Source organism: Lemur catta, chromosome 23 (genome assembly GCF_020740605.2).
Source record: "Lemur catta isolate mLemCat1 chromosome 23, mLemCat1.pri, whole genome shotgun sequence".
NCBI lineage: Eukaryota > Metazoa > Chordata > Mammalia > Primates > Lemuridae > Lemur > Lemur catta.
The window spans coordinates 3305446-3375779 of NC_059150.1; the positions used below are offsets into that span (position 1 = coordinate 3305446).

Consider the following 70334-nt stretch of genomic DNA (forward strand, 5'->3'; position numbering starts at 1 on the left):
TGGAGCAGGATCTGAAGCCCAGGCCTGCACAAGGGCTCCTTGTCCTGCTGGGCAGCCTGGCACAGCTGTCCTGTCCCAAGGAGGCTCTCTGGGACTACTTTCTTTCCCTTGTGGCTCGGGGGAGGGGCAGATCATGACCCATCAGGGCCAGGCCAGAGTGACCAGGCTCGTGCCCCAGCCCACCTCCTGGAGTGCTGTGACTGTAGGTTTTGAAACCTGTCCCCAACCCCACAATGACCAGGATTTGTTCTGCACCTTTCTGGGCTGCCAAACACCGTTGTTAATCAAGGTGGCTCTGCCCCTGCCTCCTGCCCCTTGCCCCTTCCAAAAAAGCTCAATTCCCATCCTATCCTGGTCCCTTTGCTGTCTTCATGAAACTAGTACTTAGTAATTCATACGATGCACTTAGCAGAGTACTGGCCCACGATTAGCATTCAACAAGATGCTAGTCTTGACTAGCCACCACCCTAAGTCATTCAGGATGGGGATTTACAACTCCCAAGCCTTTACTCTGGGCCCCACATTCCAGTTTTTGTTCCTTTTCCCTCCTGTTGGCCATACTTTTTCTATGTCACCTTCAATATCTTCTTGCAGCTTCACTGGGGACCATACACCCCTGGGTCCTGATCCCAGCTCTCACACCACAGAAACTGCAATTTTGAGGGAATTGCATACCAGCCCTCTCTAGATTCTCAATATCTTTATCCACAAAGTGAGAAGGGATCATCTCCACTCCAGGTGGTGGGGAAGGTCAAATAAGATAGTGGTTATGAAAACTCCATAAAAATTTATTACCAGGCCACACAGCAGAGAGATTATTACAATTATCAACATGGTAATGAATGGCCTTCCCACCTGCCCGGAGGAGAAGGGCGCCCTCTTCCAGCTTCTTGGAGACCATAATAATAATTATCCCTGAGGTGTGTAATGTCCTGACTTTACTAAGCATTTTCACACCCTTGGAACCAATATAACTTTCCCAAATAGACATGATGTCAGACGAGGTAGAGAGGGAGAATAATTTTGGAGAGCTGGAAACTTTCAGCATCACTCAGGTCATTTACAGAGAATTTATCATCCCCCAAAGTTAAACAGGCTCCCTGCTCCCTATACACTTACAGCCCAGTGAGGAGAGCGCTAAGTAAACAGCTGGATCTCGGCAGCCCAGGGCCAGTGTGCAGATTTCTGGCAGGCCCAGGGTTCATCCCAGGGCCTGATAGAGTCTAGTTCTGAACAAAGGCCTTTTGGATGCTAGTGATGGCTCAAGAGAAGGCTCACGCGGCCCAGGCAACACCCTTCCTGCCGTGGTCCAGGCCAGCCACACCAGGGGTTAACCAGACCCAGCCCTTCCTGGCTGCTGGCAGCATGGCAGTCTTCAGTCCCCTCAATAAACAACACTGGGGCCACTTGCCAGCATCACACACACTAGCAGAAGCTCTGCTTGGACCCACAAGCCCCCAACCCCTTCCCAGCTCGGGCACAGGGAGGGGGTATGCAGGCCTGGAAAGGGTTAAGTCCACAGTATATGCCCAGGCCCAGCTGTTTCACGTGGGCCGGGGGGATTTACAGCCTCCCCCACTATGAGGCTACCAAGCCTGTGCTGGGAAAAGATGCATCTCTCAGGGAGGGAGAAAGAAGAGTCCTTGCTCTGAGGCCAGACTCCCTGTCATGCAGCCAGGGCCTCCCACGCAGGCGCCAGCAGAAAGGAGGGGGCAGGACAGAGGAGCCAGGGGATCCATGACAAGCAGGCTGGGCCCTGGATACCAAAATGGACAAAGGTGGAGCTGGCCGGGTCTGTCCTGGGCCTCATCTCAGTAGGGGACAGCCGTGTGTGGCAGAGAAGTTGGTCTGGGAGTTCAGACACCAGGCTTCAATTTCCAGATGAAAATAACAAGGTTGTGCTGCTCTGTGCCACGGTTTCTCCCCTTTTGACCACACCCTTTGGGGTAGCTTAATAATGGCCGCTCCCTGCCCTCCCTAGAGGTCCACTTTCTAATCCCTGGAAACTGTGAATGTTACTTACATGACAAAGACTTTGCAAATGGGATAGCATTAAGGATCCTGAAATGGTGAGATTATTAATATGCTGGAAGGTCCAGGTGGGCTGTCAGTGTTATCAGAGGTATCTTTGTAAGAGAAAGGCACGTGGCGTGGAGGTTACAGACAGAGGAGAAGGCTGTGTGACCACAGAGGCAGAGGTGAAAGTGCTATCCCACAAGCCAAGCGGCACCTGCAGCCACCAGGAGCTGGAAGAGGCGAGAAACTTATTTTCACGCAGAGCCTCCGGAAGGACCACGCCCTGCCAACACCTCGATCTCAGCCCAGTGGTACTGACTCCACACCTTTGGCCTCCAGAACTGTGAGAGAAGAAATTTCTGTTGTTTAAGTCTGGATAACAGACGTAAACCTAAGGCATGAAACCTTAAGATTTCTAGAAGAAAATGTTGTGAAACTCTTATAGACATTGGCCTAGGCAAAGAATTTATGAAGATCCCCAAAGCAATCACAGCAACAACAAAAATAAATAAATGGGACCTGATCAAATTAAAAAGCTTCTGCACAGCCAAAGAAACTATCATGAGAGCAAACAGACAACCTACAGAATGGGAGAGAATATTTGCTCTCTACACATCCGATAAAGGGCTGATAACAAGAATCTATACAGAACTTAAGAAAATTAATAAGAAAAAATCAAACAACCCCATAAAAAAGTGAGCAAAAGACATGTACTGAAACTTTTCAAAAGAAGACAGACTAATAGCCAGCAAACATATAAAAAAGTGCTCAACATCTCTAATCATTAGGGAAATGCAAATCAAAACCACAGTGAGATATCACCTAACTCCTTAGAGAATAGCCTTTATCAAAAAGTCTCCAAACAACAAATGCTGGCGTGGATGTGGAGAGATGGTGGGACTGAAAACTAGTACAACCCTTGTGGAAAGTAATTTGGAGATACCTCAACTAAAAACAGAAATACCATTTGATGCAGCAATCCCACCACTAGTCATCTACCCAAAGGAAAAATAGACATTCTATAATAGAGACATCCGCACTCGGACGTTTATGGCAGCACAATTCACAATTGCAAAGATGTGGCAACAACCCAAGTGCCCAGCAATCCATGAGTGGATTAATGAAATGTGGCATATGTACACCATGGAATACTACTCACCACAAAGAGCAGTGGTGATCTGGCACCTTCTGTATTATCCTGGCTACAGCCGGAGCCCGTCCTTCGAAGTGAAGTATCACAAGAATGGGAAAAACAAGCACCACATGTGCTCACCATTAAATTGGTGCTAACTGACCGACACTGAGGTGCTCACGTGGAAGTAACAGTCATCAGGTGCTGGTCAGGTGGGAGGGGGTGGCGGGGGTGGGTGAACTCACAACTAATGGGTGCACAGCGCTGTGTATGGGGGAAGGGCACGCTTGTAGCTCTGGCTTGGGCGAGGCAAAGGCATTATATGTAACCAAAATGCTTGTGCCCCCATAATGTTCTGAAATTTAAAAAAATAATAATAAAAAGAAAACAGTACTCTACCTACATGCAGCCTGGTTTGCTTTGTACTGCGTGCTCACTTGTGTCATGTTCTGGACCTTACTGATTTACATAGTATTCCTGCAGGGAGGGAGGACAATAGTTCCTGGTCTGTATTTATGAAAACTGAGGCCCAGACCAGTAAGAGTGTGGCCAAAAGCCAATTGCCCCTTGGGGCTCCCTTCTCCGGGGAACATTTTGGTATGGGTGGGATCCTACAGAAAATTACAAAAGCTGAGCCCCAGTCTGAGGGAGACACAGGAAATGGGGGAATGAGGTTGCCCTTGTTGCCAGCTGGCGCTCCGCAGGACCCTGGCATGTGAGGCAAAGTGGATGCATGTGAGCTTGCAGGGTGCGTGTGTGTGTGCGCGTGCGCGCACACACACACACACATATAACAGCATTCGGTTCAGCAGGCTCCATTCAATAAATCTCCCCCAAGCACCTGGACCTAAAGCCTGGGGCCAGGACAGTGGCCTTGATTTTTCTATACCCTGAGCTCTTGATGAATGTCACTATCAGAGATCACTGAGCATCATCCCTTCGGGCTGGCAGCTTCTGAATCACCATGGGAACATACTCAGAATACGGATCCCTGGGCCCCAGCTCCCGAGTTGCAGAATCAGTGCATTGCAGGCAGCGCCAGGGCTCCAGGGCTCTGCGCTTTTCACAAGCACCCAGGAGATTCTGACCTTGGCTGGGTTTGGAACCTACTGATCTACTTCCACTCCTTTGTTTTACAAGTGAGGAAAATGAGGCCCAGCAAGGAGGGACTTGCCCAAGGTAACAGAGCTGGGTAATGACCCAGCCTGAATGAGGGCCCAGAAGTGCCACCTCCTGCCAGCATTCCTGCTGAGAGCCACTTGCGTGTCCTTTCAGTGCATTCTGCCTGACTCCACACCTGCCCCATTTCCTCCAGGCCCTGCTCGTTTGAAGTGTGCCAGGAGCTCCCAGGCGCCCAGCCCATGTGCACCCACACACAGAAGGCACTTGCCCTGGGAGCAAATAAGCCCCCAACACGGTACAGTACAGTACACACACACACACGCACATGCACACTCACATGTGCAACTTCACATTCATTCATTCCACACGTCTTTACGGAGCACCCACCCACCATGTGCCAGCCGCTGCCCTGAGGACCCAGCAGTGAGCACAGTAAGCAAACGCAGGCCCTGCCCTCTTGCACTTTCCAGTCTAGGGCAGTGAATCTGGGGGCTGCTTCTCGTCAGTTCTAGCAGCCGGGCTCCGCCCAGGCCCAGGAGCAGCTGAGCAAAGGAGCTTGGCTGCTGGGGCCCCGGTGGACCCCTCACCAGACTATGCAGGCAGAAGACCCCTCAGCTTTGCATCGGGGAACTCAGGAGGCACTGGGCAGAGCAAGGTGGACCCAGGTCCCCTGCATGCTCCCAGGACCCTGGACTTACTAAGGTCTTCTATGTTGAAATCTCTGCCCAGCCGTGGGCACTGGCAGCAGGTGCCGACAGCACAGGACCGGCCAGCTAGCTGACAGGAGCCCCCCGATGTCCTGCAGAGGCCAGGGAGACAGCTGGAGACTATCACCTCCCTGCACCCCCGACTGGCCCAGACGCATGCATGCCGCAGCCTACAGCAGAGGACCTTGGATGGGAGCATTTGTCTTTTTAATTCCAGACTCAGCGTTAGATCAGGGACGGGGAGGACACTCTACTTCCCAGAGCCTTAGACTGACCCTCTTTAATCCTCCAGCAAACACTCCCAGCTCTTCCAACCTCACAGGGCTGCTGTGATAATACGATGAGGTCACATCCGAAGGTTCTTTGAGTCAGAGCCCTGGAAAAAAACACAAGGGTGATGACGAAGATCATAGGATTGAAAGGTGCAGATGGGGGGAGGGGTCTTCCAGAGCCCTCACGGGAAGGGGCCTACGTTTTACCCTGATGGAGAAATAGACCATTCTGGGCTAGCAGGAGCCACGTAGGAGACCACCCAGACCGTGAGAAGTGCTGGTTGGTTGTGTGTGTTTTGGAAATGGTGTAAGCACAGGGCGCCCTGCAGCCTCCCTTTGCATAAATAGCTGAAAACTCCAAACCGCACCCCTGACCACCCCAGTCAAGTATAATTAATAGATGCTGTGGGCTCTTTCGAGCTGCTTTCTGAGCACAGCTGGGCCATCTGCGCTGTCTCGGTTAGCGTGGAGGCCCACCTCCCTCGCAACGGGGAGTCAGCCAAGGGTTCTCCGGGGCCCGGCTTGCCTGTTCTCCTCCTGGCGTGGCTGGCAACAAGCTCTGTGAACTCAGATGAGTTGTGCAACTTGCCCTCTCTTCCCTGGCAGGGGGATGGGGCCTTCCTGTGTGCGAAGGGCTCTGAGCCATTGCAATGGAGCGTGGGTAGCGGTGCTGGAGAAGAGAATGACAGTGCTGCACAACCTGATGACAAAGAGATCTTGATGAAGGGATGCCTGCTCTCTCCAGCCTCGCTGCTAGCCAGGAAGTTTAAATGCCAGGGAGTAAGAGCTGAGAGCCACAGTGAAAACAAAAGCGAAAACAAAAACACCTAAGAAACAAACAAAAACCACCAGGGAGGTACAGAGAGGTAGCGAGAAGCCATGGGATCCAGGCTCAGGACGTGGGGGCAGGAATCCACGCTGAGCCCCTGGCTGGCTGGGGCATCTCAGGCAGCTGCTCTAACTTCTCTGAGTTCCAGCTTGAGCCTCCGTAAGATGAGGAGACTTACCTTGAAGGGAGGTCAATCCAGCGTAAAGTCTGAAATTTAGACCATACTTCATGAAAACCAGGAATTAGGATTAGATAAAAGCGCTCGGTAAGTGTTACTAATTTAGGTTGTTAATTACATGCAGTTTTCTAAATAGGGAAAAGTCGCTGAGAGATTATTATACTCCTGTAATAACAAACATTTATCGTGCACTATCTATGTACTTTATCTACTTCACAGCCATTCTCTCAATTAATTCTCGAAATGATCTTAGGAAGACGGGCTATCATCATTTCCATTTTCATGGAATGCCAAATAACTCGCCCCAGTCACAGCGCTGGCCCGAGGCACAGTGGGAATGCACACGCCGGTCTGTGATTAGAGCCTAAGTCTTCGCTGCTACCTGCATGCCTCCGCCTGGTTCCATGGGTGCTCATGCATCTGCCCCCAGGTAGGCATTTGCTGGCTGGTCGCTATCTCGTCAGTAACGCCCACTCCCCTCCGTTCCCACTGCTTGTCCTTGAGCTCTCATTACTCGTTATCCAGACTCCTAATTGACTCCCCTGCTCCCAGGTCTCCCTTCTCCATCACCGCTACAACCCCAGGTTCTTCCTAAAACACAGTGCTCACGACACCTCTGCCCGTCCTCCAGTGGGGACATGGCCATTCCACCTGAAGAATTGTCCTGAAGAAACAACCACAGACAAAAACAGATTCACATATGCAAATGGTCGTAGAAGCCTTATCTAAACACAGAAAAATATGAAAAAGAACATGAATGTCCAACAGTGAAAGATGAACTTGCTGAAGAAATAATAGTAAATACAACAAAATAACATACAGACATTAAAAGAACATTTAATGGCATGACCTCATAGCCACAATATATTGACACATTAAAAGCCAGGAAATAATAGAGCACATGTTGTATGTCTCCACGTGTGAAAAACAATTACATAGCGTATATATGTAATAATTACATATTACTCATTTGCATAGAAATAAACGTAGACAGAAATGCACCAAATGTTAACAGAGATGATCTGTGAGAGATAGGAACGTGAGGGTGATTATTTGTTTTCATCTTTATAATTTTCTGTGCTTTCACATTTTTCTTCCAGGAACATATTATTATTATCATAAAAATGAAGGGGTGTACCCGTGTGCGTGTGGGGGGTGGGGGTGGGGAACAGAGCTCTGGGGGGGCCCCCACTGCCTATAGAAAGAAGCCAAGACCCCCGAGCCCTCAGCTCCCGTCTCTGCAGGCTGGGGGACCCTGCTCCCAGGCTCCGAGACAAAGAGCATCCCAGAGCAGCAACGCTCTGAGCCTGGAACACCGCTCATCCCCCGCAGTTCTCGCTGCCCCTTCCCAACCCGGGGTCCCCCCGTCCTTCCAGGCTATTCCTGCCCGGGGCCTTGCTCCTGCGGGCACGCACAGATCCTCCCAGCCCGTGGGACACCTCCCGGGGTCCTTTCCTGTAGTGAGACCCACCCTTGTCTAGGGGCCTGGCTCCTGTCACCTTCTCCACGAAGCCTCTCCCACCCTCAGCCCACAGACTCTTCGTCCCCTTCTCTGTCCCCTCATGGTCCCCACTCCTCAGTGCTTAATCCTCACCAATTGTCTTGCCTCTGAACTCCTTTCTCCCAGCAAAATGGTGGATTCATTCATTCATTCAATCATTTACTCATGCAGTAATAATTAATCTATTTGGTATTGGGTTAAGTGCACCTACCTAGAGTCCCGCTGTGATCAGATTGACGCCTGGCTCCACCACTTATTAGCTGCTGTGTGACTCTGAACAAGTCACTTAACCTCTCTGGGCCTCAATCTCTTAATGTAAAACATGGGAGTCATAACAATGGCACCTAACTCACAAGGCTACTGGAGCGCTACATGATTTAATAATTATACAGTTCTTAGATCAATGCCTAGCACAGAGTAAACAGCATATACCATTTGCCATTATTATTATTATTATTATTAAGACTCTACTGTGTGCCAGATACTCTGAGGCACCAGGAATATACAAATGCTAAGTGCAGGAACTGACCAGTCTAGTTGGACAGGCAGACACACAAGCCAGCTATTGCAACACAGCGTGACTAATGGATGAGATAGGGCAGCGCACAGTGGGGAGAGCAGGGCAGTCAGGGGAGGCTTCTCGGAGGCGGTGACATGAGAGAGAGAGAGAGAGCTGAGCCAACTACACAGAAAGAAATGTGCAGGAAGAGTGGGGGTGCATGGGCCTGGCAGTGTGGGGCAGCCTTCGCAGGTCCTGGAATGGGGGCAGTTTGTGTGCTGGGGCCCCGGGTGTGGAGTGTGTGGGGTCAGACCCTAGAGAGCGCGAGCCCTGACTGTGAAGGGCAGGCACTTTCAAGGAGCTTGGCCTCCTCCCGCTGCACAGGGGAAACTGCTGGCAATTTTGGCAGAAGAATGAGTTGAGTTTCGGATAGAACACTTTGGTTGGCCGTGGTGGGCAGACTGGAGCAGGAGACTGCAGGAGGCCAAAGCAGGGCTCTCTGTGCACACGCCAGGCATGGTCTGGCCAGGGTCCTCAGGTCTCGGCCCTGGTGGGACAGCTGCCCACAGTGCCTATACAGCCTCCATAGAGCTCAAGATGACACACCACAGTGCCCTGGAGATCTGCCCTCGTGCCTTCCTGCTGTCATTCCAGCTCTTCCCACTGGTCTCCACTCTCACCGTGCAACAGGCTCACTCTTGCCAAGGGCTCAGCTCCCAACCCCAGCTCGCCCTGACCAGAACAAGCCCAGCCCTTCTCCCCTCGGCCTCCCCACCCCACCTCGTTGGACTCCCGGTTGCTCAGCTGGGACTTGCCCTGTCTCATTTTCCCATGGATGACTCATGCATCGGGCGAGGGTGAGGCCAGGGCTGCTGGGGCAGGGGGAGAGCTGGTGGCAACAGCCCCTCCCTGGCCTCACAGCGTCCTCAGGCCCAGCTGAGCCAAGTTTTCCCATCTCATGCATGTCTGCTGGCACAGTTAGGGCCTGTTTATGACCCCAAAGAGGCCTTGACCCTACCCTGTGGTCCAGCCAAGCCTTCCTAGGGGAAAGGCCTATGGTCCTTCTTCGAAATTTAGAGCAGTGAGGACAGCCATGAACCCAGGAAGCAGGGTACCCTCTGCCCTATCAGAGGCAAAGACTCCCCAAAGAGGTCATGTTTCTTTCAAAAACCTGGTCTTGAGCCCCAGACCTCTGTGCCATGAGGGCGCTTGGAGCCCTCAGACAGCCAGCGGGCTTTTACAAACGATAGTAAGTGACGTGCATTGCAGCAACCACCGCCTGTACTTACGGATGCTGCGAGCCACTACGTTCTAGGCTCTGTGCCGCGGTTCTAACTCTTCAGAGGGGCTGGGACTCTCTAAGAGGAGAGACTGAAGCTGAGTTTGGGCAAGAACCAAAGCATACTGGAACTGACAGGGTTGTGCGTTCCAAAAGATCAGGGAGCCCCAGAATGGAGCCTGTTTCCCCCTCCGCCCTACACCTGCCCCCTGCCCTTGTCACCCATGCTGGCTGTGCCCCCCTCTGCCCTTTGCAGCCAAGCTCCCGGAAGGTCCCTAGTGCTGGACAGAGGAAGTATTTCCCAGGTCTCCCCTGGCTCCTGGTGGCCAGCTCTATTGGCACCAGTTGGCACTGATCTCCCCTCCAGCATCTGGGCTCCTGGGGGCAGGGACTGGATCATGTCCTTCCTTCTCTGCATCCCCGGGGGCCAAGCACAGCGCCCAGACCACAGAGGCATTTAGCTTACTGAAAGTGTGCCCCGTCTCCCAATGCCGTCTGCTCACAGACACCCCCCCATTTCTGCGTGCCTAGATACCTCTACATGCCCGAATCCCCATCACCAGCCACCCTGGGGTCTGATGGGAAGAGCAAGGATTCTATTGCAGAGGCTGCTGTTTTATAGGAGGATGGCGACGCTAAGTCTTTCCCATTAACACAGCTTGAGTCAAGGGAGGGGTGGCAAACACCCTCCCTCCACCACCACCTCCCCACCTCCCACGGGAGTGCTGCCGTTCTCCCCACCGTTTTCCCAGAGCCCGTGGCAGACATCACCAATTGATCACAGCACTCTGGGTGAGCCCAGATTTTTCTCAGCACTGAGCAGGGTTGACACGCAAGAAGCTTATTTGCCATGGTGGGATTATGCTATCCATGGACAGCTGTACAGCCTAATAGGATAATAAGGGAGGTATTTGTCAAAGTTCTTTTGTAATTTAGAAATTCTTATTCCATTGGGAGATGTAGTTCATGTATCAGATGCACGAGATGCTCCTATGGACCCTGAGAGACCGGGACAGGACAGAGAAGCTTTGACCGGAAGGCAGGAAAAATCTGAAGGGGAACAAAGCAGGCTGGAAGCACAAAGAGGATATGAAAGAGACTTCACATTGCTCAAGGGGGCCACTCAGCCTCTTTGCTCAGGTGACTGCAAAGTAGACCACGGCTTCGCAAAGGGAAGGTCATACGTGTGTGAATGACGGAGCAAAAGGATGGCAGGGCAGCTATTTCTCTGTACCTCAGTTTCCCCTGTATTGAAATTATTCCTTTTAAACCAACCAGTAAGCAATACTGGCCTGAGTGTACAAATGACAGGGAGACAAGCTCTGCCCAGAAAGCTGAGTCTCCTCCCACGGTAGCATCGGCAGGGTGACCTTCTATAGAAGAGGCATCTATAGGGACTGAGCTGGCCAGTGTGGCATCCCTGGTCCAGGCCCAAAGGCCCCTCCTTCCTAGAACTGCTGAGGCCGTATCTACTGGGGTTGTAGTATCTCTGCCTACCCAGACTAGAGATTTCAGAAAGGGCTGTGGATTGGGAAAGGGGCAGTGGAGAGAGATGCTCCAAGCCATGGGTCTCTGCGGGCAAAGAATTTCACTCGGCAAACAGTATGGTTACTGCCCTTTGCAGGGCAACTTCATTGTGGGATAGGCATGAAATGGTAATGGTCAAACCCACCCCCGCCCCCACCACTCCCAGGCCTAGCACTGCAGTGGGGGGAAGATGGGAAGAGTGGGGGGAAAAGTGTGCAAAGAAAAGGCCTGGATGGGTGGGGGTCCCAAAAGGACCTAAGCAGCAGGAGACCCCCAAGTATGGGCCTCGGGCCCAGCAGTTCCCCTCTCCTGAAGGTGAGTCCAGAAGCCGTCCCAGGATAGGTCCCCCTCTGGGTACCAGGCTGGCCTCCTCCTCGGCACCCTACAGAGGACCGCCCTCCTCCAGGCATGGCTCAAAGCCAGGGGGCTAACAGCAGTCTGCAGGACAGATGGCAGGACCACGGCAGGGCGGGGGCTTTGATGCCAGCTCTCCATCATGCTGTATGAGGCCAGGCCTGTGGCCAGAAGACCCTGAGCTGGGTATGTCCTGAGAGTCTGAGATGTCCAAGGGCTGAATCTTCATCCTCAGCCCCTCGCAGCCTTCTGCCCTCCTCCCGGGCCCCGTCCATTCCCTCAGCTCCAGCGCCTCCTCCGCACGTCCCTGGCTTCCGCCTCGCCACGTGAAGCACAGTCATGCCCCCTCGAGCCAAAGAGGGCAGGGGAGCTGGCAAGAGAGAACAGCAGTTACGGAAGGGCAGCCCTGGGGAGAGAGCACCCACTGGGCCTCCCAGCCTTCCCCACTCGGGACAGACACAGAAAGCAGCGTTTGTGCACACTGTGGTCAGTGGAGGCTGCTTCCTCCCAGGCCCCCCGGAGGCTGTGGGATCCATGGGGATCGATCCTCAGCACAGGGGTCTGCCTGACGCCCAGCCTCTCAGCTGACCCTCACTACACCATGGTGGGGAGTGGACCCGAGGATCAAAGGGGGCACTAAATGGGGCCCCCGGGCTCACTGGACTCTCCACGTGTCGCAGTGTAGGAGATGACTGCAGGAGGGCAAGGTGGTGTGGGAGGTGGCTCTGGGGGTGAGGGGGGTATAGGTTTCCACCGCAGGAATTAAGGCTGGAGTGGTATAAATCCCTCCTGGGCTCCACTCCTAGTTCCCACGGGGAGGGAACGGCATCTGGGGAAGAGGGCACGGGGCTGAGAGCCAGGGTTTCTAGGTTCTATTCCTGTCCCTCCCCTGGGCCTTCCTGACCACACATCCACCCCCACCCCTGCCCTACTGCTAACGGAGGATTAGGACATCACAAATAACAACTCACAGCTCCATCCTGCGCCCGCCCCAGTGCCCCTTCCCCTCCTCCGGCTTCTCCTCCTTCAGCCCAGCCAGGCCTTGCCTGGCACTCATGGCCGGGCCCGCCCTCCGCCAACTCCCCACTCTCCCAGCAGCTCAGCCCCCAGGGCCCAAAACCCACTGTCAAGAACGGGTCGCTACACTGCACACCTAGGCTCTGTGGAAACAAATTAAATAATAATTTAAAAAGAAAAATAAAAAGAATGGGTAGCTGGAGCCCTCAGGCCCAGTCGGGCCAAGCCCTCCCACTGAGGCCCCGCCTAGGGTGCTGGGCTCCTCGGCTCTGTCCCCAACCCTTGATGACTCCTTTGCTAACAGGGATACTGTCTTTCTGCATCAGTTCCATGTTCAGACTCTAAGACATGCGTTCATCCTAGAGGAGGGAGGGTCGGTCTCCACCATTCATCTCCACCCTTGGTCCCCCCACTAGCTGCCAGAAAACCAGGCCAGGAGCGGCCCTGGGTCGGGGCAGGGGCTCAGCAGCTGGGGGTGTGAGGCCAGCCTCCTTCCACCTGAGTCCCGGCTGAACCAACCCATGGAAAGGCCCATCCCCAACCCTGGGCTCCCCTTCCAGGGCTTCCATCTCCCTCTCAGACACCTGGGTCACATTCAGGACCCTCCTGCCTGGTGGCCCAGGGGAAGATCCAGCTCTGCTCAGTAGGCCGCTGGCTCAGGCCTCCCATGCGCAGACTCCTGGGTTCCTCATCTCTGTTGGCCACAGGAACCTTCCCTAGGATTGTCCAGCTTTGAAGTGGAATGCTGCTCCCTCCCTCAGTAGGGGCAAGAGGAGAAGGGAAGGAAGGAGAAAAAGAGGGCGCAGTCCCCTGGGTCTTACCTGGCACGACCTCTGGGCACCGCGGTGGTGAGAAGCATGAAGGTATGACGTTGTGCCTGGCGCTTTAGGATACGAGGGTCCCGGTCCCCAGGCTCTGCCGGGCCCGCACTGTCTGGATGGCCTGCTGGTTCTTGAACTTGACCAGGCCTAGCGTGATCTGGGCGTTCCAGCCGGGGTCTTCCAGGGGGCAGCGGAAGTCGATCTCGCCACCGCCCTCGGTCACCAACGTGAAGTAGATGTGGCGCCCGGTGCTCTCCACGCACTCCACGGCCTTGATGCGGGCGAAGCTGAGCTCCTTGGGCCGGCCGCCGGTGCCCTTGGCCTCGAAGAGCTGCAGCCCGCGCTCGGTGAGCACGCAGCGCTTGCGCTTCCACAGCTGCAGCAGCCCGCCGCTGCGCTTCTCCAGCACGCCCTCCTTGAGCACGGTCGCCGCGGCCGTCATGGGCGCGCCGCGGGTCCGCGACAGCTGGAGGCTGCGGAGGGCGCGGTGCCCCTCCCGGCCCCGCGGCGCGGGACTCTGGCGCCCGGGGCTGGCCGGCTGAGCCCGAGCCCTCGCTGCCCGGTGCGCCCGCGCCGCGGCCCTCCGGACACCGCTGCCCGGGCGGTGCGCGCTGGTGGCCCTGCCCGCTCCGCGTCGGCCCGCACCGGCTCCGCCGTGCGACTCGAGCCGCCCGCCCCTCCTCGGCCCGCTGCCTCCGCGCTCCGTGTGCGCTGGGCGGCCGCTTGCGGGATGTGCCCCTACTTGTCCCGCCGCCCGCCGCGCATTCCTGCCCGGCCGGCCCTCCCCCCGCGCCGCGCCGCCACCCGCTCGGGCAGGGCCGGGGGCGGGGCCGCGGCGGGGCTCGGGCGCTCTGCGGAGGCGCGGGGCGGGCGCGGCGGGGAGGGGGCCGCCTGCCGCTGCCGCCCTTGGAAGCGCAGCTCCCCGGGCCTCGGGCGAAGGGAAAGTGGGGAGGAAAGCGCAGGGCGCAGCTCCTAGACGGCCCTGCTTGCGGGGCGGCGGGCGTTATGCCTTCCCTTTCCGCAGTTTTATTTTCTCTAGAGAAGGAGAGGGACCCTGACATTAGGCCAGACACTGGAAGATGGCTCTCCGAGGTCCCATTCTGCCACATTTTGGTCAGCTCCTCCAAGCCTATTGTTTCTTAAAGGCCTATTCATCCACATGTTAATAATAGATTATTATGGGAATAATGATACGCAATAATGACAGTAATAAGACCTCTCTGTACGGACACTTTGTGTTTCCATCCTCCTGCCCAATGTGCACAACGTAACGGGCACGGGGATGGCCCAGTTGTGGGGGAAGGGTGCCTCCCCCACCCCCACCCCAGCCCACGAGTCAGGGGATGCGGGACAGGAGCTGCCAGTTTCCCATCCACAGTCCTCCATACACACACGCTCACCGGACGGCTCTTAACTCCCAGAACGCCCCTCCAGGAGGGGGAGTAGAGAGTGCCGTCAGAGGAGAAAGGTAAACGAGACAGGTGTCTCCCGAGGCCCAGGGGACAGCCGTGGAGGCACCGGGAGGTGGCCACAGCCCTGCCTGAGGCACCCCCGAGGTCTCAGCCTGTCTGCTCTCCCATGGCTCCTCTTCCCCACCCCACCCCCCATAGGAGTGTCCGAAGTGCACCAACCTGGCACTGTCCTGCCATGATCCAAACCTCTCTCCCTGAGGAAACAAGGCTCTAGAGCAGGCTCTGCCCCTAACGCTGTTTAATCAGTTCCTCCCCTTCTCCCGCTGGGCCTGGGACTCGCTCATGCTCTCTCCAGTTCCGGGTTAATTCTCAGTTGTACGCAGTTTTGAAGTTTACGGAGCCCTCTCACATGTTTTAGATTCTTACGACAGATAGGTATTATTAGTGAGAAAAATGAAACTCAGAGAGGTCAAGCAACCTAGATGAGGTCACACAGCTTTGTAAATGGCAAAGCCAGGATGAGAATGTGTGGTGGCTAACAGGGCCCAGGATCTTTTGATGATGCCAACAACGCCCCTACGTAAGCACCTGAATAGAAACAGTTCCCTTTAGAAATGACCCAGCCACCCACTCTTTTCTTTTCAGCTGACTGAGTGGAGGCATGCCAGGCTTTTAACACAGAAGGGCAGAAAAGGAATGAACTATGGATGGCAAGAGTGAGTAGGCAAAGAGCGGCCGTAGGAGGGAATTCAGCAGGGCATACTCTACTGCTGGAAGGGTCTTCACCAGTTAAACATCCAGTTCACAGCAACACTTCTTGCTAGTGGCCTGGGTCGGTCCTGGAAACCTGGAGTCCTGTCTCCCAGTCTCACGACCTCCTGGTACTAGGGGAGATGACTCATTCTGAATCTTTCCCCAGAACTGGCATCTTTCCTGGTAGCCCCATCTGGGAGAGGCTCAGGCCCAGGATGGATTATTTGGACCATGAGAAGAATAAAGAAGCATTCCAGAGCCAGGGGGAGTGGGGTGCAGAGGGGGCTGGTGCTGGTGCTCCCTCCCTGGTAGGGTGTCCCCATACCTCTCCGGGAATGGAAGCTCTAACTCAGCCTTGTGGGGCACTCAGCCGAGGCAGTGTTGGGCCCCACAGATACTTACTCAATTCTTAATGACTTGCTGACTCCATTGATGGACAGAATGTTCCCCCTGGTAGCAACCCAGAGCTGGCTCCTCCTCTGCCCACCCCAAAGGGAAGCTGATCTGCACTGTCAGTAGATCTGAGTCCAGCTGGAGCAGGCCAGATTACAAAACAGTCCCAGGAAATAGTACGCTGGAAATGGGTCTAGCTCGGTCTGAGCCACCCCACATCGGATGGGGCGTGGGGAGGAGGACCCATTCTGGGGGCTACCTGGGACAAGGTGGAAAGAAAGATGGGAATAAGGTGGGCTGGAGGCAAAAATGGGACCCAGAGAGATGCAAAAAGTAACGTAGCTTCTGTTTCCTACAATACTTGCTCAATCCCGTGAATTCTGTTTAGTGGTCATAAATTGTTAGACTCAATCTAAAGAAAAAGCATTGATGATAATTTTATTAACAAAAGAGAATGCATATTAACACCGTAGAAATTTTAAAACTGAAGATGATGTCACTCCTTTGCTCCAAATCCACCAGAACCTTCTCATGTCGCTCTGAGTAAAGCCAGTCAGTGACGCCACCTGCACGGCCCTCCGAGACCTGCCCTTTACTCTCTGACCTCACCTCCCGAACTCGCCACCCCCCCCCCAGCTCCAGCCATAGTCCTCACCATCACCGGAATCCGACAAACCTCCTTCCTCAGGGGCTTTGCACTTTCTCTTCTCACTGTCTAGAACATTCTCCCCAGGATCACCCTGTGGTTCATATCTCCACCTCACTCGGCTCTTTGTTCAGATATCACCTTCTCACTGCGGTCTTCCCCAGCCTTCTGTTTACAGCCACAGCCCCTCCCCATGGACGTAGACACACTCACACACACACACTGTGTCCCCTCCCCGCTTGGTTTTCTCTGTAGCTCATGTTAGCATCCACAACTCTCTTATTTCTCTTATTTATAGTTCATCTCCTCTGCTAGAATGTAGGCTCTATGCCAGCAGGGAGTTTTATCTGTTTTCTTCACGCCTGTGGCTCCAGCAGCTAGGACGTTGCCTAGTTCACGGTAGGCCCTCAACAAGCAATTGCTGAATGAATGAATGCAGTGGCAATGCACCTGACAAAAATTGGGAGGTGGAAAGGATAATGCAATAGTTTCCCCTTCTGTCATTATCGGGAGTCAACAAATGCAATCCACAGTTAATGAACTAACAAAAAGAGGTCTAAGCATATTATTTAAAACAATGGAAACCACTGGGTAGTTGCAGGAGATTTTTAGGGCAGTAAGACTGTCCTGTATGACACTGTAGTGGCAGATACATGACATTATACACTTGTCAAAGCCCACGGAACTGTACGACATCAAGAGTGAGCTTACTGTAAACTGTGGATAATATGTTAAACTGTTAATAATATGTGCATCAATACTGGCCCATTAATTGCAACAGATATACCATATTAATACAAAATGTTAATAATGGGGGAGAATATAGGGGAGGTATACAGGAACTCTGTACTATCTGCTGAACTTCTCTACAAATCTAAAACTGTTACAAAAATTAAGTATATTAATTAAAACCAAAAATAAATGATTAAAGCGGTTCCTCTGGGGAAGGGGGGCAAGTAAGACAGAGACTTTTAGTTTTTCATTATTCACCATTCTGTACTGCTTGATTTTTCAATCCTGTGCATGCATTGCTTCCTTAAAAATCTAATTAAATGCACAATACCTAAATGCTCATGCAGTGGAGCCATTAAAAATAATGAAACAGATCTACAGGTCTTAATAGAGAGAGACGTCTGAAATATGTTATTTCGTGGGGATCTCTTTCAGTATAGGAAGTGTACCAGGGTATATAGCATGAGCCCGCATGAGTAAAAGCCCATCTCTGTCGTACAGGTTATCTGGAAGGATTCATCCATATGTTACCTAGGGCATCTCCAGGATGTGGATGGACAGCCTGATTATGCTTGTCACTTGATGAGCATGCTTCTGCGTGGTTTGGATGTCATACTCATGTATCACACATAATTTTAAATAAAATAAACACACACACATTACATTTACTTTTAAAAATAAAGTTTCAAATGCAGGGGCTGGCTTGAAACCAGGGGTTGATGTAGAGGCTTGAATGATCCTTGCTGGACTGAGGGCATCCCTGGGGTCCTCCAGGGGGGGCGCTGCAGAGCCCCCCAGGGTAGGGTGTGGACCAGAGCAGAGCAGACCCTCTTGCCTCTGCAGTTCTCTCCCCTATTCCTCAACCTTGGGAAACGTAGAAAAGGGGCCGCTTCCCCCACTGTCTCCTGGCAATGTGCAAACAAATCACCTGGGGATCTTATAAATGTATATTGTAATTCAGTAGGTCTGGGATAGGAGCTGAGATTCTGCAGTTCTAGAAGCTTCTGTGTACCGCTGATGTTGCTAGTCTGTGGAACACACTTTAGATAGCAAGGGTCTAGAGCAGTGGTTCTCAAAGGGTGGTCCCAGAGCAGCAGCATCAGTATCACCAGGGGGAAACTTGTTAGAAATGCAAATTCTAGGCTCTACTCCAGACCTACCAAGTCAGAAACTCTGGGTTCGGGGCCCAGTGATCCGCGCTTAACAAGCCCTCCAGATGATTCTGATGCACACGTGTGAGAACCACTGGTATTGGGGAAGACGCACTCAGTTATGAGACAGGACACTTGTGCTATAGCCCCAGCTATAACACTTGGTGTCACCTTGGACAATCAATTCCCCTCTCTGACTTGAGTTTCCTCATCTGTAAAATGAAGGCTGTCTAGCTCTATCTTACAAATTTAGTACAGATTTGCAAGAAAGCCTGGCTAGTTTATGGCAATTAGAGAACTCTCTACAGAGGTGAGAAAAATCACTGCTACTCCCTCCTCAACCTGCCCCACGTTCCTAGATTTGTCAGGCCAGGCATTTCCTCCTCACCTAGACGGGGCAGGAAAATGGGTCCACAGCCCTGCTTCTCCCCACCCCACCCGCCTTCTGAGATTCCAATCCACAGGTCCCTCCCTGGGAGCCTGGGGGCAGGGAGACCCACCCCCCAGCTGACCTCTCCCTCAGACTTCTCCTGACCTGCTCAAACCCCTTTGATGTACAGCTCTTTGTTCCAGAGCTTTGGGGTTTCCTTGGATCTCTGTTGTTTTAAAGGGAAACATGGAAAAAAAAAAAAAAACCAACCACGGTTTTAAGTCTCTAATGACTGAGGTTTTATGGGCACCATTGCAACAGACCTCGAGTGGGCAGCAACCCTGCAGCCAACCCGCCCGGGCTTGCTCCTGGGCCTGGCGCTCGCGGTGGAAATCCCCTCCCATGCTCAGCCCTTTAATCACTTTCCAGCCCAATAACTTTCCTGATTCACCAGGGATCCCTTTTGTCTTGAGAGCGCCCACTGCCCTCTCTGATGGGGCTGAGTCTGGGCTTGAAGGCATTTGATCCCAGCTTGAGTCTGACCGAGATTGGACTTGTGGGCTCAGGGGTCAGGTTGGGGCCTGCAGAATTTTCCCTTTTCCCATACCATCTTGGCATCTGGGTGCCCATGTTGTAGGAGCAAAGGGGCTGCCCTGGAATGACCCTCTTCCTTGGGGACACTGGGGCTGAGGGATACCAGAAGGAGACTGACTGATGCCCAAGGAACTAGCGGCCTTCACCAACCCGCCAGTAATAGCTGTGCAACCCTTGACATAGCAATTGCTTTCTGTTCCACAGCTTCTCCTTTTTTTAAATAATAATGTGCTTCAAATGCAAGCAGGACTCCACCCTTCTTGTCCCTCCAGCCCCAGAGACAACAATCACTTAGGTTGGTGGGGGTCTTGCCAGACATTTGTCTACACTTTTCACATGTTTGCAGCCAGACCAGTACAAAGCAGGATTCTCACTGGTAATGGGAGGGGGTTGGTTGGGGGATAAGGGGATACGTCCCCTTCCAGCTCTGACATTTTCTGCATTTGTGGGTGGCTCTTCCCTCTTCCCCTAAAAACCAGACATTTGTAGGCTCTCTCTAAAATTACAGGGGGCGGGAGGGAGAATGCACGAGGAAAGGTAACAGTGTCAACAGTAGTTCCTTCTCACTGCGGCCAGGGGATTAGGGATGAGTCTTTTCCTGCTTGCCTCTGATTTTCAAATGCTTCACGGTAAGAGTGTATGAAGATTATTAATTGTGACTATTACTGTGATAGCAGGGAGGTTTGTCCGCAGTGTCATTGCTGAGGTCAGGCAGGGGAGAAGGCTGTGAGCTGTCCAGCCTGGGACTGGGGCTGAGGAGAAGTTAACAGGTAGCTCAAGGCAGAGGGACACGTGGAGGGGCTGAGGGCGGACAGGGAGGCTCACAGCACGTTCTTAGACGTGATCTCTGGGGAGATTCGTGGGAAGGAACTTAGAGTAAGTCCTACTGTGTGTGAATTAAGTATTCTGTGAGCCAGGCCCTGGACTAGGCTCTAGGGATACGATGGCAAATTGCTGAATCAGAGTTCTCTTCTTAATAGGGACTGGCAACACAGGGGGAGGTGAGTTCACATCCTCAGGGAATCCCCTCCTACCTTTGGCAAGAAGATGTTTCCTCCTGCTGAAGAAGGTCCCAGAGGTAAGTATTAGATCTTTGACAGGCCACAATCCTGACTTTGCAGAACCATCGTCTCCCAGTACTGGACACAGCCTGTTCAAGGTGACATCCCCACCTCCCTGCTGCTATTGGCATGCGTACTAGTCGGGATGGGCTAGGTTATTCTGCACTAACAAGCTCCCCCCAAACCTAATAGCTTACACAGCGAAGTTGTCCCACTCACACCAGATGTCCTGCTTGGGCTGGCAGGGGAGGTTCTGCTCATTGTGGTACACTCAGAACCGTCTTGACATCACTTCCTCCCTCTCCGCAACAGAGAAAAGGGATGAGTCACTTCTGGTCTCAATTAGAGGCCAGAGCAAGCCACATGGCCACATCTAAATTCAAGGAAGGAGGAGACATGTAAGCTTACCATGTGCTCAGAAGATGAGGAATAGCTAAAGGACAGACAGTGTGGTTGCCATGGGACGGGTGGGTGGTCCCGGGAGGCAGGACCACAGAGACTCCTCTTCACTCCTCCAATAGGGAGCAACAAACCCCTTGGCCCAGGACCAAGGCCTTGAACTCTCCGGAAGAGTCAGGCTGAGGTCAACAGCGTGGAAACGCAGAAGGCTCAGGGGCAGGTGCTTCAGAAAAGGCACCAAGGATTTGTCCAGGCATGAAAAATGCCCACTAAGGGCTTTGTTCATCACAGCCGGCTTCCTGAATTTCCATGGCCTTTGGGGTGAGTCTTCCTAGGCCCATAAACTCAGAACATCAGAGCTGGGCGGGTCCCCCGGAGCCCAGCGGCACAAGCGCGGTCCCAGGGGAACCAGCAGCCGCATCACCTTCCCTTGGGAGCCTGTGCGAGATGCCCGATCTCAGGCCCCACCCAAAGCTACTGACCCAGAGTCTGCATTTTAACAAGATCCCGGGAGGGAGATGCATATGCACATTAAACCTTGAGACGGCACTTCCCTGGAACTAATTTAGGCCAGCATCTTCATGTCACAAATGAGGAGCTGACATCCAGAGGGGAGGCAGTTGGCCCAGTCACATAGCTGGTTCCAGTCCTGGCTCCGCCACTTACCAGGGACTTTGAGTAAGTCACTTAAAAATTCACCGAATCTGTTTCCTCTTCTATGATACACAGATACTCTAAGCACCTCCTAGTGCTTATGTGACAATCAAATAGGCCAGCGTCTAGACTGGGGCCAGGCATATCGTATGTGCTCAAGAGATGTTAGCTACGGTCCTAACTTGTTGTTCTAGCACCACTCCCCATTCCCCCAGTATGTGGGAGTTTCTTCTTAGGATGAGAGTACAGGGATGGGACCTGGACCCAGCTGCCTGCAGTTATATGCCATTTGACCTTGAGCCAATTCCTGAATTATCCTTTGGTTCTTGGCTTCAGTTTGATCCTTTGTAAATGGGTATGATGATAGCACCTACCTCACAGGGTTATTATAAGAATTAAATGAATTAATACATTTAAGGTCTTCCAACAGACTACAGCACATAGTAAATGCACAAGATGGACAAATGGTGTTTCCAAAATGTGCAAAAGAAGGCTAGTTTGGATGGAGCTGGGTCCCAGGCACGGTAAGCGTCTCTCTCAGGGTAAGGGTCTTTGCTGCATTGACCCACTGCAAGTCCCCAGTCCGCTTCTCTGGCCCCTGGGCAGTCTGCAGCCCCTGGCCGTGTTTTTCCTCCTAGACTGATGAGATGAACTCACTGGGCCCCCTGGTGCCCCCATCAGGGAGCACTGAGAGGTCAGGCCCTGCTTGTGCTGGAAGGGGAGGACTGGGGCAGCCCATCAAATCTCTGAAGCTCCGAGAGGGGGTTTAGACCTGCTCTGGGTGACTCTAGGAGACAGAAATAGGAAGTTCCAGGAAGTCCTCTCGCACCATCAGACCTGTTCAGAGGCAGCTGCCGGGCGGGCGCTGAGCTGGGGCAGCTAAGCGGTTGCCCCATCGGCGGGGAGCGGCAGGGCGGAGAGGCCGGGCCGAGCTTGGCCGCCGGAATCACCGGAGGAGCCTTTCAAATGCAGATTCCCAGGCCCCACCCGCGCCAACACACTCTCCGAGGGCGGGGCCATTTTAAAAGGCTTCCTTCTCTGACTCTCGGGATGCGGGGGTGGGCGGGGCGGGGCCGGGGTCGTCACTCTGCCCCACCCACCTGAGCTGGGTGCGGGGACCCTGCCTCGCTGGGTTTCTGCCCCTCGGAGAATTTCTGTGCCCTCGACTCAGAGGTCACTTCCACCCCTAACAGCAACTCCCCTACGGACCTCTGTCCTCGCTCCGCCAGTCTGCCTCCCTCCGGTCTCCCTGGCCCTGCCCGCCTCTCAGGTGACCCAAACAGGTGGCCGGAGGGCAGCCCGAGGGGGCCGGGCCTGCCTCCCCGCGGAAGGGTCAGCTCCTTCCCGCCACAGCCTGAAGGCCCAGGGCACAGCCCCTGCAGCGACGGGGCTCTGCTCCCACCAGACGCATTCTCCCGGGGGCGCCCCGGACACCGTGTTCAGAGACCCCCGAAAGGAGAAAAGAAACACCTGCATGGACATAGATATCCTTGCTCACCTCTCGGTCAAGTCCACGGTTTGGTATAGCGCAGGGCCCTGGGCGCAAATCCTCCGCGGGCGAAGCCGGCGTCAGGGAAGGGTGTGCGGCGCGCAGGAGCTCGGGGCCCTCGGGGTCGTCGGGGCCCGCGGGGAGAGGGGGCCGGGCCGCGCCGACCTGGGCGCCCGCCTTTGGCCCCGACCCCACAGCACCACCTGGCGTCCCCTGGCACAGCGGCCCCGCTCCCGGCCCGCGGACCCTGCTTGCCCGGCGCACCCGGCCCCTCCGTCCCCGCCCGCCCCGCCCGCCGGTGCCCAGAGGCTGCTTCCCGGCCCGGCCGCACCTGGCTTGCAGCCCTCTGCCTCTCCCCGGGTCTCGCTCCCAGGAGGTGCGGCCAGGCCCCTTCCCCACCGTGGGGCCGCCCTGTAAGAGCCGTGGTCCCCAGCGGGACAGCTGGTGTAGGGGGCCCAGGAGGGTGGGGCGCCCAGAGGCCGGCCCGGGCCGCCAGCAGAGGGCAGCCTGTTCCAGCTTTGGGCCCCGAAGTCTCCCATCCTGGCCGCTCCCGTGGGCCCCTCCCAGAACAGTAGGAGGATCCACCTGTGTTTGGGGAACCATCCAGCCGTCCTCCCCACGCAAACCTCTCCCCAGCACCTCCCCCGGCTAGAGGGGACGCCAGGTGAAGGAGCCCTCGACCCCGCTTGGGGAGCTCCCAGCCAGCGCCCACCCTGGCTGGCCTCCTTTGGACTCCTCCAGATCCTTTGCCTGTCACCTTGCGCTTTCCTACTGCTCTGCATGGTTGACCTGTCTCATATACGCACAGGCCTCATTCCCAGAGTCCGGGGTGGGGGGGATCTGCCAAGGCCACTGTTGGATCTGCTCATCTGGGTAACACGTACACAGGCCTTGCTAAAGCATCTGCTTCTTGTTGTTTTCAAAATTCAGTGGGGGCACGTTTTCAAGAAGGGCTGAAGCAGAGAAGCCGAGCCCCAAAGCATCAGACAGGTTACTCCACGAGGAAGGACACAGCAACCCCTCAAATGAGCCTATTTCCAAAAAAGAGGTGGCCTTCCATGGGCTAGGCTGTGGGGACCCCCACAATGTGGAAGGCTGAGCTAGGCCCCCCAGCCCACCCCTCCTAGGCAGAAGCGAGCTTTCTGGATTTGACATGCAAGTTCCTCTGGCTGAGTTTCCCTCTCTCACTGAGGCTTTCCAAGCTGGGAGAAGTTCTGAGCACAATTTTGGGGTCTGGCTGAGCCCCTCAGAGTCCAAAGCCCACACAGTTCCCGTGCCCAGATGTGGGAGAGGAGGCCAGACAGGGCTAGGCAGTGGCATTTCGTCGGTCAGGTCACTTTGGGCAGCGTGTTCAGTTAGAATCAATACTGAAAAGTAATTGGTCCTTGAGAAAAAGCAGGAACAAACCCACTTTGACTCATTTCCAGCCGGCCTCCTGCTGATTTGACTGTTCCAGCAAGTTCCCTCCCAGCCCCAGGGGAGTGGCAGTGCTCCACAGACACCGGATTGCAGGATCGGACACCAAAGTGTTGGTCTAAACAGCTTTATTGACCAGATGAGAAATCAGCTTGAATATGGCCCGTGCCTGCCACCCGTTCAGTCACCAGCCCATTCCCCTCCCCCACTGCTCCTGACCTGGGGCCTGGAAGGGACAGAGTGATGTGGCCAGAGAAGGGTCCCTGGAGAGGAGCGAAGTGGAGGGGGCAGGGTCTTGGCTTGGAGGGAAGGTCCCGAGGACGGGGGGCAGAGGGACAGGTGTCTGGACGAAGACTGAGGCTGTCGGCCTCCCTCCACGTCTGAGGATAGAGCAGTTGAGCAGTCGTGGCAAGAACAGAGCCCTGGGCGGTGCCGGGACAGGCAGGAGCTCCGGACCGCAGCCTCAGGACCCAGGGGCAGGGCCAGAGCTAACTCCTCGGAGATTTGGGCCACTGATACGTGTCCTGGGGGCGTTTCATTAGGATCCCCCCACCAAGCCTGTCTGAGGTCAGACAACATTGCGACTTTGGGGGCCTCAGCCCTGGGTTGTTCTCCTCCCCCTGCATGTGGGGGGACACCAGTTGCACAAAGACTCACAGGCAGGTGGCCTAGAGAGGCGGGGCCTCCTCCAGTCCTGCCTGCACCCCCTCTGCCTCCCACAGCGACTCCCCGAGCTGGGCTCCTTCTTCAGAGGGATGCCGAGAAGCCCACCCTCCTTCTCACAGGGGAGGATCTCTGGGATCCAGTGAACCCCAGCCTTCCTCCACCCCATCTTGGTCCCGCCGCCTGCCCCCTGCAGGCCTATTGCTGCTGCTCCTGTGGGCTCCATGATGTGGGCTCAGGTGTCCCGGCCAGCTGATGGTGACACTCAGCCTAACAGGCTAACGGAGGGCTGTGGGGTGAGGTGTGGGAGCCAGCAGCGGGCAGCCAGGGCTCGCCCAGATCAAAACCACTGCCGTCTCCTACTAGGGATGCCAGGAAGGGGGAGCCCTTAGCGGGGCGGGACCTCAGGCAGACGCCCAAACCAAAGGGAGCCAGACGACCAAGTTCACGTCCTTAGTGATGTGTGGCGGGGCTGAGAGAGAGAGAAGCATCCTGGAGGCCTCCAAGGCTGCAGGAAGGGAAGGGCCGTGGAACGCGCAGGAGTGGGCAGGGTGCGGCGGGTGCTGGTGGCCTCACTCGGAGTGGACCAAGGCCCCAGCTCCTTGCCCAAAGCCAAAGCCTTTGGGCCCGAAGTTTTTAGCGTAGCATCCTGCAGAGAGAGGAGAGAGGTAAGAGCCTGCTCCCTGCCCCAGCCACGCTGCCCACCCTCCACTGGAGACACCCCACCCCTCGTGCTGGCCGGACCTCTGGAAAAGAAAGTCTACCGGCGCCCCCTCACCTCTCCCGCACCCCCAGCCCCAGCAGGGCGGAGGCTCCAGGCAGTCAGAGCATCGGCTGGGAGTCAACAGGCCAGGGTCTAGCCCACGCCTGCCCCGATTTGCCCCATGGCTCTGGCCAAGTCGCTTTCCCTCTCTGGGCTTGTTTCCTCATTTATAAAATGAAGGAGTCACATGAGATGCTCCGGCTCTCGGGTCCCAAGGCCAGGAATGGGCTTACATTCAGCAAAGACACAACTTCTCAGGACCCTTCCCCCTTGGGCCCCGTGACCCTCACCCGTAAGTGAAAGCACCCACCTTTGCAGTAGATCTCGCCATCCTTGTCTGCCAGGGTGGTTGACTCAAGGCCTTTGCCACACTTGGCACATCGGAAGCAGGACTTATGCCAGGACTAGGTGGGGAAGCAAACAGTTAGTGCTGCGGGTGACCAGGGCTCCCTCGGCCCCCAGCCCCACTCCCTTTGACGTGACCGTGGAGGCAAGCAGGGCCCAGACGCTTCCCAAGCCTGCTCAGCTGGTACCGCAGACAGGACACGCCCGTGGTGCCAGGCAGTGGAGGGAGCAGGCCAGGGACCACACGCCACTTCACACCATCTTTGACAAGGTGTGGCAATGGCTCGATGGTTGGTGGCACCAGCTATACCACCAAAGGCAGCCGAGGGGACGGGATTACTGCCAAGGTAGCTGTTGCTGTAGGTGGAGCCAGATGAGCCTTCTCCTGCCCATGGATCAGAGGTGTGAGCAAGGGCTTTGGACTCCTCCAGGTACTGCTACTTGCTAGCTGCCCAGCCTCCATGGTTTCCTCAGGTGGGAGACCTGCCCACCTTGCAGAACGGATGTCAGGACCAGGTACTAAATGCATGAGGCCTAGCCACAGAGTGGGCGTGTGCATGGGGGCTCTCCAGAACCAGCCTGGCCTCTGAAATTCTAGAACTGGGTGTTTCATTTGCCCAAAGGCCATCATCACCTCTCTGGCAGTGGGTATCCCTCTCACCAGGTAGCCGTGAGCATGAAACAATGTCACCAGTGTAAAGTGCCCGGCACGGGGCCTGGCACAGGGGAGGCTCTGAGTCAATGTTTTCTAGTGTTACTCTGGGAGGAGAAAGGGTCTATGAAATGCATTAATCTTGGCAGGGAAAGGCCTGAGGAGTGTGGCTTCTCCCGAGGTCACAGAAGGCCCCATGTGGTTCAAAGAGGTGCCCAAGGCAACGCAGGGCAAGCCTCCCAGGGAAAACGGGGCCCGGGTGTGTACACAGTGAGGGGACCTTGCCCAGACAGACTTCTCAGCAGCCAGCTCCTGTCAGCAGCAGCTGAGCCGGCTAAGAGGCTGATATGTAGACAGCTCTGCTAAACCCAGGAAAAGCAAGAGGCCGACAGCAGTCAGACAGGAAAAAACAAGGCCTTTTAAGGGCAAAGAGATTCCCTCAGCACAGCCACCGGTGTCCAGGCGAGAGGATAAGAAAGGAAACTGGATCCCCTTGGATTTCCTGGCTGCCTGAGTTCACACAGTGGCTCCTCCTCCTGTGCCCGAGAGGCGGTGGTAGGGTGCAGAATGTTGAGATGGGGGCGCCTGGGTCTCAAGCCTCCCCTTAGCACCAGGTGCAACCTCAACAGTCACCAGCCTTTGCCGCCTCCTCTGTGAAGCAGGGGCTGCTACCCCAAGCTCTCCAGGCTGGAGAAGGACGGAGTCACAGCGAGACCACCTCATTTCCTAGGCAACCCCCCTTTTAAATAAGCTCAATCCCTCTGCTCATTCATACAGCACTTAAAAGTACTCCCGGCTTCTCAATATTTCTTTCTTGACCCAGGCAATAGAGGTGATGGCTTTGCCTACCTTTCCCACTTGAATGCAAAACTCTCTTATCCTGCTCCTTCGTACAGCCTTAACTTTACCTTATAGCCTGTCTAAATAATAGAAATAGTGATTCTTGAGTATTTTTCATCATTTTTCTATTCTCATGGTGAGACAGAGAAAAAAGAACCCAACTTATTAATAATATTAATGTCCCTTGTTTTCATCCTTTAATCAACAGCAATCTTCATTCTGACCTCACCACAAGCCCCCAAAGCAAACAACAATAACAACAATAGCTGGCCTGTACTAGCTCATACCAGATGCTGCACTGTGCACCATACCAGCATCTTCACATTTAATCTTTAAAACTACATTGTTTGTCGGCACCATCATTTGCTCCACCATCCAGGCCCACCAGATGTAGAACTGAAGCTCAGGCTAAATTTGCCCGAGGTTAAACAAGTAGTAAATGCCAAAACTAAGATTCAGATCAGCATTTGTCTAGGGTCCAAGCTCTTCATGATGGTGCTGGGATGAACAATGCCTGCCCATTTTCCAGCCCAAAGTAGAGTTAACAGTAGTAAGAGCAGTAAGAACAAGGGCTTCCAAGTCAGACAAACCTGGGCTCGATCCTGGCTTAGCCCCTTCCTAGCTAGCAGAGCTGGGCAACTCATTTAATCCTTCTGACTCAGTTTCCCCATCTATAAAACAGGGCTAATATTACCCATCTCCAACTGAGATTGTGAGGGTTGAGAGCCTGCTATGGTCTAGACTCGGCCTAAGTGTTAGTTCCCCATCCCATTCCCCTGATCCCATTCCTCAAGGTCAAAAGGCCTTGAAAGACAAGAACCGAATCCAGTAGAGCTGAAGTTTGCCTCTAAGCCCAGCTGTCCACGAGCTTGTTGTGTGATCTTGGCCAAGTCACCCTTCCATCCTGGGCCTCATGTGATGATCCAGAAATCCTTTCTGGCCACATAGCTTGAAGATACCTCTTCTGTGATTTTCTGACTGCTAGTCTTACACTGCAAACCCCTAGGGCAAGAGTTCTCCTGCCCTTTTCTCCCCGCAGCCTAGCTGAGGGATGTGATCAGCTCAGTTTGGAACAGTTGTTTGCTACAGTGATTCTCACAGTGCATTGGTGATTGGGGGCTGTTGCCAGGATTTCATGGGGGAAGGGCATGCATGGCTATGATAACCCGGGGTATATGGATGGGTTTCTGGGAGTCCATAACCCATAAAACAGAAAGTATATTTTTGGGTAGTTCTTAACATTTGGAGAATCACAAATCCTTTCGAAAATCTGATGAAAGCTATGGATCATCTTCCCAGAAAGAGATATGACAGAACTCTGTGTATAATTTCAGGGGATTTGTGGACCCTCTGAAACCCATCCATGTACCCTTAGACTCTGCGGTCCCCAACACTAGAGATATAGATTGATCCTTGCAACTCCCTATGAGCTGACCACAGGCGATCTACTGATGCTGGGATGTTCCTGTTCCTGGGAGACTGGAAGGCACAGGTGCAAACAACCCACAGGGACAATGGCTTACTCCTTCTCTACAAGGGAAGGGGTTAAAGCCCAGTGCTCAGGCTGCCCCAAGCAGAGCTACGGTCAACACTTGCAAAGTTCTGGAATCCACATTTCAGGAAGATGTTTCCCTCCCCTCTCCCCGTCATGCCCAGCAGCCGCCATACCTTCCCAGCACCGATCACCTTCTCCGCAGCATAGACTGCCTGGGTGCATCGGGGGCAGCGCTCGGAGCCCCCAATCTTCTGGGCAAACTTGGACGCATTGGGGTTGGTGGTGGGCCTGTGGCCAGGGGCCCTGCATGGAGAAAGTGGGATGACTTGCACTGAGAAATACGGCTGGGGCTGGCACTGCAAGGGCATGAGCCTACCTTCATCTCATGCCAGGGCAAGGAGCAGTTCTCTCCACCTGAGTTACAAAGGCTAGGGCCACCAGGGCCGCTAGGGTCATCTCCCATTTTACAGCCGGACAAACAAAGGCTCAGCACAATGTTATCACCATTGAAACATCACACTTCCCTCAGTCACCCCGTTAAACGCTGGAATCATTTGACACCTCATTTGCTAAGAATCGCCCTCCTCTGCCCTCATTCCTGTAGCTGGTCTATTGCAGATTCTTTCCGGGAGAAATCTGCTGACACATCATTCCCACAGGGGCAACGACCTTGGCTGAAATTTGGGAACTCATCCGTCATTTCCACCCATCCCCAAGGCCCGAGGAGCTGGCCGGGCTGATTGCCAGTAGCCACTGTTTACCGCAGGTCAGTGGCGGGGGGTGCCATGGGGTGGGGACCAGGGGACTCAGTGACACCCTGTGGCATTTCCAAGGGAAATGACTTCCCCATAGCCGGGGTGAGAGGCAACAGGGCTTCGAGCCAGGCTGGTGTGGCCACGGAGCTGCCCCAGTCCGGCTTGGACCCTCCGTGGCCGTGGGGCCCAGGCAAGTCACTGAGCCTGGGCTGGATTTTCTCGTCTATAAAAAGAGGAAATTGGACCAAGTAATCCTTAGGGCCCCTCCTAGCTCTGAACTTCATACAAATACACACTGCACTCGGTGCAGAGAGGGGCCTGTTTCAGTACCCCCTGGACCCCAGCCCCTCCGGCAGCCTGACACATGGTGGTACTCTTGTGGCTACCTTTTAGATAAATGGCTTTCTGAGCCTTCCACTGCTTAACCAAAAGTGGTTGAAAATGTGTCCAAGGTGGGGGAATGGGGAGAGAATGCAAGAAATGGGGTGGGAGGGGTCTTTACTCACTCCTCATGTTTGATGCCCAGCGACTCCCCCTTGTCGGTGCTCAGCGTGCCTGCACCCTGCCCGTAGCCATAGCCTTTTGGCCCATACTTCTTGCCGTAGCAGGACTTGCAGTAGATCTCCTCGCCGTGCACGGCCACGGTGGTGCTGTCCAGGTTCTTCTTGCAGACCACTGCAGGGGGAAGCAGGTGCGGTGCGTTGAGGCTGGGCTGGGCTGCTTGCTCACTGCAAGCCCCTGCAGCTGACGCTCTCTGGGCACTCAGCAAACATAGTCCCTGATCTTTCAGAAACAGTCCAGAAATGGAGGCAGGTGGGGCGGCCAATGGGCTGGAGGACAGAGGGGTGACAGCTGCATGTCCGACTCCGGAATGCTGGCCAACTAACCTCTTCCAGGAATCAGTATGTCTCCCTCAGTCCTTGCAGCCCTGTACCTCCTCAGGCTGCAGCGCACCCCAGGGTCAGAAGCAACAGCCTAGGCTAACCCTATGCCCCAGGACACCTGTTGAGGTTCTTTGCCCTTGACAGAGACCATGTATCCCAACAGGGAATCAAGAGAGGAAGGACGAAGGACAGGGTTTTCCTGCCTGCAACACTGGAATCCAGAAGAGACGATCTGTGCATGCTGGGGGGATGCGAGGGGGGAGGATGCAGGTAAAGTGACACAAGTTTAACGTTTGTTAGACGTCACACGTGATGGGCTTAGACATGAGATGCAGGTCCTGCTGATCACAATAGGATTTGAAGTTTCTATCTCAGAAATCCTTTTGCCACAGGAAGAAACAGGGCAGACACTGGGAAGAATTCCGGACTCCTGGGGTAAGAGGGACTGGAGTGGGATGAGCTAGAAAGCCTGTGGGCCTCATACACGTTCGGGTTAATCGCAGAGGGGTGCTGTGCCCAGCTCTCCAGAGAAAAACAGTTCAGAGCCTGGGATCACGGAGAGTTAGACTGCCCAGAGTCAAATCCCAGCTCTCTCCCTTTCCAGCTCTGCGATCTCAGGCAAATTATTTCGCCTTTCCAGCCTCTGTCCTCATTTGTAAATGCAGATAATAATGTCTGCCCCAAAAGGCGGTTGTAAGAATCAAATAAGATCTGACACGTGAACTGCTTAGCTCAATAACCTGCACACAATAGGTCCATGATAAATGTTGGCTACTCTTACTAGTAGTATATAAAGTTAGCATCACTGGGAGACAAGGGAGGGGAGGGACAGGCCCAGGCCTCAGACCTCAAGAGATCATTCCCTCTAACCCCTAAATACTCCTCTCAACTTCACGTATTTCTTTAGGGCTCATCCGGTGACCCTAATTTGGTTCTATGCTATTCTGTGATACTGGAGTTCAGCGTGCCCCGTTAGACTGCATCCTCAAACGTGTCCTTCTGAAGACAGAAACCTACAGAAACCCCCGGAGAAGCCACGCCTCTTATCCCCCTCAGCTCGGCGCCTTGCAACTGCCATCCTCTTGCCTTTAAAGGGTCCAGGCCTCTGCCAGCTTCTCTCTCACCCCGAGCCCCAGGGTGAAGACTTCAGACTAAATAAGGACCCTCTTGTCCTGCCCTGGAGATCTCCATCTCATTCCAGCACTCGGGGCTGCCAAATATGGAACTTCCCACCACGTCCCATGGGGCTCGGCTCCCGGGAAGAAGGGAGAGGGAACAACAGGCCAAGGGCTCCAGCATTCCCTTCTAGGGTGGGAAGCCAGGAACAGGCCTGGAATTGTTTCCTTGTATGACCAGAAATGAACTGGGAATTCCAAGACCAGGGGGAAGGCAGCAAGGGGAGATAAGAGGGGCTGGGGGAACAGAGGTCTCTTCTGACTGGTCTCTCCAGCAGGAGACCCAGGAACTGAGCCCAGAGGAGACAGCAGGGCCTACAAGTTGACAGCCTCCCTGTGGCTCCCCTGCTGAAGAGCTCCCTGCTCCCTTCCGCTCTGCCTTGGCCTCCTGTCCCCCAGAGGCCCAGTCCTCCCATGCTGGCCCTCTGTCCCTCCACCCAAGTGATGTAGTTGGGGACCCTCAACTCACTTGTAAAGCCCACCAAAGACTCAGTCAAGGGCAATTTGGAAGGAAGGCCTGAATAAATTTCTACCAAATCATGGTAAACCAAAAAAACATTGGATTCCTTATCACATTTGTTGCGAAAATCTACTTCTAGATGTCCCCCGCCCTGGTGGGGCCTCGTGATGCTGTTTGGAAATACAGAGAAGAGCCCACCCCAGGGGAGAGGTCAGAGCCCCCTCACCCCACTTGAAAGTGGAGAGTGATTCTCTCTGCTTCTAGAAGGAAAACCGAGGCCCACAAAAAAGCTCAAGCTCACATAATTGGCCACAAACAGGGCCAAGCCAGAACCAGCTGGACTTCCAGATCCGGTTGTTCTCTGCCAGCCCATGGCTCCTCTCGAGTAGGCTGAGCACGTGGGTGGGAGGGTGAAAACCCACAGGAAGCCTTGGCCTGGAGACACTGGTGTCAGAGGCTTCTTTGAGCTTCCCCTGTGCTCTGGGATCCGGGGTAGCAGCCCAGGGCCAGCCCTCTGAGCCCTGTTCCGTCAGCCTCCACCACAGGTTTAGGACGGGCTGGCTGCGCAACCCGGACCTGCCCGGGGAGGGAGCTGGTTACAGCTAGAGGTGGACACACGGCCTAGGGCAGGTCCCAGCTGCAGAGCTGAGCCTCCTGCCAGCCTCTGCCCCACTGTCTGCTAATGGGATCTGGCAGCCCCTACGGAGACCATGGGAGTGCGCTGCGGGCCTGCCGCTCCCTGCTCCGGGGTCACAGGCCATGCCAGGTGGAGGTGGCTCTCCCAGGCCAAGGACCCACATGGTCATAAGAACTTCTGGGGACCCTCCCAGGCCCAGCCAACAAGGGAGATGGCCCTTACTACACCCCCGGCCCAGACCCTGCTGGTGTCTTTCCCTTAGGAGGGAAAGTCCTTTCATGCCATGGGTGGCCCTGAATGCAGGCTGGATATTTATCCCCCACTGCACTGGGAAAGAGAAATGATGCTTCCTCCACTCATAAACAAACCTTTGCCAAGAACCCACCCTGTGCCAGGCCTTGTTCTAGGCACTGGAAATAAGTGAGGCGTGGATACCTCAGACTGTGGGGACATGTGCGTGCTAAGGAGTCCACTTGGAGCTCTGACACCCAGGAACGGCACTGGCCCTGAGACCCCAGAGAGAATGAGACTGTTCCCCAGGGTGTTATTACATAACAGCACCAGCCCTGCTCCCCAGCCTGACTCTGCACACCCCGCCCCAGGCCGGTGCCTCCCTGCATTCCTGACTTCCTCCGACAGTGACTCCTCCTCCCGCTATGCAGGCCTGCAGGCAGGGCTCTCACCACAGCTGGCCCCTTTTAGGTGATGATTAAGCAACATTTGACAGCAGAGAGGGGCCCTTAGGACCCCAGCAGCCTGGACCCCCTTCCCAGCCAGCGCCAAGCCCTCTCTCACGCCTTCTGAAAACATAAACAGCCTGAAAATTCTTAAGAGCAGTGAACTGCTGATAACAAGACGCTGCTGTTTCCGGCCTCCATTGCAGGCTGGAAGCCAAGACAGCTCCGGCAAACCCTGTTTACTCTCCGCTCATCAGACTCAGTGCTGGGGCTGTCACTCCAGCCGGGCTGGGCAGGGTGTGGGGCCCCTGCTGCCCTGCCCTGGGTGGCTTCAGGCTGGGCTGCCCAGCAACAGGGAGAGACGTGGGGAACCCGCAGTGAGCAGGTGGGCCTTGGCTCCTCTGGGTGCTACTCCGGAGCACAAGTCACCTGGGGACAGAGGAACCTCAGATCTCCCGACTTTGCTTCCTGTGATGCGGGATGGACAGGACCTGCTCTCCAGGCGGGCTGGGACTTCAGCCCCAGGGAGGTCTTCTTTGCGTCACATCCTCGTGCTAGAGATCCCCCGGCAGTGCGTGTGCATGTGTGCATGCGTGTGTACGTGCGTGTGTGTGCATGCATGTGCTCAGGCGTGTGTGCTTGTGTGTGTCAGGGGAGTGTTCATTTATTGAACACTCACAATCGCTTTCAATGCTTTGGTTTACAAACTCCTTTCATTTAAGTCTCACAACCACCCACAAGTGAGCATTATTACCTCCACCATAGTAGTAAGACGGCTCTACCAGAGAGAAATTGAGTAACTTGTCCATCATCGCCCAGACAATAAAAACTGAATTCAGATTCAAACCCTGATCAGACCGGCTTTGAAACCCAGGGTTTCGCCAAGACATTCTGCCACCTCCCACTCTGCCTGCTCTCAAGGAAAAGGCACTTGCTGAAGTTGCCTCTTCTTCTAACCCAGACCTTTTGCTCTGATCACAACGAACCAAATCATTTAGGAATCAGAGGAGAGGCTTCTCCAAGTTGCCACGTCCTGGAAACACCACCTGGCCAGGTACCAGTCAGTGCAGCATCATGGAGTCAGGATCCCTGGGCCAACCCGGCCTCTGTCAGGCGCTTGGTGTCTTTTGCCTGGTTTCCTACTCATCCAGGCTGGCGACTGGAGCAAATCTTTCTCTGGATTATTAAGAGTGGATATCAAAGAACCTTGCGCTCCTTCTTCTCTCATCCCAGGCCGTCCAAGTCAGGTGGGAAGGGAGGGAAGTGAACGGCTGGTTTACAAGGGGCCGAGGAAGGAGGAGCCGGGCTCCTCCTCCAGACTCAGCTTCACCATAAGGCTGTGGCCTCTGTTGCCCTTTAACAAGGCATCTTTGGGGTCCAAAGGCCATTGAAGCCTTGGGACACTTATGTGCCAAAAGTGTCTCTTCTGAGATGATGGGATTGTGGCAGAGAGAGAGAGAGAGCGGAGTGGAAAGTTTTCCTAACCAAGTCCTCACAGCTTGGCTCCCAGCCCCTGAGCGCCTGCCACCCCCGCCCGCTCTGGCCCGTTCAGCTCAGAAAGCAGCTTCTGAATGGAACAAAGAGGCCCTTAAGTGTTCCCCTCCCCAGCTGCACTTCAGCCAAATGTCAAACTGTTTACATCCCAGGGGACCCGTTCCCTGGGGTGTTGACAGGCCCAGCCTGTGGGGCAGGCCCCGTCCTGGTGTCCATGGCAACAGCAGGCCTGGGTGTACTCACTGCACAGGAAGCAGGACTTGTGGAAGCTACTGCCTTCACACTGAACCTCTTCGGCAAAGTAAACCGTCTTCTGGCACACCCCGCACTTCTTGCCTCCTCCCCAGTTCGGCATTCTGAAAAGGGACACAGACACGGGAATTAATCTTACAGGGAGATGAAAACATCTCAGATTGCCACGACAGAAAAGCAACAGGCAGAGACTGAGCAGAGGAAGACAAAGGCAGAACTCGTATGGGGCCACCAGTCCTGGCTGAGCAATCTCTGCTCGTTCTCAACAACATCCTTGAACTCTCACTTTGGGGTCCCCCCAACCCCATCTAACCAACAGATATTCAACGAGCAGCTGCTGTATTTGCAGCCCTGTGCCAGGCCCCCTAAAAGACAGAAATCAGCATAGGACACAGGCTTTCTAAAGGAGGCTGCAGTAGCAATAAAAATGGGCCACCTACCCCTGCCGACATGCATCAGCATGGTCAAAGCTAACAAAAGAATGTGGAAGGAAAGAAGCAGATAGACCAGGGCCGGTAGAACACGAGTCCGTTTGTGGGACGTTCACAAATCGGCAAAACCCACATTGTCAAGGGTGCACATACGGGTGACGAAGGTACTACAAGGGATGATTAGCACAAACCGTTATCTTCGAAGAGCTGCCTCTAAGAGAGGGAGGGACCAGACTGGGTGGGGTCACCAGGGAGCTGCCAAGGCACTGACTGTGTTCTCTTTAACTTGGGTGGCTGTCACATGGGGACCCACTTTGTAATTATTCTCTGAACTGCACACCTAGGCTCTGTACACTCTTTTGTATGTAAAATACAACTCACCAAAAAAAATCTTTTTTTTTTAAAGAAAAAGCAGGAGGCAGGCATACAGGGCACAGTTTGCCCACTTCAGAGGACATTTGAATCAGGCTGAGGCTTTTGCAAAATCAGATTTAGTAGCACCACCCCAAACCTGGTAACTCACAATGTCTGAGAATGTGGTACAGGAATCTGAATTTTTAATAAGTACCCCAGGCAAGTCCAAAGCAGGCGGCCTGGACCAACTTTGAGATACTCTAGGTATTGGTTCAGACTTGGGGTCCTGATGCCAGACAGGTTTGGCCCGGCCTTGACCCTGCCCTTCATTGGCTGTGTGGCAATGGGCAAGACAGCTGGTCTTCCCAAACCTTGACTTCTGCATCTGTTAAATGGGGATAAAAATAGAGGCTACTGCATAGAGTATTTCTGGTGAAGGAATAAGATATGGAACGTCAAAGGCACAGCACAGTGCCTGGCACATGGTAAGTGTTCAATAATTACTGTTAACGCAGAGCCCCGGGCTGCGAGACAGGCAATACCTCAGGGCAGTGCCTGGTTCTCCGCAGAGCAGCCCGGAAGGTCAATGCTGTCACAGTTTGGAGAACAGAGTGGGCCTGCGTCTCTCCTCCCATCCCAGTCACCCACTCAGCAGACACGTGACTGAAGAGGAAGATGGCACGAAGTTTATGAAGGGAAGAGGTGGAGAGGGGGCTTTACAAGGCCCACCAACTGTGGGTACGAGCCGGGGGCCGAGGCCGCCCAGGACGAGGTGCGTACAGGGGGACACAGGGTGCTGGGGACAGAGGGGCCGGGAGCCCGAGGGGTTTGCTGCCTCCGGAGGCAAAGGAGCCTAAGGAGACGGCTTAGGCTTAGGAATCTGTGTCACGGAAATGAAAATAGGGATGCAGCCCCCAGAGCCCGCCCTCCTGGGCTCGTGCTGGCAGCCAGAGAGCCAATGTCAACAAAGGAGGGGGAAAAACAAATACAATAAAAATAAACTTAAAAGAAAAAAGAAACAAAAGAAATTAAAACAAGAAACAAAAGCTATCGTGGTGGCACACACCTGTAGTCCCAGCTACTCAGAAGGCGGCGGCAGGAGGATCACTTGAGCCCAGGAGTTAGAGACCAGCCTGGGTAACATAGTGAGACCTCATCTCGAAAAAAAATAATAATAATAAAAATTTTTAAAGAAAGAAAAATAAATAAGCAAAAATGTCAAGGATAGAGAGAGACATGAGCTCCACTGCTGGAAGTACGGGCCTCAGCTCAAGAAGAGGGTCAAAGTTGTGTTCACCATCGTGTTCCCATGCCCTGCACGGCCTTTGGCACACAGGTGTTCACGTGGATGGTCAGTGAGCAGTCGAGGAATGAATAAAAGGTGGCCTAATACTGGAGCCACAGCTGGGGCCATGTCCTCTGCACAGGAGAGTCTCTGCAGAGCCTGGGACCTAGCAGAGATACTGGGTAAGCGTGTGCAGGCTATAATCTGGGCAGGGGGTGGGGGAGGCGGTGTTGGTGAAGCGGGCTCACCATGGTAAGCGTGTGCAGGCTGTAACCAGGGCGGGGTGGGGTTGGAGGTGGTGTTGGTGAAGCTGGCTCACCACCAGTTACCGGGACTAGAATATCACCCAGGTGATGGAAGTCTTCAGCAAGGCTTTGTTGGAGCAGAGAAAGACACATGTTCACTCCCATATCCTAAAAGTTGGGGTTCCCCCCGGTCCCATCCTGGTCCCTCTCTCTCCCCAATCTCCTGCATTCCCATCCTCCCTACTGTCACCTCCCTACCAAGGACTCCCCTAGACCTCTGTCCCTGACCTCTCCTCTGAGCCCAAGCTCATTTCAGGAGACCATCTGCACCAGGAGGCCGCACAGGTATCTCAATTTTAACGTGAGCGATCTGAACTTATTATCTTTTTTCTCAAACTTGGTCTTTTCCTGACTGCTCCATTTTTGCTTGTGGTACCGCATCTTCTCCATCACTAAGGAATCTGATCTCAAATCCTAGAATGCGATGAGCTCCTCCCCTTCCTTAGATGCGTCCCACGCTATGCTGCCCCCAAAACCGTCTGCTGACTAGAGGGGAGGAACCGGCTCTGCGGCTGTTGTCACGGGGAACAGGCTGCCCTGTCACAAAGCTGATAACTGGGAAAACAGAGCAGAGAGACAAAGGAAACTGAGTCTGCAATGATAGATAAAGCCACCAAATTAAGCCAAACCTGAAGTCTGACCTATCTCTGAATTCTCCAGTTAAACAAAGCAACACGGTCACTTCGCTGTGTGAGTGAGCTGCTTCACAACTGAACGCATCCCCAGAGAGACAACCCTGACAGCCAGGCTGCTTCTGGAATCTCCTTCCTGACCCGTCCTCCGCACAACTGCCAGATCTTTCTCCGGGTCATTCTCTTGTTCAGAGGAGTCAGTGAGTCCCCACGGCCTGGGAGCAGCCAAAGCCCTCGGCCTAGCATCCGACATTCCCTCAGCACGGGCTCCACGTGTCTCCAGCTCTGTGTCTGTCACCACCTCACACGTCATCAGGGCTGGAGACTTCTGTGTTCGGCCCCCAGAGTGGCCAGCCGAGGCCTGGCACACAGGAAGCACCCGGGCGGTGCCCGTGCACAGAGCCAGGGGACGCTGTGCTGAGGTGGGGGGCTGGGGCTGGGGTCCACGGTCCTCTCCCAGGTGGGGCGAGGTGGACCAGCGCCCACGGCATAAGCCCAGTTTGCCCCGTTCCGGATTCCCGACCGGCCACAACCCCTCAGGCCCCACATTGCTGACTGCACGTGTCCTTCCTCTGCCTTCCTCAGATAACCCAGGGGGCCTGGGTTCCCAAGTCCTGGGGCCAGTCCCCATTTCCAGCCTCCGATGTCCCTCTGTTCCTTCTGCCCCTTTCTGTCCTGAGGACCCCAGGGGCCAGCTGCTCTTGTCGAACAAGGACTCGGGGCTGCAAACCACACCGCGTGGAGGACCGTTCACAAGAACAGCAGTGTGGGTTACCGTCTGCCTTAACCACTGGCCATTTCCCCTTCCTCCTTCCTACAGAACCCCGATTTTATTCAGGCAGCCGAGTGACCCAGGAGGGGTGCCCCAGCCCCAGGCCTAGGGCAGAGCCTGAGTCACCTAAGCCAGTCATGGGGATTTCTCTCTCCTGCCAGTGGCTGCTTCAGGAATAAGCCGAGACCATTTCTGGACAGTGAGATGTGAGGGGAGCTCCGCTTCGGACGCTTCTGGGGAAAATGTGTTCAGTCACACGACACCACACAGGGGAAGCTCTTCTCCCTGATAAGGTGACTCCATGTGGCCGGTGAAACTCCTACCGCCGAGGCCCCCCGACTGCCACAGTCTAAATGCCTGCATGCGTCAGGCAGTTTACATACACCGTCCCCGTTCATCCTCAGCGTCTGAAGGTAAAGAATATACGCCCACTTTACAGATAAGAAAAACAAGGCTCATGGACATTAGGCAACTTGCCTGTAGCCACACAGCTGGAAGGGGTAGAACTGAGATTCCAATGCAGGTCCAACTATTTCTGAGTCCTCTGTGCCCCCAGTCACTGTGCTGTGGCCCTGGCATAGTTAAGAGTGGCTGCACCCAGCGGGCACACGGCACTTCAGTGCAGGCTCTCTTTTTTGGCCTCTCCGCTTCCAGCCCCATGGACCAGCAGGAGACAGACTCAAGCCCCCAGGAACACCCCTAAGGGAGGAAAGTTCCCCCAACCGCGTGGTTGGGAGCCAGTTCCAAGCCGTGTTTTGTTCCCAGACACAAAAGCCCTTCTCCCTCTGGGAGACCCACAGCTCGGTACAGGCCTCCCTTGTTCTCCCTGGCGGCACATCAGGGGCCCACGTCCAGCGAGGCCCCAGGGAATCAGGAACATGGGCGGAGAAACGAGTGAAACCCCAGGACCTGCCAGGAAGGAAAATCTGCCCAGGACCTCTCTGCTGGGCTGTTCCTTTGAGCCGGCCCATTTGGGTGGGGGTCTCCCCTCAAGAACCCAGTGAAGGGACAGGACTCTAGTGCCTTGAGCTGATGAACAGTGGCTGTGTCCACAGCCAGGGAGAGCTGCAGGCAGCCCCTGTGGGTGGGCTCCCTGTGCCCCTCTGTGCACAAGAGGAGCCCGCCAGGGTACCGCCCGTGGGGGAGAGTCTCAGCTAGAGGGAGCCCCGGCCACCTCCTTCCCTGCAGGGGCGGGGCTCACTCCCCACCCGCCCCCTCCTTTCTGCCCAGCCCATTGTTTCCAAGGCCAGCTTCTGGCTGTAGGGAGGTTGAATTGCCTTAAAAGGAAACCTGTTTCTCAGTTTGTGGAGCGCCTAGAGGGACACTTGGCTCCCTCTCTATTGCCTTTCCAGGTCTGGGGGACGGAGGAGGCCCCGCAGGAGGCTGGGACAAGAGAAGTTCCCAGGTCAGAGTTCAGGCCGTGCAGTCTAGTGGTTAGGAAAGGGGAGCGGGGGTGAGGTGTGATTCACCCCCTCCTAGCTGAATGATCTCGGACCAGTCATTTTCCTCTGTGAGCTTCAATTTGCTTGTGTGTAAAGTGACTGCACATGGCCCCTAAAGTCATGTTGTGAGGATCAAATGGGCGTGTAGGAAAGAGATGGCCCAGTGCGGGCACACTGTCAACGCTCAGCCTTCCTGTCATCGCCAATGGGGCCCTGACACCTCGCCAGCCTGGCCCTGACACCTCGATGCCAGATGAGGGGCCAGGCATCTGCTCGCCTTCCCACCTAGTCCACATCTGGAAGGAACAGGCTTGAGAAGTCACAAGCCAAATAAGGACCAGGAATTTCTGCCTTGTCTGTCAGCCCAGCTCATGAGTCTGGGACAAGTCACTTGCCCTTCTTTGGGGTTTAGTCCCCCCTGGCTACCTGAGACCACAAGCAGGGACCTCTGTCTTCATATCAATGAAGAGTCATCCCTGTCTTCTGTAATCACATCAGCCACCTGCTGGGTGTGCAGCAGGTCCCTTCAGAGAGCCTTGCCAGTGGGAAATGCTGTCCGTTCTGGTCTGTCCTGTTTCACTGCGCTGATAATCTCAACAAAGGGCAGAGCTTGGCTTTCCCACTGAATGGCTGGAAATATCCAGTCAGCTGTTTACCTGAAACGGCAGGATCCTCAGGGCTGGCCTGAAGCCAGAAGCCTGAGTCCGCTGCCCACGCCTTCCTGCCCGGTTGTCCCATCAGGAGCTGAACCCAGATCCTCAATCCTGAGAGCAGAGACCCGAGAGGGTGGCTCTTACAGCAGCAGGGAAAGGAGTAGACACAGGATGCAGACCCTCTCGGCCACCCCCAATCTCATGAAAGTCCGGCTGGGTGATGGTTCCATGCGGTCATGTTTCAAGTTCAAGGAACTATCCCAGAGATACAGAGTCCTCAACTGCCAGCCCCAGTGCCTGCAGGACAGCCTCCTCTCACCACACCCTGACAAGCCATCCTACCCCATGTCTCTATCTCTCCAGTGGAAAAGTCCCCTTTCTCCCATTCCAAAGTCATTTGTTCCCTAGGGCCAAAGAGCGGCTGACAGGCACAGGACTTAAGTCCCCACCCCTTGGTCCGGTAGGGACCTGCCAGTGTTTATCCAGTGAGAAAGGCTCCACTCACAGTACCTGCGCTGTCTGGCATCTGCCAGGCACACAAGAGTGCTGCCGACCTTCCACCCCCGCTCAGCCCTGCCTCCGCACCCGCATGTCCAGACAGCAGCTGAGGACAGGGAGGGAAGGAGGGGTCCCTGCTGGTCAGGACTCACAGCCCACATTCTGGAGGTGACAACTGAGAACCCACGACATATACCACCCTGAAGGTCATGGTCACTGGTGGGGGAGGAATGGCCACCAGGGAGATGGGGCAGCCTTGGCCCCAGCTTTACCCATCCCACCACGTGATTTCTTAGACCCCTGTACATGACTCGCCTCTGAGAAGTCAACCAGCATCACTGAGCTGTGGTCACTCCAAGCCCCACAGTACCCCAGAACTTGACTGTCATTCTAGCTCAGGGCCCCCTGTCTCCATGGTAGGGGGTTTCTCTTTCCATTCCATGCCCGTGGCCCCTGCAGGGTTGGGAGCTGACACGGGCAGTGTCCTGTCTCTCCTCTTTCCCACTGGTCCCACTGGTCCCGGTGCCTCCTATAGCACAGCTCTGTGCCCGTGCAGCTCAGATGTCTGAAGGTCAACAAAGGTAGAAATGGGGGTCTACGACTTCTTTTAGTATTTCAAAACTATTACAGGAAATCCTATATTATAATAAGGTCTCAGAGACTAATTAACAGACAGAATTTCTTTGCTTTTATCTGGAATGATATCAACTTAGGGTGGTAACGGTTAGTTATCCCATGCTGAACAAAAATGTCTGAATGAATTTTTTAAATTAATTTTTAGAGTGCAAAGAAATTAGCACTTAGGCCGCATAAACACAGGTTGCTTGCGGCTGACCCCTCAGGAAGCTCCAACCCAGCCATGAAGAATGCCAGGCACACTGGGGGACTGCGGGGGTCTGGTGGCCTGGCTGGGGCTGAGCCTGTGCTCAAGCTGTTAACCTTCCACGTCTTCCTCCCTTGTCACCGTTGAGGACTTTGACTCTGCCTTCTGGCCCTTGGGAGGCACTGGCAAGGCCAGCGTCTGGAAACGCTAGCTGCCCCCGTATTTACACACTTTACCATACATGGGAATGACTCAATGCTGGCGTCAGACGAATTCCTGGGGAGCTGCGTAGTACCGGCGCGTCATTACCATATAAATTCCTGACAACTGGAAACCGCAGGCCAGGCGGCTCCGGTCAGAACCCGACCCCCTCTCTCCCCTCCCCCGGCCCCTCCCCCACAGCTTCTCTCTCTCCTTCTCCCTCTCTGTCTCTCTCTCTAGCAGGCTCTTTTCCAGCCTTCTTTTCTTTCCTGCAAACCTGGCCCCGAAAACTCAACCATGTATCAGATCTAGTGAAAGTGTATCCACTGGGGTCTGGGAACTGACTTCCAGGGGTCCCCTCTCCTCCTCCCTGGCCGTGCAGCAGAGTGAAAGCCTAGACGTCATGAGGTCTAACCCTGATCCGCCCACCTTAAAACCGGCAAAGCCACGTCTTCCTTAAACAGTTTAGAAGCTGCTGTAAAGCACCTTGTAAAGCTGACGTGTTTCACAAACGGCAGATATTGCCCTAGTGGGTTGATCTGGAAAAAGGAAGTGTAGAGAAAGTGCAAAGAGAAATAAGGTAGTGACTGAGGGTGGGTTTTAGAAGCTGTCAGCCGGTGTGTGAATGGCAACTCCACAACTGACCAGCTGCAATCGCAAGCCATCACCCCTGAGCCTCAGTTTCTTCATCTGTAAAATGGACAGAATTCATACCTAGCTCGTAAATTATCCAAGATCAAACACGAGAAGTGTTTAGCCCAGTGCCTGGCACGCAGCAAGTGCAGAGACCTGTTTACTATTATCTTAAGGAAAGGCCAACTTTTTACACTCATTGTTCATTTTTGTGTCTCTTGTGATATTTGCCAACATGCCTGAGTAATGGCAAATGGCAGACTTGGAGGAAGTCTTTTTATTCTCACTAGCACCTCTTAGGATCTCAAAACGTTTAATGCATGCCTCGTTATAGTCCTCCAGCAAGCCAACTCTTCACAAAAAGCTGGGCTTACATAAACATCTAAAACTTTAGCAACTTACCAGAAAAGCCTTCCCAATTTTTTTTCCCCTCCAGGAGATCCGCAGTGAATAAAAACTACACCTTTTTTCTCTCACCTGCTCATCAATCTATCCACGTGGCAAACTGGCCAGTAACTATTTGCAAGGTTTACAAATGTCCAGTAGGGCAACTTGACCAAAAGCCTACTGCCGCCCCTGTAAACATTCACCAAATGTTTACTGATCGTCACTCGTCACTACACTCCCAGGCTGCAACTCTGACCCAGTGAGGACGTGCCAGCTCCAGAGGCAGATGTGTGCAATTAAAAAAGCAAACTACCTGGGCCGGGAAGGAAGGTGCTAGGGCAGACCAGAAGCAAAGAGGCCACAGCACCCTTGTTTTTCCCATTTTATCAGCCAGCCACTTGCAGAGCTGGCGGGCTTCCTCCCCAGAGCCTCCCTACTGGGCATCTCAGGTCTTGCAGACGTTCTCCCCTCCCCACTCTCTGACCCACACCACACCCTCTGCAGGAGAAACTTCCTTCCCCGGCTGGCTGCCCCTGCCCCGGATATCCTCTCCAAGGAAAGGGTCATTCACCGGGAGACGGTGAGTAGCACCAGGCTGGATTCAGACGACGATGGGACAAAAGTTGCCCACCAGCAGCAGAGGGCTGAGCAGAGACTGTCTCAAAAAACAGACCAGCTGGAGAGTCAGGAGGCAGCAGCGGAGCAGGAGCAGGGGAAGCTCAGCACCCTGTCCCCAGTGCCACTTGGGGGAAATCCTCAACCTGCACTGAGAGGACAGAGAGGCAGCTGGCACTTCCAGCTTCCCCGCGTTCTGGGAAGAAGGGTAGGGATGCGGAGAGGACACGGAAGAAGACAGCGACTGAGAACTACTGCCTTCTGCAATGCGTTCCCCAAGTACCTCCCCTAAAAGAAATTGAGAAGTCACTTGTCCAAGGAAACCTGTGTATTAAGTGGCAAATCCAAGAGTCACAACTTTGCCTTCCAAATAATCTCTCACCGAGATTCCAGGACACCTCTTCCCGATACACTTTCTACCAGAGCCCAGTGGATCTCCCCAGTGCCACTGGTGACAGTATCCCACGGCAGGGCGCTCTCATGGCAGGGAGGGCCTGCCCATTCATTCACCCCAAGGGAGCAGGGGGTGGGTGGCTGGAGCCCAAGGCTCTCGGGAGGCCTGAGCCCACGCTAATGCTCCCAGCCTGGACCCAAAGCCTGATTAGATTACAACAGCACCAGCCGCAGGAGCTTGCAGAATATTCTCAGGCCTGTGCCCACAGATCAAACACCTGCTTTTAACTGTGCCCAGTATCAGTCCCTTTCTTGGTCCCCAGCTTTCAAGGACTGAGACCACAAAACATCCACTGCAGGATCTTTCAGGTTCCTGCCATGGTAGCCATCTAGGACCAAGACTCGGGGTGGGGGTAGGTTTCCATCAAGTGCTTTCAGAAGAAGGAAGTCACACCTGCACCCAGGGGCACAGATGCCCAAGGCCAGACCCATGAGCCAGATGTTCCCCCTCCCCACCCGCCGGCAGCGTTTTCTCCTAGAGCAGGAGGGTGATGGAGGGGGTGGCACGGATGCACTCATCTCTGGCATACAATGAGCGTCAGTGGCTGCAGAATCACCAATTGTTCTGCCCGACCTGCAGGCCCTGGCGGGGAGCCGGGTCGCCCCGGGTCAGGGGCACCCGGAAGCCAACTGCGTCCAGGAAGCTCCGGGTGGGGAGGGACGGACCCGGTGCCTCCTGGAAACAGAAGCACCGCCCAGGCTAACTGTGGCCATTTCTGACAATTCCTCGCCCGCGACGGCCCCCAGGGCCGCGCCACTTTCCCTCCAACTTCCCCGCAGCTGCCAGGGGCGCGGCGGGGGAGAAAGACCGGGAGGCGCAGGGCGTGCGCCCAGGCGCCCCTGCCGCGGGCGGCCGCAGGGGACAGGGCATGCGACGCTCGGGCCAGGTGGCCCGCGGGCGAGGAGCCGGCACCGGGCGGGCGCACTCACCTGGCGGCGGGCTCGGCGGCGCGCGGGCGACAGGCGCTCTCGGAAGTGGCTGCTGGGTGCGCCCGGCCCGCGCGCCGTTTTGTTCCGCTCCGGGGAAGGCGTGTCCCCCGCCACGCCAACCAGTGGGCTTTGCACACCGCACCACACCAGGGCTGATGTCATGGCGCGGAGCCCCGCGGCGCTGCCCCCCCCCCAAGACCCGGGACAGCCCGGGCGGCCGGCGGGGCAGGGGCGGGAGAGACACCTACTCCTCCGTGCCTGGCGCCGCGCTGCGGTCCCACTGTGCGCTCTGTCGCCGCCGCCTCCCCCGCCGCCACGGACAGGCTTTGCACTTGCCAGGGACCTTGCAGGGTGTTCCTGCTGGGCCAGAGATAGGACCCGTGATAAACTTGTGCCTCTAGGGAAAGGGGGGGTCTCGAATTTGTGTGTCCTGGTGACACCGTGGGCGCCAGAGCGAGACAGGCCCTTACAGGGCGCGTCTGATCCTGCCTGTCCACTCACTAGCGGGGCCCCTGCCCTAGACACCCAGCCCCTCTGGGCGTCAGGCTCCGCTGTGGAAGGGGCATGGTCCACAGGAGGGTTGGGGGAGCAAAGGAGATCGCGTGGGGCCAGGAGACCTTCAGCGGCACCCACCATACGGTAGACAGCAAACGTCATCCCTCTTCCAGCAGCTCTCATCCCTCAGCTTCCCCAGTCTTCCCTGCCACCCAGAGGACAATACCTGCCCCCTCCTCAGAAGCAGCAGTTCTGAAAAGGCGGCCTCCAACCTTGCTCACGACAGACACAGGCTCCGGCCACTCCAAGCTGCCCTGGGGCAGTTAGCAGTGGGCATGTCACCCCCACCCCCTCACCCAGTTCCCAGCCCCTCCTGAGTGCCTGGTGCGGGCATGTGAGAGGGCAGAGGAGCTCACAGCCCACCGAGCTGCTGCCTGGGTAAAGGAGAGACCCCACCCCCTTCCTGGAAGGGAAACAGCCCAGAAACCCAATGCCCTAGACAGAGAAGGAGGCCCCCGGCCCAGGTAGAGGAACAGAGACAAGCTTTAAGGGAAGGTACCATTTTCTCTTCCTCCTCCCCACCTGCCAGTCCTGCCCTGCTCCAAGCAAGGAGCACTGCCCTTTGTTTGGGACCTGTGAATTTGGATTTGGGGACACTGCAAGAGAGACTGATGTTCCCAGGAATAGGAGAAGCAAAGAAGGGGTGAGAGCCTCTGGAAACAAAGCACTAGCTACTAGTTTGTAGTCTTCTGTGACTGGTCCACTTGATTTCTAAGACCCAAGGGAAACAGGGGCTGGTATTGTGTTTTGTTCTCGAGGGTTGAATTACATTATTTTAACCCCATACAGACCGTGATGGGAAATAAACCACATTCAGATCTTGAATGTAAATTTCAGTGTGATTGTGTGTGTTGCATGGGTGTGTGTGTGTGTGTAAATTTCTACTGCTTTTTTGCCATCTAGAGCGTTCTCGGAAGGAAGTACTGCAGCCTCCTTCTGCCTATAGCAGTTAATTGGGGATGAGGCCCTGGAGGGTCACCCACCTCACCCCAGGTCACCCATAGATAGAGCTGTCACATCTTCCGCCCTGGGCAGGTGTCAGGGCTCAGGCCCCCACAGGCTTCACTTAAAGCCCCAGTTTGCTGAATTAACTTTCTTCCAGGCATAAAGTTAAGCATCTTATGATCCAGACGATGAAGTATTTATGAGGGTTGTTGTTGCTTTCTACCATAAAAAACATCTTTCCTTTTGCCAGGCCCATCGTATCAACAAGGCACCCAACCCGTGCTTCTTGCAGATCGGGCCATCTTCATCGGACCCAGCTCAGACGGAGGAGCAGAAACCATAAAAATTCCTGGTCATTCCTGCACTGAGCAAGCAATAGGTAAACAGGTGCATGAAACTGCAGAACTGCAATCGATGTCAGAGACCACGGGTTTGCTGCCAGAAGGTGGTGATCACATGCGATTTCCCCCTCTCCCTTTAGTTCTTAGTCTCCTGGAGAGATGAGTGTTGGAGTTTTGCCCAAAATCTTACAAAAGGGCAAACTCCTGCATTTCCTTCTTTGGTCTGGGTTTGTCTTCTCTCGAATTGTGGGCTTGTTGATAGATTTCCCTATGGGGACATGCCAACCTGTGCTGCGAAAGGTCCTTAGGGAAGGTCCAGGAAAAGGACAGCAATAACTACAGTCACACCTGGATTTCCCCCAGAGGGTCTCAAAGCGCCTTGTAAATAGAGTGGCTGTACAGTAATCACCCAAACCGGAATGCTTTTGACAGGAAGTAGTATAACGTAGTATTCATAACCACACTAAGGCAGCAGGACTGTCTCAGGCAATCCAGGTTACATGGTCACCTTGCTTGTTCACCCCAAGACTGTCCAGACACATGTCTTAGCAGCTGTCTAGGCAGAGCTTCAGATAAGGAGGCCAACCTTTACCTTTGTAGGACCTCTCTGCCTGCTGTTTTTCCAGAACTTCACACCCTTTGGTTACGTTGCCCTCCCTGCCTGCTGCTAATCACCTGAGCTTGGGCTTAGCCCCTTTGTAGACAAAGAAGACTCGGCAGGTAAGGAAGGACTCTGGGACTGATCAAGTCAGAGGGGATGCTGGCATTGTCTACCAGGCAAACAGGAACAGCCTGATGTTGAAATCACAGAAAGGCCACATACTTGGGACATCCTTACGGCAGAAATACGCATTCTGGCTGACCCCACTTGTATGACCGTGCCTAGACTGGCCCCCCAGCCAGCAGCACCCGCATCTGCAGAGACAAGTCAGAGCTTACACCAAGAGATTCTCTCCTGGGGGTTCCAGAAGGAGGCTTGGCACACTTAGGAGCTTGGCTGCTTCTCTAGACTCTCAAAAATGTCTAAAGTTTTCAGTATCCTCATGTCCTCTCTGTACACTCTCCTGTCCACTGCCTCTGGGTTGGTACTCAATGGCTACCCCCGACGAAGTACTCAGGTGCTTACAGGCCGGCAGTAGGACCCCTGCACTCCAACTTCCTCTGCCACCTTCTCTGGCATCTTCTCTTCCCTTTCCTCCCTCATCAGCATTCTGATGTCATATCTTCTCTCTCTTCCTGCTACAAAATCTTTCTTTTTCCTGTTGATCCCAGGTGAGGGGGTTCTGAATGTGAGACTGAGGGAAGAGTAAAGTAATGCGGCTGCTTTAGCTCCGCCCACCATCCCAGAGACATCAGAGATCCCGTCTGGGCCAGAGATTTCTCACTTGTCCATCCATCTATCCATCCATTCATCCATCTGTCTGTCTGTCTCTCCGCCCATCCATCATCTGTTCATTCATTTATCCATCCTCCCACTCACTCAGCAGACATTTATCCAGGTCCTACCCTATGCCACTTAGGGACCATAGGTTCTGGGAATGCAGGGAAGAAGATAACCTGGATCCTGACCTTAAGGAGTTTACAATCTAATGGGTAATCCAATCATCATCAGGAAAGATGATTTAGAGTTGGCCAGGAAGCAAGGAGAAGGAGCAAAATCTTGGAACAACATTGTTGAACCAGGGACCTGCAAGTTCATCAGCAAAGCTGACACCTAGGATGAAAGAGAAGGTTCCGTGAGAGATGGGGCTGGCAGGTAGAGAGGGACCAGAAGAACATGACAGACACTGTAAGCCATTTGAAGGAGGGTGGACTGTTCTGAGGGCAGTGGGAGTATGGAAGGATCTTAAACAGGGAAATGACACGGTCGGTTTAAAAAGCATTTTAGGAAGATGACTATGACTTCCTGTGAGGCTAGATGAGAAGGGGGTGAGGGGAGCCTGGGGGGGCGCTATTTGATGATTGCAATAGTCCAAGAAACAGATGCTGACTGGCAGTAGCCCTGGGGATGGAAAGCGGGTGATGAACTTGAGAGTTACTAAGTAGGAAGAATCTGCTAGATTTGACCAATTGGCTTCCGGCCGTGGAGTGCGGAGGCAGCAGAAAGCGGGAGAGGAACAAGGGATGGCTCCTCATTTCTGGGTTGGGCAACTCACTAAGGTAGGTAATTCAGGACCAGCTGCAGTTGAGGGACAGGGAGGAGTGATGAATTTAGTTTCATTGGCTTTGAGGTGCTTGTGGAACATCAAAGTGGAACTGTCCCATAGGCAGTAGGACGTAGAGCAAAAGAGGAGCCAGGGTTGGAGATAGAGGTTTGAGGGTCTTCAGTCTTGAGAGAGCTTGAGAAGAGGAGCAGGCTCAGGACCCCAAGGGACATCATTTGCAGGTGGCTGGGAGACCACAAAGGAAACTGAGCAGGAATGACCAGAGACGTAGGGAGGAAACTCATGGTGTGGAGGACAAAGGAGAGAGCATCTCATGGTTGAGCCACGCCATGGGCGGCCCGGGAGGGGTGGTGGTGCCTGAGGAAGAAAGTGAGCGGTGGGACCAAGAAAGGCCAGCGCTGGCGGGTTACGGCATTTAGGACTCCCTGCTCAGGGAGTACTGATCCCTCTCGTGCCAAAGCGTTTGGTATCCCTTCCCCTTTCCCACACCCAGAAAACGTGTGACTTGTTCCCCCAAGTTCTTCTTGGAGGCGTAGAGGATTCTGTAGAGCTAAAGAAACGAATTTGGGGAACACGAAGGGTCAGGGAATAAGGCCTCACTGCGCAGGTTAGGATGTTTGTCAACAGACACCACCTTACGTGCTTCCCAGGGCGTGGGACATGGCCACTGCATGGCTGACATGCACCCAGAGAAGAGCCAGGCCCCTTAGGTCACCAGGGCCCTCCAGGCTTTGGAAGAATCCATCATGAAACTTGCAGTTGGAGTCTCAGCTCTGTCAACAATGATTCAAAACACTATTAATAATGACAAATAATCATTGAGCTCCTACTGCCTGTCAGGCACTCTACACAGTTGTCACCTGCAGTCATCAGAGTCACTGCGTAATGTCCTATTTTTACCCTCTATTTTGCATGGGAGGAAACCGAGGCTCAGACCAGTAACTAACTTAGTGGGTGCAGGACCCTGACCTAGACCTCAGCTGTCCTCACGTTGAAATGGCAGCTTGTTCTCCCTCAGCATTCCCGAAGTTTCCATTCAGGTCCCTGAGTGGACAGCAAAGAGCGGGGAAACGTGTCCCTCCCGTCCCTCCTGAGGAATACTGGCAGAATCAGCCCACTCCCAGTCCTTGAAGTCTTAGGTTTTGTTATAAAAATTTGTTTGAATTTTGCGTTTTCCTTCACACATAGCTGTGTTTAGCTTCATAGAAAGGTATTGTTTGGAATCACTTACTGCTGAGAGAAAAGGAGGTTCTTGGGGAAGGTGTCATGCTCACTGCATGACATCCCTGTGGGCCCCTGGGAGCAGGAACAGGCCCACCTATCCAGGCAGGTGACCTCCCCTGCTCTTCCTGGTCCCAGCACTGTTCTGCGGTGAGGAGGTGACTCAAAAGGGGATTGTGGAGTGGGCCCCGTGTTCCTCACCCACACTTGTCCCTGTATTCGTGTTTCCCAAGGAGGAATCCTAGAATCTCTCAGGGTTTGCTGGAAAAATGACCATGGTAACCAACGGCAAAAAAAAAAAAAAAAGCAGAAAAGGCAAATACCTGGAGACAGGAAAGGGGGAACTCCATCCAGGAAGGAGCCGAGTGCTACTACGGGGAGCTCCTCATCCGGGAAACCTGCTCTGATTCTGATTCAGAAATGCACGGGGTGGCTCAGCGTTGGGTCCTCAGGGACTTTGTGAAACTGTCTGGATAGGTTTTTAAATGACCGCTTCCTCTTCCCCTCCCCTGAGCCTGACAGCCACACAGGGCCGCTTCCCTCCCACTCCCTCTGCGGCCTCTGCTCCAGCTCTGTGCACAACAGGCACAACTGTGCATGGGCCTTGCAGGCAGAGTGTGGGGAAGGGGAAGCTGGGGGAGGGGGAGGCCAGGGCAAGGGCAGGGAACAGGGAGCTCCCAGGGAGCCCGGCTGTGCACAGAGCCACTAACCCGAGCCCCAGGGCTCTGGGGGAAGTGTGGCCACGGGGGCCTCATGGATGGCGCAGGAGGAAAGGCTTTTCCCACAGGCTCAGCTGCAGCACTCCAGCTCCTGATCGATCAGTTTGCCTCCCCCCTGCTTTAAAACCTGTTTTCCCTGTCCCCCTGGTCTAGGACACCCCACCTTTGCTTCTCCGTGACCATCCGGCCGGTCTGCTCAAAGCAGGGAAGTGGATTAACCAGACCCAGGCAAGCCCCTGACACCTCCGTCCCAGCAGGGTTGATGGTATGAAATTACGCTCCGAGACAGAAGAAAGGATTGGATGGCTTTCGGAGAGCCATGTCAACCCGGAGACTGGCTCAAGCGACACAGAATTGACTGGACCGGAAGGTCTCGGAGGGGAGGAGTCGTGGCTTACCCTTCTTGGTGGCTCGCGCGCGGCCGTACGTGGGCGGGGGGGGGGGGGGGACTTGGCTAATCTCAGGAACGCGCTGCGAGCAAAGCCGCCGTTTGCGCGGAACCGCGGGTAAGGTCGCCACCTGCTGACGAGTTTGTGAAAGACACGTCTCAGCAGCCGCAGTGGCCACACGCTCCGTAAGCACAAGGAAGCCCCCAGCTTAGACAATCTTTTTTTTTCCCCCAAGGATCACTTGACACTTAAGTTCTCTTGACTCCGACTGATATCCTAGCTTCCTGGCAGAGATGCCAAAAATGTCCCGGGACACTGGTCAGAGAAAAAGGCCTTGGCAGGTAGCAGAAGCTGTTTTGCAGCTCGGGACCCTCTTCTCTCCATTGGCACACGTTCTCCCCCCGAGATCCCTTCCCTGTGAGCCGTCCCTCCAGACAGAGGAAACCTGTACTGAGCACCCACGGTGTGCCAAGCACTGGGCTGGGTGCCAGGAGACTATGGATCGGGACTTAACAGGGAGGGGGAGGTACAGTGTGCGTCCGGCTGTGGGCTCAGAGCCTGGCACAGTCAGGGCGCTGGGAGTTTGGGGGTGCAGGGAACTGCACTGCGGGGGTCAGGGAAGGCTCACAGGAGAGGCGACGTGCTAGTGAGCTGGGCCACAGGGGTGTTAGGCCTGTAACATGTGGAGATGGACAGCCTTCTGGTTATCCAGTGCTGTGTAACAAACCATCCCAAACTTAGTAGTTTAAAACAACAGTCGCTTGTTTTTATCTCCCATAGTCCTGGGGGTTTACCAAGCTCAGGGAAATATTTCTTGCCCAGGATCTCTCCTGTGATGACAGTCACATGACCGCTGGCTGGATTCATCACAAGGACTTCCCTACTCCTGTGGCTGGAGGCTGATGCTGGCTGCCGGCTGGGATCCCAGCCCGAGCTGTTGGCCAGAACACCTGCATGTGGAGCCTCCGTGGGCCTGGGCTCCCCCACAGCACGGTGGCTGCTCACAAGAGCAAGTGTCTGGAGAGTGGGCAAGGAGAAAACCATCTTGACTTTTGAAACCTAGCCTCATACACAGCAGAACTTCCCCTGTGCTCTACTAGTTGAGACAGTCACAAAACGCCACCCAGTTTTGAGGAAAGGGGACATAGACCACCTCTTGATGTGTGAGTGCCAAGGTTCTGGAAGAGCTGTGGAATAGCAAGTGTTATTGCAGCCGTTTGGGGAAAACGCAATTTGCTGCCAGCAAGAAGGTCATTTCAGGTGGGCACCTTCACTGATAAAACCTTCAGAGGTGCATTTTCTGAGCAAGAAAGCAGTTTTTATGAACTGGGCATTACTAAGAGAAAACATAAGGTTTTAGAAGTAGTCACGGTGTCATCTTCACTAAGACGTGTGAAAAACATTTCTCTGAGAAAAGGAGCGATGTCTACTGAAGCAGATCCCCAGGGGAACAGGGAGACTGAGCTGGGCGGCCAATGCCGGCCGCCAGGGCAGTGGACTAGAGGTCATTGGTTAGGGCCTGCCGAGACTGATCCTTAGAGGGCGAAGAACTGATTTCGTATCACCATAGCAAGTGGCAGGAATAACCGGAGGTGATACCCAAGCTGAGTCTTCAAAAGCAGCAGAGGGCAGGGCAAAATCAGGAAGCAGCCGCTGACAAGAGGCTGTAGTGTAGCAAGAGAGGTAAGGAGTGCACACAAATAACCATGGGACCTGGCAGCTATGGGTTTTGGAGTAACACAGAAGCGGGGAGCAGTCATCGTGCGGGAACAAGAGCTCGGTCAGAGGCAAGATACAGCCCGGGTTAGAAGGCAGTTTGACATGAGATGAACAGGGAGTGAGAACAAGGACCATGGCAGAGGTTGAGGACCCAAGGCCGGTGGTGGGACCAGGATCTGAATGCCTAGCACGGTCCATGTCAATCACCAACTTTATAGGAAAGGACGTGTGAACCAGGAACGGTGACATCAAGCTTGCACACCTGGCAGGTGCTGAGTGTCTCACTAGTGAGTGTCCAGCGACACGATGGCTGAGCCCTGAGACCCAGATGGGAAGAAGATACTTAATTCCTTCTCTATTCTGTGACCCAGCCTGGAGACCAGAAGGAATGCACAGCTGCAAGCGTTTTTCACTTGCTTGTAAGCACTGAAGCTCCATCACCTAAGCCCCCTTAAGTGCAGATTTTTTGACTTTAGGAAGATTAGGTTTATTCTTCATAGCTCAGGGTGGTCCCAACAAGTTTCCTTTGCCACAAAGGGCTAAGGAGGATCATGAGGCTGTGAACCTTTTTAGGACAGGATTAGATCTTGGTCAACTTCCATATGCTCAGTGCCTGGGGTAGTATCTGGCTCATAGTAGTGAGAAGGAAGGAAGGACAGAGTCAGATGATATAAAAAGCCATACCATGATTCCTTAGTCATGTCTGATCTGGTCACTCCAGGAATGTTAGAGGAGCTGCTGGAAGCCCATACAGACACACAATAAGTAATAAAATTTCTTTTTTTTAAAAAAGCCACAGCTTTATGGAGATATAATTTACATGTCATATAATTTGTCCATTTAAAGGATACATTTCAATGGTTTTTAGTATATTTACAGTTTTGCCACCATCACCATAATCCTTTTTAGAACATTTCATCAACCTAATAAGAAACCCTGAAGCCATTTGTAATCACTCTCCCATTTCCCCCAAGCCCTGGGTACCCACTTATCTACTTCCTGTTTCTATAAATTTGCCTATTCTGAACATTTCATATCAGTGGAATCATACAATACGTGGTCTTTGGTGTCTTTTTTCTCTTACTTAACATAATGTTTTCAAGGTTCATCCATTTCATAATATAGGGGCCAAAGGCAAACTTCCCCTTTTCTCTCTGAAGGTTCACTGAGAAATCAACTGACAAAAGACAGATTGGAAGAAATGCAAACAAATTTATTAACATGCACATGGGGGAGAATCACAGACTGATTGCCCCAAATCCCCCCATGGAGTTCAGAAGCTTATATGCCATCTTGAGGTTACAGAAAGAATGGGACCTCAGAGCCCGGACAAAAGCAGGTTCCGGTGGCAAATCAAGTTCTAGAGGGGAGACAGGTCATGCAGGGGGTGAACAGGAGGCCTGGCTGGCAAGGTGGTCTTGTGATCGAGCTGAAATCTCTTGCGGGGCTGTTCAGAGTGGAGGCCTAATGGTGATGGGTTGTAGAGTGACGGGTAGTACACACACCCCTGATGGAATGGAATGACAAAGCGAAAGAGAGCACTGGGTCTAGAGGAGAGTGCAGAGTAGAGGAAGAGGTTTTTTAAATGGGTGACTTCACTTCTCCCTGGGGCTTCCATACTAATTCTGTTGGAATTATTAGAGTCCTCATTCTCCTCTGGTCCCAATGACTATTCCAGTAGAGATTCTGGAAGACTTGAACTTCATCCCTTTGTGTGTACAAAGTGATTTTCAAAATATCTCACCACAGATGCAAATACTCTAGAAGTCAGCTTTCTTAGTAAAGGTTTTCCAAAGAGGCCAATACCAATCTCTCTCATGGAAAAAAGGTATTAAAGCCATGTTGATCACATCTTGGCCCACAATAAATTAAGCTAAAACTTCACAGGGGCTCTGCACTATGAGGGAGGAGGAGGGAGAGAGAGGGAGAGAGAGGGAGAAAGACAGGTGTCTTAGATTGTGAGATTCTGATTGGATTGTGATCGGAAAATATTGGGCTACTTGGGTGTCTTTTTTTTTTCTCTTTCTTTTTCTTTCTTTCTTTCTTTCTTTCTTTCTTTCTTTCTTTCTTTCTTTCTTTCTTTCTTTCTTTCTTTCTTTCTTTCTTTCTTTCTTTCTTTCTCTTTTTTTTTTTTTTTTGAGGTAGGGTCTGGCTTTGTTGCCCTGGCTAGAGTGCAGTGGTGTCACCATAGCTAATTGCAACCTCCAACTCCTGGGGTCAAGTGATCCTCCTATCTCAGCCTCCCAAGTAGCTGGGACTACAGGCGTGTGCCACCACATTTAGTTTTCTTTTCTTTTCTTTCTTTTCTTTCATTTTTTTCCCCCCTCCTAGTGGTTGAGCTTGGCCGAGGGAGCGTTGCTAATGGCTTCCCAGCTGAGTTTCAAGGGGATTGGCAGCACGGTTTTCCAGGACACAGAGGCTGAAGGGGACACACTGTTAGTCTGTCTCACTCCTCCCAGAAAGTCAGTCTGGGTTTTATTCTAATTGCTTCTCGGTCTCATCAAAGGAGCTGCAGACGCGGCGATTCTGAGCTGCGGTATTTCTTCCTACCCCTCCCAGACGGGTTGCCAGGTTTTTCCGCTACTCCGCGCTCCCTGGGGGCTCTCCCGGGTTGCCGCAGGGAGGAAGGCGCCAGCAGGGGTCAGCAGCGTCCCACATCTGGCCCGGGCCGCTCGCCCCCTGCGCCGTTCCTCCGGGCACTGCCAGGGCTGCTGGGGACTTGGCGAGCGCCCTTCTGCCAGGCCTTGGCGTCGCTCTGAGCGCCGCGGGCTGGAGATTCCTCCCCCGACCGGGGGCGGGCCGGGGTGGAGGGCGTGTCCGTGCGAGCGCTGCCGCGGGTGTGGGTGTGTGAACCAGACGTCGGCGATGCCAACTCGCCATCTGGTTTTCTACTGGGAGGTTTTTATGCGTATTGGCGTGAGTGATGCATGGTGTAGGTCTGGATGTCGGAGGACGCGTGTCTCAGATTTGCCCTGTTGACATTTTCCCAGGAACCTGGGGTTTCTGGACGGCGCAGTCCCCAGGCCCTCCGCGAGCCGCGGTCCCCGGCGGTGGCCTAGAGCCGCGCGGCGCAGCGCTCCCACGGCGCCCGCCCCGCGCCCGACGCGCGCTCGGGGGATGGCATCCCCCGGGGCTCCGGCAGGAAGGTCTCTGCAGCCAAAGCCGCGCGAGGGCAAGTTCGGCCCTTGTTCCCAGGCGCACCCTCACCCCTGGCTTCTCCCAGCGCCGGTTCTCTGCGACTCCTCCGGTCCACAGCGCCCTCCACCCCCGGGGGACGTCTGCCTGCCTTCCACACTTACGGGTCCCAGGGACATCACACGGCTAGGGCATCCCGGTCAAGTCTTCCCCACCCCAATCTGGGGGCGGGGCGGGACGGGAGGAGGGATACAGAGAAAACCACAGAGCCCCTGGGACGCGAACAGCTGGAGGCAAGGCTGGGCTGGAAGAGGATCCCAGCTTGCAGCCGAGACTCCCAGGGCCCCTGGACCTTCCAGGCACCCTCCACGCACTGCTGTGACAGGCAGATGCCTGACTTTCCACCTGCCTTTGGAAAGGAGGACTTTGGCGAGGCCTGGGCACCTGGCCTGCCTCCCCGGGAGTAGAGTTACAGCAGCTGATCTAGGGAACAGGTGTGGGCTCCACATCACAGCTGCTGCCGAGCACATCTGTACCCACAGTGAGGAGGCTGCAGCTGCCGCAGGGCCTGCCGTCAGTCCCCACTCCCCCAACCCCCCCCACTCCCCAGAGTGTGAGAAAAGGGCCAAGGGTTGAGAGAAACTGAGGTCAGCATTCACAGAGCACCTTTCTCCTACAGGTCCCACAGTGGGACCCTGATGAGGTTTCGCTGAAGTCAGCCTCGCTGGCTCCGGCAGCATGGGAGGAGGGGAGCTGGCTTCTCCTCCTCTGCCTGCTCCTCTTCCTTCCTGGCCAGCTCAGCTCAGGCCTTTGCAGGGTGGAACTCAGAATCCTGGCTCTCAGCGGCTCTCCCAGAAAACTAGGAGGGAAGTGCTTGGAAGAAGTGCTCTTTGTTCATGCAGAGGATCTGTTGCCATTTGAGAGCCTCAAACCACAAAATCAATTAAAGAAAAGGGGGAACATTTTGGGCTTCCCAGTCCGTGCCACCTATGGGATCCAATGCTTTACCCACACCATCTCATCAAATCCTCCCAGCAACCCTGCCACATAGGTATTGTCAGAATCATTTCTGCTTCGTAGGGGAGAAATCAAGGTTACAGTCACACAGTTAGGACACAGTGAATCTGGAACTTGATTGTGGCCCTGACTCCAAAGCTTATATCCATCCCCTGGGCTGCACTGCCTCAAATCTCCCATTCCCAGGTAAATCCAACATCAGGGCCCCATTCTTCCTCCCTGTGTAGGAAATCACCCGCCTACTCCCTCTTTAGCCATTTCTGTGCACCAGGACCAGGGTCAGCTCTGCAGCCTTTGTCTCTAGGCTCATTTGGCAATTCACAGCTCGCCCTCCCATCTCTTCTTAGCCTCCCCCACCCCAGCAAAGTGACATCACAGCCTCTAAATCCTCATGGGGCTGATGCCCAACACCCACCCTCCTGCTAGTCCCCTCTGGGTGCCCACGCCCAGCATTCCCTTCCCCACATCGAAGCCCGCTCACCTCGGCCCTGCCAGGGCCTGAAACTCTTTCTTTGCCTCTGTCTGCCACCCTTCATGTCACCTTTCACACCTCCTTCTTTTTCCCCTCTCAAGACACTTCTCTTCTTAGCCTTTGAAGACTATTTACTGACGTAAGAAAATGTGCACAGAATATATTAAGAGTATCTTATAATTTTATTTGTGATTATATAAGTAATACATGAACACATTCTCCTTGTAAAAAAAACAAACTCAAGCACACAGAAAAAATTAATGACTCCCTTGATGACTCTCCCTAGAAGTAACCAGTACTATCAATTTAGAATATCTTTCCACTCTAAGTACTTATGCAGAAATATACGCACACAGAGAAATGTATATTTAGGTGGGCCATCTTTTGTCATACATTGGATCATAGTATGCAGGCTGTTTTGCTACTTTTATTTCCCTTAATACTCAGTATGAAGACTCTATGACTATGTAGTACATATAGAGAAAGTGTGCATGTAGGTTCTGGATGGGGAGACACTATTCCCTACTGGGGCGTTAGGAGTCCAGCTCAGGCTCTGCTCCCTGTCCCAAAATTATGTAGCAAAAAACAGCTACATAATTTACAAGATCTAATGCAAAAGAAAAATGTGAGATTTCTTGTTAAAAATCATTAAGGATTTCAAGACGGCAACAGCAAAGCACTAAACCAAGCAGGGGCCCCTTTCTAAGCATAGGGCCCTGTGGGACTGCACAGGTCACATGCCCAGGAAACTGGCCCGGCCAGTGAGCGCCACAGAGACTTGCTGACTGTTGAACTGGCTGTGTCCTGGATTCTTTCAATCAATGCCTACCCTGTTCTGACAATGAACATTCCTATCTCAGCCTCCACGTTGGGTCTTGTTCCCCGATTCTGTACCCAGCCCATCCCAGCTGCATTCCCTGCTCCAGGGCCAGAGCGCTGGGCATTCCAGCACTAGCACTCCCCTGGGTCCATGCCTGCCAGGCAGCACTGACATCCTTTGCGCCTGTCTCTGGAGATAAGAGAGCACTGAACTACCAACAAAGAGACCTGGGTCTCAGTTCCAGCCCTGCCACTAAATTTAGTGTGTCCTGAATTGGCAAATTGCTTAATTTTTGGCACCTTAGTTTCTTTATCTGTTAAAGGAGAAGGTAGGATTAGATAGTCTTTAAGACCACTCCCAGCTCTAAACTAAACTAGGTCTGTAGTTAAGTGATTCTACGAGAATATAATAATAATATTTATGGAGCAATATTGTATGCCATTTACATGCCCATTTAATGCTCACAGTAATCATACAAGGCAGGCACTGTTATTCCTGTTTTACAGATGAGGAAATTGAGACTCAGATTAAAGCATGTACTGAATAAGGAAACTTTGTGGGGGGATGAGAATGTTCTAAAACTTAGTTATGGTGATGGTTGCACAACTCAGTAGATTTAGAGTTGTACATTTACAATGGGTGAATTTTATAGCATATAAATTATACCTCAAAAAGCTGTTGAAAAGAAAGAAAAAAATGTGCTAAAACTAGTAAATGATAGAGCTCCTCACCACTACCCCACGCTGCTATAGACTCCTTTCCTCTGCATGGATGCAGTATTTGAAAGCATGGACTCACGGGCCAGACTCAAACGCTAGGTTCAAATCCTCCTCCTAGCACTTCCTAGCTGTGAGACCCAAACAAGTTACTTGACCTCAATTTCTTCACCTATAAAATGGAGATTAAAAAAAATGATGCCTATTTCCTAGGGTTGTTGTGGAGATTAAATGGGTTAATATACGTTAAGTGCTTTGCACAGCAGTTGGCAACCAGCAAGTGCTATGTACCTGTGGGCTATTATTATCTTCTCTGGGATTGCCATGGCCAGAACCAGTCTTCTTAAAGGGGCACGCTTCTCCCTGCCAACCCCACCCCTGCTCTCCTGGCTTCTTAAAGAAACACTCTTCAAAGGCCTTCTTTGGAAAAACACTGTGATGGCTCTCAGCACGCCTCACTTCCTGGTAACAGAGAGAGAGGCAGAAACAGCATCTTCCCGATAAGGCAGTGACTTGCTCACTCTCGTAAAACATTCATTACTGTGCCAGCTTCTCCCCGAGGACTGCTTCTCCCGGTCCTCCTCATGAGCTCCCACAATCAACACAGAGGGCTTTTTCTAAAGGGGGCCCTGAGGCCAGGCCTGAGGCCAGAGGGGCCAAGGATGAGGGCAACTGCTTTGCCCACGCCCCACTTCCACTAGCATGGGAAGCCCCTCGCTGGACAGTGGATCCAGCTAGAAAGGACAAGGGTTTCTAGTGCACGGCCGGATTCCTACCACTCAGAATGGGCGTTCCAGCTCTGAGCCCTTAACCGGAGTGAATTTGGCTGGGTGGGTGAGGAGCCTACGCTTTCTGTTTGATAATCCCACTTCTGCTTATGTTCGAACAGCGCTGTATGAACCATTCTCTCTTCCATTATCTCACTGAGTGCTCATCACAGCCTTGGTACACGGATATTTTTGTCCCCTGGGTGTCAACACCTCTTCTGCCAACAGTGATGAGCAACCCGAGGTGACGCCCTGCAGCAAGCAGCAGAACCAAGGTGCACAGTCAGGTCTCCGGGGCAGGCCCACTGTCGGAGGAGGAAGTCAGTGAGAAGCTCCTCCAACTCCGCCTCTGATGCTCTAATGACATTTACTAATGCTCAAGAAAATAACGTGATGTACTGTCTTCGTGTCCCTGCCAAGGACCTTACAAACCGCTCTGAGACCCCTGAACAAGAGTCAGAAGGGTAAAGATGGTCCCCCGTGGGCCAGTGCAGTGTAGGAGCTATGATTCTGTTAAAATCCCCAAAGTCCCGTGTCATAACCTAAGCAGTGAAACAAACTAGCATTGCTCCATAGACCACAAGGTGGCAGGAAAACAGAGCCCCCCCAGCAATCAGGTTGGGGCTGAAAATGTCACTTACGATGCTTCCTGGGCTCCCAAAGCTCTCACCTCATCTCAAGCCAGGTCTGAGACTCTATGGGGGTGACACCTAGCTTCTGGGCTGATTTTTTAAAAACCCATTTGTTACGTTGACATTAATCCTCTTGTTAACAATCTCCTGCCCCAAAGTGGGATTGGCTCTAAGCTGTGGAGGAGGGGACACAAGGGAGCTGTTGGGATTTCAGGAACTTCAGTGAGGTCAGCAGAGCCCAGAGGCCACCTTCTCGGTGGGGAATGGGGGTGCGGGTGACGATGCCAAGGGTCCCCTGAAGTGAGCCTCAATCTTACTCCTTCATCACTCACCAGCCATTGCATTCCCTAGCACCCTCTGGCTTTCTCCATCCTCCCCTCCCTCCAGCCAGGCCCTTGCATTTACCTTTTATTGATTTTCATATTTAAGGAAAATCCATTTGCTTGATTCAGAGCAACTGAGTCATCACTGTGTTCAGACAAAAACCACTCACAAAGTAGGCAGTTGGCAGAGGCCACTTCTGGGATGGGTGGGGACCCTGTTTCTTACCCAGACAATGCTCTGTCCATAGTTGCTCTGGCTTCTCCTCTCTCCTGGCCTCTTCTATCCACCTTCCCTTTCAGTAGCCTTCCTATCCTCTGCCTGTCACCCCAACCAGACTGGCCTCCCCCAACCCATCCACATTATCATGTTAGTCTATATGAACAGGGTCACTGGTGGAGGCCTGTGATTGGGACATTTGGAGCAGGGTCAGGGAGGGCTTGTATGACCAGCCACTCGTAAATGGGAGAGAAATATTGATCCTGTGCACTGATGGAAGAGATTTAACCCTTCCAAAATTATAGTTTTGGCCTTCTTTTCCATTCTGGGTAGTACTCAAGGAATGGCATCATGCCAACATTACCAGTGTGGATGGGGACCCTGTGTCGAGCCTCACAATGGGTCACGGGGTCATTTCAGTCTCTGATACTTGTTTGCACACCCACTGCATGGCCCTCGATCCCTGGTCCTAGAGGGACCAAGGAGCTCAGCCAGCCCCGCCCTAGGAGCCCTCAAGAGATGACAGTGCTTCTTCTTAAAGGATCAGTCTCCCCTTTGCAGGCTGAAGGGACTGAAAAGCAAGAAAGGATTCCAGTTAGCACATCACTGAATACCACACTGGGTGATCAAAGTTACAGCTAGCGCTTACTATTTACTCTGTGCCAGGCGCTAAGTATGTCACCTACACTATCTTATTTAATCTTCCTAACAAGCTTATGAGACAGGAACTATTATTATCCCATTTTACAGATGAAGAGACTGAGGTAGTCAGGGGTTAAAGAATTCTTTCAAGTTCCCCTGGCTAGTGAATAGCAGATCCAGGATTTGAGCCCAGGCAATCTGCCTTAAGAGCCCACACTTTTAGCCAATTATACACAGAGCAAAGGGCACATCTCAGGTGTCACTCGGCAGCCCCCTTCCTCCCCAAAAGGTATTCCCTTCATAGACAAAAATTATTAAAAATTCCTTTTCCCTGATCCATTGGGAACTCCTTGAATGTCACAGCTTGTCCGCTGTCCGGTGCCTCCTTATCTCCCCCTTGTGACAGACTGGGTGGGGGCCCAGGGACTCTCATCCTGGCTCTGCTCACACTGGCTGATTTTGCTGGCAAAGGGCTGAGACCTCCCAGAGAGTGGGCAGTTTTGCTTTCTGTCCATCAATTCCTCCCTCCCGCCAGCTTCCAACCCCATCACCCTGGAAGTAAATCAGTCCTCACGTTTGTTGTCTGGAGCTGAGCTCAGCCTGCTGGGTCCTCCCTCATGGAGCTCAGAGCCTGCTGCAGAAGCGGAGGCCACCTGATTTCCTTTTGCCCTTTTCCTGCAGAGCCTGGAAGCCCCCAGGCCGGGAGGCAGGGGTGGGGGCGGAATCCGTGCACCGCAGAGAAAAAGTCACACTAGGTTCTGGCTGAGGCCCTTCCTCCCATTCACTTTCTAGGAAAGTGGGGAGAAGTCACTGTTTTACTGAGCACCTACTATCTGCAGGGCATTTCCGGGGCCTCCCCTCTCCGCTGCACCTAAGTGTCCCGGCTCAGACAGCATGACAGTTTAGTGGGATACAGAAAGGAAGGAAGGGGGTGGCCGAAGGCAAAAGCCGGGGTGGGGAGCCTGGCCAATCCATCTGTCCTCCGAAAGGACTGCGGCCAAACCAGCGGCACCCAGAGGACGCGTGGGGGAGGGAGGAAGCCCGGCCTGGAAGTGGTGGTGGCGGGTCCCCGGGCAGAGGAAAGGCCCAATTGTGCAAAGGCTTCCTGCCCTGCCAGCTCGCGGCCCCCGTCCCGCCACCGAGCAGCCGCCTCTCTGCGGCCAGCCGGGGAGGCGGGGCGGGAAGGCGAAGGCAGCAAGGGTTACGGGAATAGCTTTCCAATGACAAAGTCTGGAAGCGGCCCCTGCCTCCGCCCCTCTGCGGGTTACACGGGCACAGGGCAGGGGGAGGCGAGCGAGGGCGATCCCAAGCGTATCCTGCCCCCGCCCGCCCCCGGCCGCCGGGCTCGCCCCTCCCCGGGCCCGCGGCGGAGGCCGCCGGCGTGTGCCTGGGGCGGCGGGTCACGAGGCTCCGCCCCGGCCGCCCGGCCCGGGGGACGGCACTTTGTTCGGGACGCCGCCTCCCTCCTCGTCGTGGGGCCGGGCCGGCGGCAGCCCCAGTGCGAGGCCCGGGGCCGGAGCGCGCGGCGGACGCCGAGGCTGGTGCGCGGGAGCCCGGAGAACTTTCTGCCCGCGCGGCGCGGGCTCCCGGACCGGCGCTGCGCCGGGGACGCGTGACCCTGCGCGGCGGCGGTGGCGGCGGCGGCGGCGCGGACCCGGAGCCGGTGAGTGGCCGGCGCGGGGCGGGCGCGGCGCTGGGGGGCCGCCGCTTCCCGCTTTGCGGAGCTCGGCTGGCGGGTCCTGCGGGGCCAGGGCCGAGCCCCGGGCAGGGGAGCTGGGTGCCCGGGGGAGGCGCTGGAATAACAACGGAGATGCCGGCGGCTTCCCGGGAAGGTGTGTGCCCAGACGTCCCAGTGGGACTGCGCGTCTGGTCCTGGAGTGGACCCTCTGGGGGCTGTCCCCTCCTTGTGAAATACCTACAATTTGAAGTGCGTTGAGATCTTGTAGTCAGAGGCACCAAGTGCTGGGTTGTCTCACACACACACACACACACACACACACACACACACACACACCCGTTGTCTCACACACACACACACACACACACACACCCGTTGTCACACACACACACACACACACACACACACACACACACACACCAGTCGGCCCACATCTCTCCCTTTCTTTGAAGCAAGAGTTAACTCTTCTCGCATCCCAGCAGGAGCCAGCGGACTAGCTGGGGCAGGTGACCCTGCGGGCCATTCCAGAAAATGTTCCCGGGCCCCCAGCTCGCGCCGAGGAGCGCGCTGCCGCCGGCTCCCCGAGGCTGTCCTCCCCGGCGCCCGCCCAGAGCGTCCGGGAGGAGAAAGCGTCCCCGGAGGACGCGGGAGGGCGGGAAGGGGGAGGCTGCGCGACGCGGGGAGCTCACCTGAGCGCTCCTGGTCCCTGGGCTCTTGCACCACTCCTCACATCCGATGACAACTGGTCATAGGATGAAGAATCAGACCAGCCTGGCGCGGGCAGAGAGGGGAGACAGGAACTGGGGAGGACGCGGGTGGTGGGTGGTGGGGCCGGTGTGCAGGGGTGACGCCCACCCCGCAGAGAGGGCTCCTTGTCCCCCGGAGCCGAACACAGGAAAATCAGCTGGTGAGTCAATGGGACTTTGTTAGGACAGTCACAGGGCGCAGCTGGCGCCGGCTTAAGGGAAGCGCTGGATCCCCACTTGATAACATGCTGTTTATCTGGCTTCCTGTCTCAGTGATCGGGATACCATTGGCTCGTTCAAATTCAATGCTGAGAAGCCTTCGGCCACGTCTGCTCTGCAGAAGCGGAGGGCCTGCCTGGGTGTTCCTCTCGTGGGCTCTCCCTTGTTCCCCCTCCCTGAGATCCCTGCAACTCACTTATAGTGGGGCTCGAGCGCTTCACACTGGGAACGGCCCCCTCAAGTAGGAGGATCTGTCACTGCAGAGACCTTGGCTCCAGTCAGGCCAAAGACGCATGTGACTCCAGCTTGCTTATGAATTTTTTTTTATCCTGCTTTGAGTTTTGGTTGGCGTGTCTTTGAGTCTAACCTGAGCAAGGAGACCAAGGGAGCAGCTGTAGCTGTGGATTTGCTTTTCCAAGATGAGCTTTACAGGAGTACACGGTTTCACCATGGGTTTCTAGGGGAAGTTTGAGATCAGTTTGTAGTTCTGTATTTGGCTATGTTGCCAACCACGTGGATGATTGCAGAGCAAATAATTCCTCATGTCCTCTGCCCTGGTTTTCACTTCTGTAAAATGGAGCCAGGGGAACTTGCTACTGCTGGAAGAATAGAGAAAGTTTTTCAGATTTGTGCTTCAACCTTTAGGGTTCATTTCCTGAACTTTCCAGGGAAGAGAGAGCAGCCCCTAATCTGAACTCCTCTAGCAATTTATCTGAACTCCCTTCAGGGCAGGTCTCACATTCTGCTTTGTATTGTATTGTATTGTATTGTATTGTATTTTTGTTGATTGTCAGTGCACAATGCTTTGTATTGTAGACATTTGGGTATTTGTGCACATGCCTTATCTCCCTGTGAATGCCTTCCAGGCAAACACCCTACTGACCACCCACAACACCTAGCACACAGTAGGCACTTTATTAACGTTGTCACATTAATAAATTTGGGGAAAAAAAATCTAAGTACTACCCAGAGGCTTCCTATCTAACTCAAGTGCCCATTTATTCATTCATTCTTTGGGAGCTGATTTACTCCTCTCCCCTCTCTTTCCCTCCTCAAAACATGGTCTGTAATGAGGTTGATTTGCCTGCAGGAAGGTGGGCAAGCTACCCATTTGGAGCTTTTCTGGGATCTGGCTTCTTTGGCAAGCCTTGGCGTGGGGAAACTGAAACAGGAGTGCCGTTTTCCTTCCCTAGCCTAGGCTGGCCCCCTTCTGAGTCCACGTGAACCTCTGGGATCAACTCAGTTTGGGCCTAATAGAAAAGGGTGGCCTAGAATAGAAAAGTCCCCTGTCCATTTTTCAATATCACTTCCTCCTTGTTTTAAAGTTCTTTTGAATTCTTAAAGGGTTTGGCCTTTAAGAAAAATTGGAATGTCAAAGTTAAAAGGATCCCCGCCCCTTTACAGACAAGAATCAGGCCTCCTGAAGGGCAGGGATGGGCTTAAGCCACACACCAGACGCAGCTGAGGCTGCAGGTCTGCTGACTCCAGGCCAGGGCTCACTCCCTTTCAGCTCATCACCTCCTCGCACTCAGGATTTTTCTCTCCCTAGTGTTTCCATCCGTAGAGAACAGACGTTACTTCTACTTCGCTGTTAGCGAGAGAGGAACAGAAACATAGCGAGGGGTAAGGACAGCTCTCTCTGTGTGATGGAACCAACCACCAGCTTTTAGAGTCTCAGGAACATGGAGAGCTAAGAAATGTGGCAATACTTAGCAAACACTTCATCTTTCTGGCCCCTAGTCACACACACACAAAAGAAAGAAATGATTAAAAACACTTTTAGTTGCTTCTTCAACTTAAGAAAAACCCCACCAACTTCTCTAGTGAAAAACGCGCTCCGCAGTAAACAGTTTCCTGGGCCTAATCTGTTCTCCCAACCTCCTAGGAAGGCTGACTCAGACCCGATTTCCTCCAAGAGGCCTGGGATTTTGTTTCCCAGCTTCCTGTGACTCTTGAGACGTGAAGGGAGGCAGGATGGCTGAAGCCCAGGCCACCCTGACCTGCCTGTGGACGTGGTTCAGCTCCTCACACGTGTCCTGTGCAGTCCGCACTGCCATCCTCATCAAATCCATTTGCTCTGCTTGATTTTAATACGAGAGGCACTAATATGCATAAACAGGGAAGGGCACTGATGCATGCGTCTCCACCAAGGACCGTTAATAACAAGATGTTTCCACTTCAAAGGACTACGAGACTATCCTCATGTCCAGTCCTCAGATGCTCTGAGAGCTTTCATAAATGGGATTGTTTCTTAATTTCCTTTTTGGATTGTCCATTGCGGGCATACAGGAACACGACAGATTTTTGTGTGTTGATCTTGTACCCTGCAACTAACTCTGCTGAATTTGTTTATTAGCTCTAGCAGCTTTTTTGTGTATGGATTATTTGGGATTTTCTATATATAGGATCATGTCGGCTGTAAATGGAGATAGTTTTGCTTCTTCCTTTCCGATCTGGACGCCCTTTTTTCTTTTTCTTGCCTAATTGCTCTGGCTAGAGCTTTCAGGACAATGTTGAGTAGCACTGGTGAAAACAGGCATCCTCTTGTTTCCCATCTTAGGGGGAAAGTTTTCAGTCTTTGAGTATTATGTTAGCTGTGGGTTTTTCATAAATGCCTCTTATCATGCTGAGGAAATTTTCCTGTATTTCTAGTTTTCTAAGTGTTTTTATCATGAAAGGGTGTTGAATGTTGTCCAATGTTTTTTTCTGCATCACTCGAGATAATCGTGTGGTTTTTTTCCTTCGTTCTGTTACTGTGTCACAGTACATGGATTATTTTTCTTATTACATTGAATTGCCCTCATATTCTTGGGATAAATCCCTCTGAAAGTTTTTTTTAATCTGCAAAATTTCATTTTTTTCATTTAAAAATACAATAAAATTCGACAAAGTGCTGACATTCTACGGTTGGGTGGGTTGATGCATGTTAATTATATTTTTCATTATAGTGACTGGACTTTAAACATTTGGAAATTTTTAATTGTGGTAAAATATACATAACATAAAATTTACAATTTTAACTACTTTTTGGTGTACAGTTCAGTGGCATTAAATACATGTACACTGTTCTGTAACCATCAGCCATCTCTGGAACTTTTTCTTCCCAGAGTAAAACTCAGTACCGATTACAGAATAACCCCCCTTTCCCCTTCCCTGGCAACCACCATTCTACTCCCCATCTGTATGAATTCGTGAACACTTTTTAATGACTGGAAAAATCAGAGCTTTGAAGCATTAAAAGGTTAAAGGGCTTTATCGTCCTGTCTTCCTAATAGTCTCCCAACAACCCCCGCCAAGTCAGGGACACAGCTGGCCCAGATGTGGAGATGAACCAATCCCTGGTCACCCGGAGGCTCCCAGGGCACTGAGCCCGGCCTCAGCGTGAACTTCGTTTCCTCCAGCTCAGCGGTTCGCAATCTCGGTTGCACATTAGCGTCACCTGGGGAGCTTTTAAAAATTACTGATTCCTGGGCCCATCCTCGGAGAGTCAGCGTCACTTGATTTGGAGTGTGGCTTCAGTATCTGTCATTTTTAAAAGCTCCCTAGGTGATTCTAGGGTTAGAACCACTCGATGGTTGAGCTGATTTACTGCCTGGAACCCTCGACTGGTCATGGCTTTCAATGACGCAATTCCCTCCCCATCTGGTCAGTAAGACTGACCCACTTTACATCCCATCCCTGAGTTTAAAATCCATTTGTAAACAGAGTAAATGCCCAACTTCTGTAGAATTAAACTTTCAAAATTGGAAAGAACCTTAAGTGTCATGTAGCTGTTTTTTCCCCCAGATACATCAGGCCCCCCTGAAACACCCCCACCAGGGGTCATCCAGCTTGGACACCTCTGTTGCTGGGAACTCCCAAGAAGAGTATGTTGAAATCATCTTAGTCCGTATTTAGACATCTCTGTCTTTCAGAGTTGCTCCTTGTGTTAATCTGTCATGGGTGTGACCTCCACCCATTGGTGAAAGATACCAGAAGTTTAGTGGGCTTCACCACAATGCATCTTTGAATAAAGTGGGGGATATTAAAAATCAGTCAGGCGGAATGAATGTAATTGCCTGCAAAGTGTCATTGTTGCAATATGTGGAAACAGCTACCATGTGTCTATTCTCGTCTTTTCCTCTCTGATCTCACCAGTGCGGCTTCCTTCAGATGGTCACTGGAGGAGTCCTCAGGTGTCTTCAGGGGAGATGTGTGATGTGACAGCAAGGTTTTGGACCATGAAATGAGCCAGACTTGGAGTCAAGGTTCAAATCCTGACTTTGCACGTAAAGTCCTTAGCACATGGTGAATATTCAGGCAACATTGGCGCCTGGAATTGTATCCTCCGTCAGCGTCATTGCTGGTAGCTGTGTGACTTTACACAGGCCACGGAACCTCTTAGAGACTCAGTTTCTTCCCAGAAAAAGTGGAATGAAAATGCCTTACTCATGGGAAAGTGTTTCCCAACTTGCCGGATCCTAAACTTCTCCTTCCCCACCTCCCCCCGCACACGCAGTGGACACACACATACCCGCCACAGTGATTCCTGTGATCTGGCATGTTTGAGAAATATAGTCAGAGAGTGATTGCATGAATCAGGTGAGAACATGCAAGACCTGACCCAGTCCCTGGGACGCTTGATGGATGTGCTCAATACACACCAGATGCCTCCTCTCCCTCACCCTCCTCCCTGTACTTTCACCCTTAGAACGTGCTACGATTTATCTCCACTTGAATGTGTTATGTCTAGACTGAAATGCAGCACTCCACTTATGAGCCTACTGGCACAGATCAGCCATAGGCAGATCACCTATTATCGGTTAGGCAAAGCAGATTTTGTGTTTTCCAATTGGTAAATTTCCCCTAAAACCTGAGAACTGGGCTGCCTAGGAGAGGATAAATGAAGGCATAAAGGATGAGAGTCTGACTGTATCTTTCGATCTTTGTTTTTGTTATTGAGTTGTTTCATTCTGCTTTGGTGTTATCTAATTTTTCTGTAGACTTCAAGCATAGCATAGGTCCTCAATAAATTATTGCCAGAGTCATTTACCAGTGCCTCTTTTCCCAGTTCATTGGTGCAGATA

General features: G+C 53.7%; 2 protein-coding genes across 2 annotated transcripts; both read right to left on the minus strand.

Moving 5' to 3' along the window:
* Window positions 1-11138: 11138 nt before the first annotated feature.
* Window positions 11139-13998, minus strand: PHLDA3 (pleckstrin homology like domain family A member 3). Its single transcript, XM_045536207.1, has 2 exons — window positions 13255-13998; window positions 11139-11786 (listed from the first exon to the last, which is right to left on the minus strand). Exon 1 carries the CDS (start codon window positions 13694-13696, stop codon window positions 13319-13321), a length of 378 nt encoding a protein of 125 aa, XP_045392163.1. The 5' UTR covers window positions 13697-13998; the 3' UTR covers window positions 11139-11786; window positions 13255-13318.
* A 10437-nt stretch (window positions 13999-24435) lies between these two features.
* On the minus strand, window positions 24436-46020 carry CSRP1 (cysteine and glycine rich protein 1). Its single transcript, XM_045536208.1, has 6 exons — window positions 45831-46020; window positions 35408-35520; window positions 30344-30512; window positions 29256-29385; window positions 26061-26154; window positions 24436-25636 (listed from the first exon to the last, which is right to left on the minus strand). Exons 2-6 carry the CDS (start codon window positions 35517-35519, stop codon window positions 25560-25562), a joined length of 582 nt encoding a protein of 193 aa, XP_045392164.1. The 5' UTR covers window position 35520; window positions 45831-46020; the 3' UTR covers window positions 24436-25559.
* Between the last annotated feature and the right edge of the window lie 24314 nt (window positions 46021-70334).

Bases quoted from the DNA above. Each gene is read 5' to 3' on its own strand.
- PHLDA3 (XM_045536207.1), bottom strand. From the start codon at position 13,696: ATGACGGCCGCGGCGACCGTGCTCAAGGAGGGCGTGCTGGAGAAGCGC.
- CSRP1 (XM_045536208.1), bottom strand. From the start codon at position 35,519: ATGCCGAACTGGGGAGGAGGCAAGAAGTGCGGGGTGTGCCAGAAGACG. The intron at 29,386-30,343 runs GTGAGTAAAGAC...TTCTCCATGCAG, and splicing joins CTGGGCATCAAACATGAGGA to GGCCCCTGGCCACAGGCCCA. The intron at 25,637-26,060 runs GTGGGTGCTTTC...CTCTCTCTGCAG, and splicing joins TGGCGAGATCTACTGCAAAG to GATGCTACGCTAAAAACTTC.